Below are 71,269 nucleotides of genomic sequence, written 5' to 3' on the forward strand. Positions count from 1 at the left end.
CATGAGGCAAGAAAATGATGTGGATATATTGAAGCAACATCTCAAGACATCAGTCAGGAAGTTAAAGCTTGGCCGCAAATGGGTCAACCAAATGGACAATGACCCCAAGCATACTGTGGCAGACCAGGGGGCTGGGTCAAAACGTTTACACAGATCAGACACAGACAGAGTAGGATTAGCTCAGTTTCAAAGGTGTTTATGAAAATAAAAGTCCAAAAGAAAAGAATAGGTCTCCCCCAAGAGATCCTCTCCGGGATACCGTCTTCTGGGCTCCGGGTCTTGCTGTATCCTGTGGGGATCAAAAACTGAACTCCCTCCTGTTACTGCTGGTTCCGTCCCCAACTATACAGGAGTCCTTTCCTCCCTCAGTCTCTCCCCTGTGCACTGCCCTTCTGGCAGCTTTATGGGACTTGTACAGCTGGTGAGCAATCAGCCCTTGATTAGTCACCAATCCCCAATCAGCCACAATTAGTCCTGGCCGGAGAGCCCGTCGAGACCTGGCACGTCCAGCAGATGGAGCCATCGCCTCGTGATGTATACTCCGTCTGTCACCAGGCCTCGACGAGTCTCCCCCTGGTGGCTGACCTGCTGTACGCCAAAATACTTCCAAAGTTGTGGCAAAATGGCTTAAGGGCAACAAAGTCAAGGTATTGGAGTGGCCATCACAAAGCCCTGACCTCAATCCTATAGAAAATGTGTGGGCAGAACTGAAAAAGCGTGTGCGAGCAAGAAGGCCTACAAACCTGACTCAGTTACAAGGTGTATGTAAACTTCTGACTTCAACTGTAGTTAACCTAGTAATATCATCAACCATGTGTAGTTAACTAGTGATTATGTGAAGATCATTGTTTTTTATAAGATAAGTATAATGCTAGCTAGCAACTTACCTTGGCTCCTTGCAGCCACAAGGTCCTTTTGACGCTGCACTTTCCTCGTGGATTGCAATTTAATCGGCCAAAATCGGCATCCAAATAGGTCGATTACCGATTTGTTATGAAAACTTGAAATCGGCACTAATTAATCGGCCATGCAGATTAATCGGTCGACCTCCACTTAAAACCCTAAATGTTTTGGGGATCAGCTCCCATCGATGTCTCCATCCCCATTCCTCTCCATCTCTGCCTACAGTGCATGTCTAAGTATTACCTTTCATTTAGAAAGTTCTCTATTCAGTCCCTGAAGCATGCTGCAACACAGTGGTCTGTAATAGTATTGCATCATTTTAATAGTGATGCACTTTGTATTTTAGCTTAAACTTTTACTGGTTTAGTCTACAGTACGATTTGTATGATTTAAGAGTGTGGATAAAAAAAAATCGCCAAGGGTTGGGGTCAAGTTATTGTCAAATCCATGTTTTCATGAAGTCACATTTTTAATATAAAGTGGGCATGATTGTATTCATATGATCATTATTTCCAGAATGAATAACATTGAATTGGCTTCAACTTTCAACCGTAGCCTGTAAAGGAGGCTAACAAATATAGCTCACTGATGTGGTTGTTAGGAGTCACATTGAGACACAACTCAACACCTGTGAGTCTGCCCTTGGCATTTGATAATAGCACCTAATTAGTATTCAGCCAGTGGATTGATGTGTAAAAATACACGAATTAAATTTTGAAAATGTAAGGTGCGGGTTAATGGATTAGGCGTATTCCCTGTGCAAATCTTGCAGTGTGACTGAATTTACTGTGCTGTGGCTGCCTAATATAATAAGTCACGTCCTCTTAATAGAAGGTAATGTATGGAGCCTGGATTCAAAGGTCCCTTCTTAAAGTCCCAATGCAGTCAAATACAACAACAAAAAGCAAGTAAATTGCAAAACCACAAAGAGGAGATACTAACTTTCCATGTGTAGGGCGTTGAATCAGTTCTACTTTGATATAAAGCCCATTTAGGCTTATTTAACACTGATCTAACATAGTCATAAACTATGTAGAATTATCACCTTCACAAACACTGCCTAATACATAAATACTGAACAAAATGCAGGTGTCGGCTTGTATCAAGAACACCAGGCACAGAAAGATTATGCGCAGTAACATATCCGCTTCTGTATGTATGCAACATTTATGAATGTCCATGCAATGCTTATGAGTGTGGTTCTTATGATAACCCACAGTGGTTTTTAATGTTTTACGCAGTGCTAACTGTACATAGGGCTTTTAGACTCATGTACTGCAATATACGAATTTGTGTCGAGAGACCTTACCAGTGACCTATGACCTGAATCATATACTCATATACACTCATATACTCTGTCCTCTGGGCTTCAGACCCACTGTGTTCACTCAACACGTTATCTTATGCAATACAGGCTGCAGAGAGAAAGAGAGAGAGAAAAAGAGAGAATGAGAGAGAGAGAGATAAAGCCCCTTGAATTGAAAATTGAGAGAGAGAGTGTGTGTGTGTTGGCACGGTAACATTCTCCCCTGTGGCACACAGCATGGTTTGCACTCCTCTGCCATGTCTCGTCAACGTCACTCTGAGTTTGGCCCCGGGGCCTGGCACCCACTGACACCTCTGTGTGACGCTCTGCACACTGGCATGTCATTCACACTCTCTCATGCTGACACATTGGAGAGAGTCTCTTTCTCTCCTTGTTTTTCTTTCTAATTTTCTGTCTCTTTTTCTCTCTTACCGCCTCCTCTCTCTGCCTGTGCCTCTTTTTCAGTCTCTCTCTCTCTCTCTCTCTCGCTCCTCATTGTCCTGTTCATCTTATCTAAATATGAAAGGCTTTGGAATCACCCCCCCTTGTCCCTCCTCCATGCTACATGGTTCTGCTCTATGTATAATTGAATCCTAGAATACACCGACTTCTTTGGCTCACACTAATTTAAGTTCCTTATTAGCCACGTCCCTCTCTGGATTGACTTGCTGTTGTCCCTTTGTAGTTCAGTTTTGGGGGGGTTGCAGAATTCTGTCTTGTTCATACACACACACACACAGACACACCACATACACAAATGCAAGCACACAGACCAACACACATCCTTTGGGATTTCACAGTCGCTAACACCCTCGGGCGAAGCTGCTTTTGAGCGCGACTGCAACCAGTCAACTCTGGCCGCTCTGCGCTGAGTGTGGTCTCAGTAGGAATGCAGCATGTTAGCGTAGCGTGTCACAGCCTCAATTAAGTCAAATCAAATTGTGTTTGTCCCAGGTTTCGTAAACAACAGGTGTAGACTAAAACTGAAGTGCTTAATTATGAGCCGTTCCCAACAATGCAGAGAGAAGAAACATTTAGAAATAATAGAAAAGTAAAATGCATAATAAGAAAAGTAATAGTAAATACACAATGGGTAACAATAACTTGGCTGTATACATGGGGTACCAGTACTGAGTTGATGTAGAGGGGTATGAGGTAATTAAGGTAGATACACTACATGACTAAAAGTATGTGGATACCTCCTTGTCGAACATCTCATTATTCACGGGCATTAATATGGATTTGGTTCCCCCTTTGCTGCTATAAACAGCCTCCACTCTTCTGGGAAGGCTTTCCACTAGATGTTGGAACATTGTTGCGGGGACTTGCTTCCATTACGCCACAAAAGTGTTAGTGAGGTCAGGCACTGATTTTGGGCGATTAGGCCTGGCTCGGCGTTCCAATTCATCCCAAAGGTGTTCGATGGGGTTGAGGTCAGAGTTCTGTGCAGGCCAGTCAAGCACCTCCAAACCGATCTCGACCAACCATTTCTATATGGACCTCGCTTTGTGTATAGGGGGAAATGTAAGCACAGAATCGTCTAGAATATAATTGTATGCTGTAACATTAAGATTTCGCTTCACTGGAGCTAAGGGGCCTAGCCCGAACCATGAAAAACAGCCCCACACCATTATTCCTCTGTCACGATCGTCTTTGGGTGAGATAGAGGACCAAGGCGCAGCGTGTGCAAAATACATCTTCTTTTATTTCAGAAGAGAGAAAAAACAAGAAACGAACAACTATACACAAACTAACAAAATAACAAACTGACGACCGTGAAGCTATACAGACAAATAGTGCTGACACAAACACTACACATAGACAATTACCCACAAACAGCTAAAGCCTATGGCTGCCTTAAATATGGCTCCCAATCAGAGACAACAATAACCAGCTGTCTCTGATTGAGAACCAATTCAGGCAACCATAGACTTTCCTAGACACCTACACTGAACACTAACCCATCTACTCTACTTAACCCCCTAAACCATACAACACCCTAGACAATACAAAAACACACAAAGACAACCCACCCCAACTCACGCCCTGACCAACTAAATAAATAAAAGAAAAAGGAACAATAGGTCAGGAACGTGACATAACCCCCCCCTTAATGTGCGAACTCCGGGCGCACCAGCATAAAGTCTAGGGGAGGGTCTGGGTGGGCGTCTGTCCACGGTGGCGGCTCTGGCACTGGTCGTGGTCCCCACCCCACCATAGTCACTACCCGCTTTCGTAGCCTCCTCCAAATGGCCACCCTCCACATTAACCCCACTGGATTAAGGGGCAGCACCGGACTAAGGGGCAGCACCGGACTGAGGGGCAGCACCGGACTGAGGGGCAGCACCGGACTGAGGGGCAGCACCGGACTGAGGGGCAGCACCGGACTGAGGGGCAGCACCGGACTGAGGGGCAGCACCGGACTGAGGGGCAGCACCGGACTGAATGGCGGATCCTGGCTGGCTGGCTCTGGCGGATCCTGGCTGGCTGGCGGATACTGGCTGGCTGGCTCTGGCGGATCCTGGCTGGACGGCTCTGGCGGATCCTGGCTGGACGGCTCTGGCGGATCCTGGCTGGACGGCTCTGGCGGATCCTGGCTGGACGGCTCTGGCGGATCCTGGCTGGACGGCTCATGGCTGGCTGACGGATCTGGCTGTTCATGGCTGGCTGACGGATCTGGCTGCTCATGGCTGGCTGACGGATCTGGCTGCTCATGGCTGGCTGACGGATCTGGCTGCTCATGGCTGGCTGACGGATCTGGCTGCTCATGGCTGGCTGACGGATCTGGCTGCTCATGGCTGGCTGACGGATCTGGCTGCTCATGGCTGGCGGAAGGCTCTGGCTGATCCTGTCTGGCGGAAGGCTCTGGCTGATCCTGTCTGGCGGAAGGCTCTGGCTGATCCTGTCTGGCGGAAGGCTCTGGCTGATCCTGTCTGGCGGAAGGCTCTGGCTGATCCTGTCTGGCGGAAGGCTTTGGCTGCTCCTGTCTGGCGGAAGGCTCTAGCGGCTCCTGTCTGGCGGAAGGCTCTAGCGGCTCCTGTCTGGCGGACGGCTCTGAAGGCTCATGGCAGACGGGCGGCTTTGCAGGCTCAGTACAGACGGGCGGCTTTGAATACTCAGTACAGACGGGCAGTTCATGCGGCGCTTGGCAGACGGACAGTTCAGACGGCGTTGGGCAGACGGGCAGTTCAGGCGCCGACAGGGCATGCTGGACCCTGGGGACGCACATTAGGCCTAGTGCGTGGTGCCGGAACTGGTGGTACCGGGCTGAGGACACGCATCTCAGGGCTAGTGCGGGGAGCAGCAACAGGACGCACAGGACTCTGGGGACACACAGGAGGCTTGGTGCGTGGTGTAGGCACTGGTGGTACTGGGCTGGAGCGGGGAGGTGGCGCCGGAAATACCGGACCGTGCAGGCGTACTGGCTCCCTTGAGCACTGAGCCTGTCCAACCTTACCTGGTTGTATGCTCCCCGTCGCCCGACCAGTGCGGGGAGGTGGAATAACCCGCACCGGGCTATGTAGGCGAACCGGGGACACCATGCGTAAGGCTGGTGCCATGTAAGCCGGCCCGAGGAGACGCACTGGTGGCCAGATGCATTGGGCCGGCTTCATGACATCCGGCTCAACGCTCAATCTAGCCCGGCCGATACGTGGAGCTGTAATGTACCGAACCGGGCTATGCACGCGTACAGGAGACACCATGCGCTCTACTGCGTAACACGGTGTCTGCCCGTACTCTCGCTCTCCACGGTAAGTACAGGGAGTAGGCGCAGGTCTCCTACCTGACTTCGCCACACTCCCTTTAAGGCCCCCCCCAAGAAAGTTTTGGGTTGTACTCACGGGCTTCCAGCCTTGCTTCCGTGCTGCCTCCTCATATCGCCTCCTCTCGGCTTTAGCTGCCTCCAGCTCTTCACGAGGGAGGCGATATTCTCCCGGTTGTGCCCAAGGTCCCTTACCATCCAGTATCTCCTCCCATGTCCATGAATCCTGTGTAGGTGGGTCCTGTTGCCGCTTGACACGCCGCTTGGTCCTAGATTGGTGGGTAATTCTGTCACGATCGTCTTTGGGTGAGATAGAGGACCAAGGCACAGCGTGTGCAAAATACATCTTCTTTTATTTCAGAAGAGAGAAAAAACAAGAAACGAACAACTATACACAAACTAACAAAATAACAAACTGACGACCGTGAAGCTATACAGACAAATAGTGCTGACACAAACACTACACATAGACAATTACCCACAAACAGCTAAAGCCTATGGCTGCCTTAAATATGGCTCCCAATCAGAGACAACAATAACCAGCTGTCTCTGATTGAGAACCAATTCAGGCAACCATAGACTTTCCTAGACACCTACACTGAACACTAACCCATCTACTCTACTTAACCCCCTAAACCATACAACACCCTAGACAATACAAAAACACACAAAGACAACCCACCCCAACTCACGCCCTGACCAACTAAATAAATAAAAGAAAAAGGAACAATAGGTCAGGAACGTGACATCCTCGTCCACAAACTTTACAGTTGGGACTATGCATTGGGGCAGGTAGCGTTCTCCTGCCATCTGACAAATCTAGATTTGTCCATCGGACTGCCAGATGGGGAAGCGGGATTCATCACGCCAGAGAACGCGTTTCCACTTCTCCAGAGTCCAATGGCGGCGAGCTTTACACCACTCCAGCCGATGCATGGCATTGCACATGGTGACTGTGTTGGTGTGACTGTGTTGGTTTGTGTGGACCATGATAGATCCTTAGTCATGTGGACACAGAGGAACTTGAAGCTCTCGACCTGCTCCACTACAGCCCTGTCAATGTGAATGGGGTGCGTACTTAGCTCTTCATTTCGTGTAGTCCATGATCAGCTCCTTTGTCTTACTGACGTTGAGGGAGAGGTTGTTGTCCTGTCACCACACTGCCAGGTCTCTGACCTCCTTCCTAAGGGCTGTCTCATCATTGTCGGTGATCAGGCCTACCACCGGCGTGTCATCGTCGGCCACGCAGTCGTGGGTGAACAGGGAGTACAGGAGGGGACTAAGCACGCACCCCTTAGGGGCCCCTGTGTTGAGGGTCGGGGTGGTGGATGTGTTGTTGTCTAACCTCACCACCTGGGGAACGTCCGTCAGGAAGTCCAGGATCCAGTTAGTTGCAGAGAGAGGTGTTCAGTCCCAGGATCCCCAGCTGAGGGGACTATGGTGTTGAACGCTGAGCTGTAGTCTATGAACAGTATTCTCACATAGTTATTTCCCCTCTTGTCCAGGTGGGAAAGGGCATTGTGATGTGCAATAGAGATTGCGTCATCTGTGGATCTGTTGGGGCGGTATGCGAATTGGTGTGGGTCCAGGGTGTCTGGGCTGATGGTGTTGATGTGAGCCCTGACCAGCCTTTCAAGGCATTTCATGGCTACAGATGTGAGTGCTGTGGGGCAATAGTCATTTAGACAGGTTATCTTGGCGTTCTTGGGCACAGGGACAATGATGGTCTGCTGGAAACATGTAGGTATTACAGACTGAGTCAGGGAGAGGTTGAAAATGTCAGTGAAAACTTGCCAGCTGGTCAGTGCATGCTCTGAGTACGTGTCCTGGTAATCTGTCTGGCCCTGCGGCTTTGTGAATGTTAACCTGTTTAAAGGTTTTAGTCACATCGGTTACGGACAGCATGATCACGCAGTCGTCTGCAACCCTTGTAGCATTTATAGTAGCATTAGCCTCAATTCACAATAATCTCACCCAATGTTTGACTTCAGGTCCAGGCAGCAATATATTAGCTTCAACCCTGTAAGCCTGTTGCTCTGCTGCTGCACTCCTACACCTTAGTGGCAATGGGCAACAGAGTCATTACTACACAGTACTGGTGTACACTTAGTGTACAAAACATTAAGAACACCTGCTCTTTCCATGACATAGACTGACAAGGTGAATCCGGGTGAAAGCTATGATCCCTTATTGATGTCACTTGTTAAATCCACTTTAATCAGTGTAGATGAAGGGGAGGAAACAGGTTAAAGGATTGTTAAGCCTTGAGACATGGATTGTGTATGTGTGCCATTCAGACGTTGAATGGACAAGACAAAAGTTTTAAGTGCCTTTGAACAGGGTATGGTAGTAGGTGCCAGGCACACTGGTTTGTGTCAAGAACTGCAACGCTGCTGGGTTTTTCACGCTCAACAGTTTCCCGTGTGTATCAAGAATGGTACACCACCCAAAGGACATCCAGCCAACTTGACACAACTGTGGGAAGCGTTAGAGTCAACATGGGCCAGCATCCCTGTGGAGTCCATGCCCCCTGAGGGGGGAAGGTTTTCTTATGTTTTGCTCACTCAATGTATAGAGTTAGCCTTAACTAGAGTTAAAAACATGCCAACCTTCCCCAACCAGTGTCTTGCTGGTTTTCCAGGGGCACATTTTCCCCAAGCCCCAGTGTATTTCCTTCACTGATATCGTAACTCTAGCAGCTCCCAGAGTCATTTAGTCTGTGTTGGCCTTTGCCAAGTCTCTCTCCGTCATCCCTCTTAAAGCTTCTACAAAGAGAACACTTCATATGGATAGACTTGATTCATAGTGAGTGTTAAGAGGAGGGTCTGTATTTATAGAAAAGTTTTTGAAAGGCTTAGACAGCAAAGGCCCAGGTGTGGATTGGAGCTGTGATTTATTCATCCATGCATGCTTACTGATGTGATACTGGAATTTGTTCAATGTCAGGACTTAATGTCCCTGCTTTGCATAAGTACACAGGAAGTTATGTTGTCTCAACTGAAATTCTTACAGATTTCTGCACATGGTGTATCAAAATTACCATTGACCTTCTGTCTCTCAAGACATTGTTTCCTCAAATACAGATTGTTTTCTAAGCCACCTGATATTCACTTTTAGATTATATAGGTTTCTATGAGGTTTCATCTCTCACTTCTTCAGTTTATCTCCCTGACAGTCAAATGATTATTGCATGTTGTCTAGCAGGGATAGTTGATATTCTTTGAGGTGTACTAATATTTTCTCATATGCTTACTGTATGTGTCTCATGAATGAATCCAGTTGTTGTAAAGAAGATGCCTATATCTTTTTCCCAGTGCAAATGCCTCACACCGACCTTCATGTTCAATATGGGAAATGGATGCTGTCTCCTCTTTGGTTCCTCTCATGAAATCACTTTTATATGGAAGAACCGTGCTATTAAAACAGGAGAACAAACCCCTGGAGTAAAAGTCTGACTCTGTTTTGACATTTGTTCTTACCTGAAGGCATGCTTTATTATTGATGCTATAAAATGCATGGGGGTCAGGGAAGACAAGAAGGAGTAATGAAATGACAGCGTTGACACGGTGGTTTAAACTGCCTTGGGTTGCCAATATGGTTTACAGCTGGGAGACGCTCCTTTATCTTTCACTTCCTCTACTGCGGAAGGTTCTGTAACCCTGACACTGAATGGAGTTTAGTGTACATAATAGAATACGACTCCCACACCTTATGATTTGATCGTTACTTTTCCCCACAAAGCTTTCACAGGGAAGGCTTTTTATCTCTTGACATGATTGACTGTAGGCTGAAGTGAAACTAGTCTTGAAGCAACACGAGACACACATAAACACTCACTGAAAGTATTACAAAAGCACACACAGTAAGATGGCATTATCAACTTAAATCATCTCATGCCGACACTCTGCCAAGCTAGCGTTCAGCGCTATTTATTGCAACCGCTACTTCTATGGAGACCTGTGACAAGCTTATCTGTCGTAGATGTGGATGAGAATGCATTCTTTATGTGTGATAGTCAGCCATGGCTGTTAGCTGTTATTAGCCATTGTCTATCCTATCATGGAAATAACAGCTCATGCTATCTCATGCTATTCACGGCACAATAGAGGAAGTGTTAAATATCAAGGACATTGTTGTGATCTTTTTTTATCTTGACAACCTGAAGACACCGACGTAATGTTCACTTGAAGTTGTCAAGCTAAGATAAAGTGTTAAATGCTATTGTAGAAACATTGAATGTTTGAATATAGTCTCCTTTAGTGCAATTTTCAAATATGCCATATTCAACAATGTGTTTGCTAAATGTGGTGGTAAGGTGCAGAGTGTCAGAGAATTGGATTTTGTCACAATGGATTTTTTTCAGGAAGTTGTCAGTGGTAATGTGTCCAGGGATATTTAGTCATATTGGATGTCATCTCTGTCTCCAGGTTTGCTCTTGTCAGTGAGCTGGCCCCAGTAGGCAGACCAGTGGGCAGCATCCTGGCAGCCGCCATGAACCAGACAATCTTCTACTCCATCGTAGGAGGAAACGAAGGCGGTAAGTGTAGAAACAAAACAAACAAAACGAACCAAAATAGGAAAAGGTCACATTTCTGTCTTAAATTCTTGCAATAATATACAATCCATGGAAAATGCTGAGAAATTACCTGAAACAAAAAATTGGCTGCACTTTACTTGTGGTAAAAGTGACTATTGTTAAGGTAACTATTTTTAACAACAGTAGAAGTTTCCTTTTATCACAGTCTATTTCCATGTCTATGAAGTCAACGTGCAATAGTCTTCATCAATGTGTGATGTCTACTGCTGATTAATGCATGAATGAATGTCCTAAATGAGTGCTTTAACTTATTCTGGCTGCAAGCCCGACGTCGGTACACTTATGACAACAGCCAGCTCAAGTGCAGGGCGCGAAATTCAAAATATATATTTTTTAAATATTTAACTTTCACACATTAACAAGTCCAATACAGCATATGAAAGGTACACATCTTGTGAATCCAGCCAACATGTCCGATTTTTAAAATGTTTTACAGCGAAAACACCACGTATATTTATGTTAGCTCACCACCAAATACAAAAAAGGACAGATATTTTTCACAGCACAGGTAGCATGCACAAAGCCAACCTAACTAACCAAGAACCAACCAAACTAACCAACAAACAACTTCATCAGATGACAGTCTTATAACATGTTATTCAATAAATCTATGTTTTGTTCGAAAAATGTGCATATTTCAGGTATAAATCATAGTTTACATTGCAGCTACAATAAGAAATTGCACCGAAAGCAGCCATAATAATTACAGACACCAACGTCAAATACCTAATTACTCATCATAAAACATTTCTGAAAAATACATAGTGTACAGCAAATGAAAGACAGGCATCTTGTGATTCCAGCCAATATTTCCGATTTATTAAGTGTTTTACAGCGAAAACACAATATAGCGTTATATTAGCTTACCACAATAGCCAGAAACACATGCCATTTCCCAGTAGCAAAAGGTTAGCGATCGTAACAAACCAGTAAAAGATATATAATTTTTGACTAACCTTGATTTTCTTCATCAGATGACAGTCCTATAACATCAGGTTATACATACACTTATGTTTTGTTCGAAAATGTGCATATTTAGAGCTGAAATCAATGGTTATACATTGTGCTAACTTAGCTACTTTTTCCCACAACGCCCGGATATTTTTCGGACACTTTTTCTGACACACATATTCTGACCAAATAGCTATTCATAAACATAACTAAAAAATACATGTTGTATAGGAAATGATAGATCCATTAGTTCTTAATGAAATCGCAGTGTTAGAATTCTAAAAAATAACTTCATTACGACATCCAGCTTCGGTATAGCTAGAGTACCCAAAAGTTGGGCGCCCACGACTAGTTCACATGTACGACAGATATATGAAATAGCATCATAAAATGTTTTTTTACTTTTGCTGATCTTTCATCAGAATGTTGGACAAGGGGTCCTTTGTCCAGAACAATCGTTGTTTTGATTTAGAACGGACTCTTTCCCTCTTGAATTAGCAAGCGCACTAGCCAAGTGGCGCGAATCTCTCCATCGTCAACAAAGTCAGAGAACGGAACACGACAAAACTCCCGAAAAAAATTCAATAATCTGATTAAACTATATTGAAAAAACATACTTTACGATGATATGGTCACATGTATCAAATAAAATCAAAGCCGGAGATAGTAGTCGCCTATAACGGCAGCTAAACAGAAGGCAAATCCAGGTCCCTTGACGCGCTCTCCAGGAAACAGGAAATGGGGTACACGTCATACAAAGAGCTTGTATTCCACTTCAGACCAAGATAAACACTAAATTTCTTCTCTCACCGCCTCTTGACATCCAGGGGAAGGTCTCTGAAGTGCATGTATACTAATACATATCATGCCCATTTATAGGCAGGAAGTAGAACGGAGCCTCGATTTCAGACTTTCCACTTCCTGGTCAGGAAGTTTGTGCCAAATGAGTTCTGTTTGACTCACAGATATAATTCAAACGGTTTTAGAAACTAGAGAGTGTTTTCTATCCAATAGTAATAATAATATGCATATTGTACGAGCAAGAATTGAGTACGAGGCCGTTTGAAATGGGCACCTTTTATCTGGCTACTCAATACTCCCCCTGCAGCCAGAAGAAGTTAAACCTGAGCATCTGGAAGTAGTGAAATTAAATGTAAAATGGGGCTAATGAACTGCATCACAATTAAACAGTGTGTGCAGGTACAGTATCAGCAGCTGGCTGCAAAAAGCCCAAATAAAAAAACTATAGGTTATAATCTTTGTGGTTGGCAGTTGGCACACACACAGACACAAAATTAACCTCTTTTTTTTATCCAATGTTGATCCTGTCAGTGAGTGCTACCAATGTCTTCCTCGTGTTGTACTGATTGTTTTTTGGTTGGTTGTAGGTGAGTTCCAAGTGAGTAACCGGACAGGTGTGATCTCCACGGCTAAGCCTCTGGATTATGAGACTGTCACCAGCTACGTGCTCAGGGTTCAGGCTGACTCCATGGTCGTGGTCATGGCCCAACTGCGGGTTCCCTCTAAATGTAAGAGGGGGATATTGAACTGGAGTAGGGGGCTGGGACGCTACATCAAGTGTTCACCTTTCCAGCTAGATACCATGGTTGTCCTTGGTTTGTGGTACTAAGAGGAGTTGACAGCATATTTATTTCTACAATTATTAGTCATTTAGCAGACACTCTTATCCAGAAGAACTAACAGGAGCAATTACCTTCTTCAAGGGCACATCGGAAGATTTTTCAGTTACTGTAGTCGGCTCAGGGATTCGAACCAGCAACTTTTTAGTTACTGGCCCAACGCTCTTAACTGCTAGGTTAACTCCTCCCCCCCTCAATTTTTTGGGGGCCCACTTCAGATAAACCCTCTTCACCTCCTAGATCTGTATTCATTGGAATGCAGAGCAGGCCACCGTACCGTGTAAACTTTCGTAATTTTTAAATTTTTTATTGAGTTCAAATAATCAGAGCAGAACAGGGCGTAATTGTCAGATTGTCACAGCCCAATTAACATCATTACACACACACACACACACACACACACACACACACACACACACACACACACACACACACACACACACACACACACACACACACACACACACACACACACACACACACACACACACACACACACACACACACACACATTTAAAAAGCAGAGTAATTGATAAGAATTAATTTAACACAGCTCCCCTCCACTCCCACCACCCCTTTCCCTAAATTAAAATGTACTCTACGCAGACTCAATAGCCCATTCTGCCATGTGAGCCATCCTTTCTCTTAATGCTTTTCTTTTTATGTGTGTGTGCTGAATTTCTCTCTATGCTGTTGTGTTTCTCTACACTTGCAAGCATCTGTTTGCGAGTGTGCGTCTTAACTGAAAAGTTAACAATTTCCCACAAGACCACAACGGATAAACCGTGGAGGGAATAAAACCGTTTTTAGAGACAGAAAAAGGCAATAGAGGGAGAGCGACTGTCGTATTCCTCTGTGCCTTCCCTCTGGCTCTCACGGTGGTGTTTGTGCCTGTGATTTAATGAACTGTGTTTTTGTTCATCCTATTTCCTTGGATCCTCCTTAGCCCTAGCAACATGACTTTACATTTCTGTGCTCTGCTGGAAGAAAAATAGTCATTGACAGTGCATATTTTTCACCTTAACTGCAGTGTGGGTAAGGTTGTGCTAGTTTTGTACATATTTGTACTGTATAAGTTAAACAGTGACAAATAGGTGTGGAGTGTGTATATCCTTACTACAAGCTATTTTCCTTGAGGCCAATCTGGCATATGAATGGAAATGGCACAGTAGCTGCAACAGGAGAACATATTTGATTATTTGATTATGAACTGGAACCTGTGTTTTTGTATGGGACTTTATTTTGTTTGTAATAAAACTCCCCTTTCCTACCTACACTGATCCCCTCTAAACTATAGGGTGTACTGTAGAGGAACGTCAATGCAAGTGGATAAGACAATATGCCTCATGTCTAAAATGTGACTGTGTCCCTCCTCTTTAACTCTGCAGCCAACACAGCCAAGGTGTTTATCGAGGTGCGGGATGAGAACGACCACCCGCCTGTCTTCACCAGAAAGCTCTACATCGGTGGCGTGGCTGAAGACGCCAAGACCTTCTCCTCTGTTCTGAAGATAGTGGTGAGAAAGGCCTTCGCATACTCCTCCTTATATGCTACTGTCTTAACACACACACGCATAAACATACACATCTACTGAAGATCATGTTGAGAAAGCTGTCTGACACTCAATTCTCTGACGCACTCTGATTGTACTCTGACGTAAACCACTCTAAACGCATCCTTAATGCTACTCAGGTCCCTGCAGTCCTTTGGTCGGTCCAAAATCATTTCATGATTAGAGAGATTGTGTCATCACGCACGCACACATACAAACACAGTACTGTACATATGCGGTCTGATTCCATCCCTATCCTCCCTGTTCTGTTCAGTCATGGTGGCAAAATCCATTCGAGCCACTCTCTGTAGTTCAGTTTCATCTTCCTCTCCATCCTTCTCTCCATTCCTCCCTCCATTCCTCTATTCACTGGTGGGATCTAATATAATGGTGGGATGTAATATAATCACAGTTCACCAATTGGACCGTGGTCAAAGATCAGTCCAGATTATCAGTCTGTTTTACATTGAAGGTGGTATGGCTCTGTAATGTGAAAATTCCTTTACATGTGACTCTGGTAGTGAGACTCTGTGAGCTGGTAGCACCTTACATACCAAACAGGCACACATAGTCATTTGAAAACAATCGGCAGCACGTACATGCTCTGGGATACAGTATACTGTAGCTCCTGCTGCATAAATCTCTTGCGCTCCACTATCAATATTGTATGATTGTACGGTTTAAGTCATATTGTTTGAGTAGTCACCCTTGAGCTCAGATTTGTGTAATTAGTTTAACCGTAACCGTTCCTAACCTGAACAGAGTTGCACAAGTCCTTATTTATCCAAACTGAACAGAGCTGCACAAATTCCCCAGTCCGTCCACTACTGAGGCATAAAAAGAAACTCGGTCCAGTCTTTCATGAGCCAAACACTATATTGGATATGAAGCTTTTTCCGTATGCTGTCTGATATAATGAAACTAATACATTATAAATGCTAGAGAGGGACTTCACATATGACTGATATTACATCTTAATTTACAATCTGTTCCGTGAGCTTAGTTTCATCTGGACATGATGAAGGCAGGAGGAGTTGATGGGAACCTGAGGCTCCGTGACACTCACAGTCACATTGGGCCCAACAACTGTCAGTGGCCTAATATCTATCAATATCTAAAGATCTGTCTGCCCGCCTGTCTGCCTGTCCGTCTATCCAATCAAAAGTTTGGACACACCTACTCATTCAAGGGATTTTCATTATTTTACTATTTTCTACATTGTAGAATAATGGTGAAGACATCAAAACTATGAAATAACACATATGGAATCATGTAGTAACCAAAAACGTGTTAAACAAATCTAAATATATTTTATATTTGAGATTCTTGCCTTGATGACAGCTTTGCACACACTTGACATTCTCTCAACCAGCTTCATGAGGTAGTCACCTGGAATACATTTTGTGTAATTTCTTTCTTTCTTAATGTGTTTGAGCCAATCAGTTGTGTTGTGACAAGGTAGGGGTGGTATACAGAAGATAGCCCTATTTGGTAAAAGACCAAGTCCATATTATGGCAAGAACAGCTCAAATATGAAAAGACAAACAACAGTCTATCATTACTTAAAATGTTTTAATTTAACCCGGCAAGTCAGTTAAGAACAAATTCTTATTTACAATGATGGCCTACCAGGGCCATCAGAACTACCAGAACTTTAAAAGTTTCTTCAAGTGCAGTCACAAAAACCATCAAGCGCTATGATGAAACTGGCTGTCATGAGGACCGCCATAGGAAAGGAAGACCCAGAGTTACCTCTGCTGCAGAGGATAAGTTCATTAGAGTTACCAACCTCAGAAGTTGCAGCCCAAATAAATGCTTCACAGAGTTCAGGTAACAGACACTTCTCAACATCAACTGTACAGAGGAAACTGCGTGAAGCAGGCCTTAATGGTTGAATTTCTGCAAAGAAACCACTAATAAAGGACACCAATAATAAGAAGAGACTTGCTTGGGCCAAGAAACACGAGCAATGGACATTTGACCAGTGGAAATCTGTCCTTTGATCTGATGAGTCCACATTTGAGATTTTTGGTTCCAACCATTGTGTCTTTGTGAAACACAGAGTAGGTGAACGGATTATCTCCACATGTGTACTTCCCACCGTGAAGCATGGAGGAGGTGTGATGGTATGAGGGTGCTTTGCTGGTGACACTGTCAGTGATTTATTTAGAATTCAAGGCACACTTAACCAGCATGGCTACCAAAGCATTCCGCAGCAATACGTCATCCCATCTTGTTTACGCTTAGTGGGACTATCGTTTTTTTTACAACAGGACTGCATCAGATGACCTGGTCTCCACAATCACCCGACCTCAACTCAATTGAGATGGTTTGGGATGAGTTGAACTGCAGAGTGAAGGAAAAGCAGCCAACAAGTGCTCTGCATATGTGGAAACTCCTTGAAGACTGTTGGAAAAGCATTTTTTATGAAGCTGGTTGAGAGAATGCCAATAATGTGCAATGCTGTCATCAAGGCAAAGGTTGGCTACTTTGAAAAATCTAAAATATATTTTGATTTGTTTTACACCTTTTTGGTTACTACATGACTCCATATGTGTTATTTCATAGATGATCTTGATGGTTCGTTAACGAGCTTTGGTGAGAACAGACCAGGGATCTTGCCATTCTGAGAATGGAAACTGTAATTATAGAATGCACTTTTTGACATTTCTGGAAAGAAATTACTCACTGAGTTGAATCAGATGAAAAGTGAGGATGAGGATAGATGACATGAGGAGGACTGTGCGTTTAAATGAGAATTGCACTATACCTCCGCATAGCCTTGTTGCATTCCTGTTTATAACACTGTGACCTTCAATTGATTTCAGTGGACAATTCTGATGTTGGCAGCCATAGATGTTGCTTCGATAGATATTTTGCCTGCTGTACAAGGAATCCATGAAGCTTTTATAATAATCGACAATTAACCTGCAAATGGGGTAAAAATTTATCCAATAATACTGCATCGACTAGTAGACCATCTCAGACTCCATCTGTCAAATTAATTATACGATTCCATCTTTCCATTGTTCCTGTTCCTTAGAATGTTGTGTTAACTCTGTCAGGTCTAGATAGAATACTGAATCATCCTAAGTAGCATGAAAGCTAAACACAGTTTGGCTGTGGCACCAAGCTTTGGTCTCAGCCATCTTTGTCTTGCACTGCATGCCATTCTCTCTGATGGGCCTTCAGATGGTATCTGATGTGTCGGAGATCTTTGTATGGTTTTAACCTCTGGGCTGCAGGGGCAGTATTGAGTAGCCTGGATAAAAGGTGCCCATTTCAAACGGCCTCGTACTCAATTCTTGCTCGTACAATATGCATATTATTATTACTATTGGATAGAAAACACTCTCTAGTTTCTAAAACCGTTTGAATTATATCTGTGAGTAAAACAGAACTCATTTTGCAGCAAACTTCCTGTGAGGAAGTGGAAAATCTGAAATCGATGCTCTGTTCTAGGGCCTGCCTATAAATGTGCTTGATATTTATTAGTATATTAGTATATTAGTTTCGGGACGTTAGGCGTGTTGCTTTGTCTGCGTATGTTCAGGAAGGAGAGCTTCGCGCCACTTTGCTAGCTTTGCGTGCTAATTGACTGGAGAAGAGGACATTCTAAATCCAAACAACGATTGTTCTGGACAAAGGACCCCTTGTACAACATTCTGATGGAAGATCATCAAAAGTAGGACCCATTTTATGATGCTATTTCATATATCTGTCGAACATGTGAACTAGTAGTTTGCGCCCAGATTTTGGGCACGCTCTCGCCATAACGTAAACTGCATGTCGTAATGAAGTTATTTTTAGAATTCTAACACGGCGATTGCATTAAGAACTAGTGTATCTATCATTTCCTATACAACATGTATTTTTTAGTAATGTTTATGAATAGTTATTTGGTCAGAATATGTGAGTGTCAGAAAAATATCCGGACGTTGTGGGAAAAAGATGCTACGTTAGCACAATGTATAACCACTGATTTCAGCTCTAAATATGCACATTTTCGAACAAAACATAAGTGTATGTATAACCTGATGTTATAGGACTGTCATCTGATGAAGCTTATCAAGGTTAGTCAAAAATTATATATATTTTTCTGGTTTGTTACGATCGCTAACTTTTGCTGCTGGTAAATGGCTTGTGTTTCTGGCTATTGTGGTAAGCTAATATAATGCTATATTGTGTTTTCACTGTAAAACACTTAAGAAATCGGAAATATTGGCTGGAATCACAAGATGCCTGTCTTTCATTTGCTGTACACCATGTATTTTTCAGAAATGTTTTATGATGAGTATTTAGGTATTTGACGTTGGTGTCTGTAATTACTCTGGCTGCTTCGGTGCTATTTCTGACGGTAGCTGTGATGGTAGCTGCAATGTAAAACTGATTTATAGCTCAAATATGCACATTTTTCGAACAAAACATAGATTTATTGAATAACATGTTATAAGACTGTCATCTGATGAAGTTGTTTCTTGGTTAGTTTGGTTGGTTCTTGGTTAGTTAGGTTGGTTTTGTGCATGCTACCTGTGCTGTGAAAAATGTCTGTCCTTTTTTGTATTTGGTGGTGAGCTAACATAAATATACGTGCTGTTTTCGCTGTAAAACATTTTAAAAATCGGACATGTTGGCTGGATTCACAAGATGTTTATCTTTCATTTGCTGTATTGGACTTGTTAATGTGTGAAAGTTAAATATTTCTAAAAAATATATTTTGAATTTCGTGCCCTGCACTTGAAGTGGCTGTTGTCATATTGTGCCCGGCTTCGGGCTTGCAGCCCAAAGAAGTTAACCTTTCTAGCGCAGGCGTTCCGCTAGCGGAACCCCTCGACAACATTCTGCTGAAAAGGCAGCGCGGGAAATTCAAATTTTTTTGGGGGGGAAATATGTAACTTTCACACATTAACATGTCCAATACAGCAAATGAAAGATAAACATCTTGTTAATCTACCCATCGTGTCCGATTTCAAAAAGGTTTTACAGCGAAAGCACAACATATGATTATGTTAGTTCAGAGCCAAGTCAAAAAAACACACAGCCATTTTCCAGCCAAAGATAGGAGTCACAAAAAGCAGAAATGTAGATAAAATTAATCACTAACCTTTGATGATCTTCATCAGATGACACTCATAGGACATCATGTTACACAATACATGTATGTTTTGTTCGATAATGTGCATATTTATATCCAAAAATCTCAGTTTACATTGGCGCGTTACGTGCAGTAATGTTTTGATTCCAAAACATCCGGTGATCTTGCAGATAGCCACAGAAATCCCAGAAATACTCATAATAAACATCGATAAAAGATACAAGTGTTATTCACAGAATTAAAGATAGACTTCTCCTTAATGCAACCGCTGTGTCAGATTTCAAAAAGACTTTACGGAAAAAGCATAATCTGAGTACGGTGCTCAGAGCCCAATCCAGGCAAATCCAGCCAAAGAAACAGAAGTTAAAACAGAAGCCAAAGAAACAGAACAAGATAATTTAAGTTAACCTGTCTAGCCCCGGGGTTCCGCTAGTGGAACTCCTCCCACATTCCACTGAAAAGGCAGAGCGCGAAATTCAAAAAATATTTTTGAGAAATATTTAACTTTCATACATTAACAAGTCCAATACAGCAAATGAAAGATAAACATCTTGTGAATCCAGTCAACATGTCCGATTTTTAAAATGTTTTACAGCGAAAACACCACGTATATTTATGTTAGCTCACCACCAAATACAAAAAAGCATAGACATTTCTTTCACAGCACAGGTAGCTTGCACAAAACCAACCAAACTAACCAAGAACCAACCAAACTAACCAAGAAACAACTTCATCAGATGACAGTCTTATAACATGTTATACAATAAATCTATGTTTTGTTCAAAAAATTTGCATATTTGAGGTATAAATCAGTTTTACATTGCAGCTACCATCACAGCTACCATCACAAATAGCACCGAAGCAGCCAGAGTAATTATAGAGACCAACGTGAAATACCTAAATACTCATCATAAAACATTTCTGAAAAATACATGGTGTACAGCAAATGAAAGACAAACATCTTGTGAATCCAGCCAATATTTCCGATTTTTTAAGTGTTTTACAGCGAAAACACAATATAGCATTATATTAGCTTACTACAATAGCCTACCACACAACAGCATTGATTCAAGGCAACAGTATTGATAGCGACAAAATCAGCAAAAGATATTAATTATTTCACTAACCTTCATAAACTTCATCAGATGACAGTCCTATAACATCATATTACACAATACATATATGGTTTGTTCGAAAATGTGCATATTTAGAGCTGAAATCCGTGGTTATACATTGTGAAAATGTAGCAACTATTTTCCAGAATCTCCGGATATATTTCTGACACTCACCTATTCTGACCAAATAACTATTCATAAACTTAACTAAAAAATAAATGTTGTATAGGAAATGATAGATACACTAGTTCTTAATGCAATCGCCGTGTTAGAATTCTAAAAATAACTTCAGTACGACATACAGCTTACGTTATAGCGAGACAGCGCCAAAAATCAAGGCGGAAAACACAACAACACATTTTCGACAGAAATAGGAAATAACATCATAAATGGGTCCTACTTTTGTTGAGCTTCCATCAGAATCTTGCACAAGGGGTCCTTTGTCCAGAACAATCGTTGTTTGGTTTTAGAATGTCCTTTTTCCCTCTCGAATTAGCAAGCAAAACTAGCCAAGTGGCGCGAAGCTGTCCATCGTGAACAAACGCAGAGAACGGAACACGCCAAAACTCCCGAAAAAAATTGAATAATCTGATAAAACTATATTGAAAAAACATACTTTACGATGATATTATCACATTTATCAAATAAAATCAAAGCCGGAGATATTAGACGTCTATAACGAATGCTTTTCAGAAGCCAATACTGATGACCTTTCTGCGCCTTCCTGAACAAAGGAATTTGGGGTCATCAATCAAGTTTCAATCAAGTTTATTTTATATAGCCCTTCGTACATCAGCTAATATCTCGAAGTGCTGTACAGAAACCCAGCCTAAAACCCCAAACAGCAAGCAATGCAGGTGTAGAAGCACGGTGGCTAGGAAAAACTCCCTAGAAAGGCCAAAAACTAGGAAGAAACCTAGAGAGGAACCAGGCTATGAGGGGTGGCCAGTCCTCTTCTGAATGTGCCGGGTGGAGATTATAACAGAACATGGCCAAGATGTTCAAAATGTTCATAAATGACAAGCATGGTCAAATAATAATCAGGAATAAATGTCAGTTGGCTTTTCATAGCCGATCATTAAGAGTTGAAAACAGCAGGTCTGGGACAGGTAGGGGTTCCATAACCGCAGGCAGAACAGTTGAAACTGGGACAGCAGCAAGGCCAGGTGGACTGGGGACAGCAAGGAGTCATCATGCCCGGTAGTCCTGACGTATGGTCCTAGGGCTCAGTTCCTCCGAGAGAGAGAAAGAAAGAGAGAAGGGGAGAATTAGAGAGAGCATACTTAAATTCACACAGGACACTGGATAAGACAGGAGAAGTACTCCAGATATAACCAACTGGCCCTAGCCCCCCGACACAAACTACTGCAGCATAAATACTGGAGGCTGAGACAGGAGGGGTCAGGAGACACTGTGGCCCCATCCGATGATACCCCCGGACAGGGCCAAACAGGAAGGATATAACCCCACCCACTTTGCCAAAGCACAGCCCCCGCACCACTAGAGGGATATCTTCAGCCACCAACTTACAATCCTGAGACAAGGCCGAGTATAGCCCACAAAGATCTCCACCACAGCACAAACCAAGGGGGGGCGCCAACCCAGACAGGAAGATCACGTCAGTAACTCAACCCACTCAAGTGAGGCACCCCTCCTAGGGACGGCATGAAAGAGCACCAGTAAGCCAGTGACTCAGCCCCTGTAATAGGGTTAGAGGTAGAGAATCCCAGTGGAGGGGAACCGGCCAGGCAAATACAGCAAGGGCGGTTCGTTGCTCCAGAGCCTTTCCGTTCACCTTCACACTCCTGGGCCAGACTACACTCAATCATATGACCTACTGAAGAGATAAGTCTTCAGTAAAGACTTAAAGGTTGAGACCGAGTCTGCGTCTCTCACATGGGTAGGCAGACCATTCCATAAAAATGGAGATCTATAGGAGAAAGCCCTGCCTCCAGCTGTTTGCTTAGAAATTCTAGGGACAATTAGGAGGCCTGCGTCTTGTGACCGTAGCGTACGTGTAGGTATGTACGGCAGGACCAACTCGGAAAGATAGGTAGGAGCAAGCCGATGTAACGCTTTATAGGTTAACAGTAAAACCTTGAAATCAGCCCTTGCCTTAACAGGAAGCCAGTGTAGGGAAGCTAGCACTGGAGTAATATGATCAAATTTCTTGGTTCTAGTCAGGATTCTAGCAGCCGTATTTAGCACTAACTGAAGTTTATTTAGTGCTTTATCCGGGTAGCCGGAAAGTAGAGCATTGCAGTAGTCTAACCTAGAAGTAACAAATGCATGGATTAATTTTTCTGCATCATTTTTGGACTGAAAATTTCTGATTTTTGCAATGTTACGTAGATGGAAAAAAGCTGTCCTTGAAACAGTCTTGATATGTTCGTCAAAAGAGAGATCAGGGTCAAGAGTAACGCCGAGGTCCTTCACAGTTTTATTTGAGACGACTTTACAACCATCAAGATTGATTGTCAGATTTAAAAGAAGATCTCTTTGTTTCTTGGGACCTAGAACAAGCATCTCTGTTTTGTCCGAGTTTAAAAGTAGAAAGTTTTCAGCCATTCACTTCCTTATGTCTGAAACACAGGCTTCTAGCGAGGGCAATTTTGGGGCTTCACCATGTTTCATTGAAATGTACAGCTGTGTGTCATCCGCATAGCAGTGAAAGTTAACATTATGTTTTCGAATAACATCCCCAAGAGGTAAAATATATAGTGAAAACAATAGTGGTCCTAAAACGGAACCTTGAGGAACACCGAAATGTACAGTTGATTTGTCAGAGGACAAACCATTCACAGAGACAAACTGATATCTTTCCGACAGATAAGATCTAAACCAGGCCAGAACTTGTCCGTGTAGACCAATTTGGGTTTCCAGTCTCTCCAAAAGAATGTGGTGATCGATGGTGTCAAAGGCAGCACTAAGGTCTAGTAGCATGAGGACAGATGCAGAGCCTCGGTCTGACGCCATTAAAAGGTCATTTACCACCTTCACAAGTGCAGTCTCAGTGCTATGATGGGGTCTAAAACCAGACTGAAGCATTTCGTATACATTGTTTGTCTTCAGGAAGGCAGTGAGTTGCTGCGCAACAGCTTTTTCTAAAATTTTTGAGAGGAATGGAAGATTCGATATAGGCCGATAGTTTTTTATATTTTCCGGGTCAAGGTTTGGCTTTTTCAAGAGAGGCTTTATTACTGCCACTTTTAGTGAGTTTGGTACACATCCGGTGGATAGAGAGCCGTTTATTATGTTCAACATAGGAGGGCCAAGCACAGGAAGCAGCTCTTTCAGTAGTTTAGTAGAAATAGGATCCAGTATGCAGCTTGAAGGTTTAGAGGCCATGATTATTTTCATCATTGTGTCAAGAGATATAGTACTAAAACACTTTAGTGTCTCTCCCGATCCCAGGCCCTGGCAGAGCTGTGCAGATCCAGGACAGCTAAGCCCTGGAGGAATACGCAGATTTAAAGAGGAGTCCGTAATTTGCTTTCTAATGATCATGATCTTTTCCTCAAAGAAGTTCATGAATTTATTACTGCTGAAGTGAAAGCCATCCTCTCTTGGGGAATGCTGCTTTTTAGTTAGCTTTGCAACAGTATCAAAAATAAATTTTGGATTGTTCTTATTTTCCTCAATTAAGTTGGAAAAGTAGGATGATCGAGCAGCAGTGAGGGCTCTTCGATACTGCACGGTACTGTCTTTCCAAGCTAGTCGGAAGACTTCCAGTTTGGTGTGGCGCCATTTCCGTTCCAATTTTCTGGAAGCTTGCTTCAGAGCTCGGGTATTTTCTGTATACCAGGGAGCTAGTTTCTTATGACAAATGTTTTTCGTTTTTAGGGGTGCAACTGCATCTAGGGTATTGCGCAAGGTTAAATTGAGTTCCTCAGTTAGGTGGTTAACTGATTTTTGTCCTCTGACGTCCTTGGGTAGGCAGAAGGAGTCTGGAAGGGCATCAAGGAATTTTTGTGTTGTCTGAGAATTTATAGCACGACTTCTGATGCTCCTTGGTTGGAGTCTGTGCAGATTATTTGTTGCGATTTCAAACGTAATAAAATGGTGGTCCGATAGTCCAGGATTATGAGGAAAAACATTAAGATCTACAACATTTATTCCATGGGACAAAACTAGGTCCAGAGTATGACTGTGGCAGTGAGTAGGTCCAGAGACATGTTGGACAAAACCCACTGAGTCGATGATGGCTCCGAAAGCCTTTTGGAGTGGGTCTGTGGACTTTTCCATATGAATATTAAAATCCCCAAAAATTTGAATATTATCTGCTATGACTACAAGGTCCGATAGGAATTCAGGGAACTCAGAGAGGAACGCTGTATATGGCCCAGGAGGCCTGTAAACAGTAGCTATAAAAAGTGATTGAGTAGGCTGCATAGATTTCATGACTAGAAGCTCAAAAGACGAAAACGTCATTTTCCTTTTTGTAAATTGAAATTTGCTATCGTAAATGTTAGCAACACCTCCGCCTTTGCGGGATGCACGGGGGATATGGTCACTAGTGTAACCAGGAGGTGAGGCCTCATTTAACACAGTAAATTCATCAGGCTTAAGCCATGTTTCAGTCAGGCCAATCACATCAAGATTGCTATCAGTGATTAGTTCATTGACTATAACTGCCTTTGAAGTGAGGGATCTAACATTAAGTAACCCTATTTTGAGATGTGAGGTATCACGATCTCTTTCAATAATGGCAGGAATGGAGGAGGTCTTTATCCTAATGAGATTGCTAAGGCGAACACCGCCATGTTTAGTTTTGCCCAACCTAGGTCGAGGCACAGACACAGTCTCAATGGGGATGGCTGAGCTGACTACACTGACTATGCTAGTGGCAGACTCCACTAAGCTGGCAGGTTGGCTAACAGCCTGCTGCCTGGCCTGCACCCTATTTCATTGTGGAGTTAGAGCCCTGTCTATGTTGGTAGATAAGATGAGAGCACCCCTCCAGCTAGGATGGAGTCCGTCACTCCTCAGCAGGTCAGGCTTGGTCCTGTTTGTGGGTGAGTCCCAGAAAGAGGGCCAATTATCTACAAATTCTATCTTTTGGGAGGGGCAGAAAACAGTTTTCAACCAGCGATTGAGTTGTGAGACTCTGCTGTAGAGCTCGTCACTCCCCCTAACTGGGAGGGGGCCAGAGACAATTACTCGATGCCGACACATCTTTCTAGCTGATTTACACGCTGAAGCTATGTTGCGCTTGGTGACCTCTGACTGTTTCATCCTAACATCGTTGGTGCCGACGTGGATAACAATATCTCTATACTCTCTACACTCGCCAGTTTTAGCTTTAGCCAGCACCATCTTCAGATTAGCCTTAACGTTGGAAGCCCTGCCCCCTGGTAAACAGTGTATGATCGCTGGGTGATTCGTTTTAAGTCGAATACTGCGGGTAATGGAGTCGCCAATGACTAGGGTTTTCAATTTGTCAGAGCTAATGGTGGGAGCCTTCGGCGTCTCAGACCCCGTAACGGGAGGAGTAGAGACAAGAGAAGACTCGGCCTCAGACTCCGACTCGCTACTTAATGGGGAAAACCGGTTGAAAGTTTCTGTCGGCTGAATGAGCGACACCAGTTGAGCATTCCTACAGCATTTCCCTCCAGAAGCCATGAGAAAGTTGTCCGGCTGCGGGGACTGTGCGGGGGGATTTAAACTAACGTTAGTATCTGTACTTACTGGTGGCACAGACGCTGTTTCTTCCTTTCCTACACTGAAATTACCCTTGCCTAACGATTGCGTCTGAAGCTGGGCTTGTAGCACAGCTATCCTCGCCGTAAGGCGATCGTTCTCCTGTATATTATGAGTACAGCGACTGCAATTAGAAGACATCGTGTTAATGTTACTACTTAGCTTCGGCTGTTGAAAGTACTGACGAACCATGTCCAGATAAAGCGTCCGGAGTGAAAAAGTTGAATGAGGGAAAAAAGTTGTGATGGAAAAACTAAAAATATAAACGGTAATTAAAAAGTAAAAAGAAAAAAACGTAAAGTTGTTCAGCTAGCAAAGTAAGGTTGGCAACAAAACGCACAGCAACAAAACGCACAGCAACACGTCTACAAATTCAAGAGGAAGTCATGTCATTCCAAGCTCTCTCTTTTGACCATAGATATACCTAGAAACCCCATTTCACCTCTCACAGCCTATTGACATCTAGTGGAAGGCGTATGAAGTGCATGTATACTAATAGATTTCAAGCAAATTTATAGGGAGGCCCTGGAACAGAGCCTCGATTTCAGATTTTTCCGTTTCTGACAGGAAGTTTGCTGCAAAATGAGTTCTGTTTTACTCACAGATATAATTCAAACGGTTTTAGAAACTTGAGAGTGTTTTCTATCCAATAGTAATAATAATATGCATATTGTACGAGCAAGAATAGAGTACGAGGCCGTTTAAATTGGGCACGATTTTTTCCCAAGGTGAAAATAGCGCCCTCTATCCTCAACAGGTTTTAATGGTGAGCTAATTACAGAAAATAGGTTACGGTTGTGAGTTTGCTGAAATAAAAGCAGGGCATTATACCAGAGAATTGTAGAATTTGGACACTATCTAGTTGGCCTAACGTTATATCCTAATTTGACTTTGGTACAGGTCATGTTGTTCTTCACACTACCGTCTCTGGTAACACACTATATCACATAATGCACAGGATACAGAAGGTGTAAACGGTACAGTGAAATGGTTACTTGCATAGCGGAGTCTTTTGTTTCGAAATGTAGCTAGCTAGCTAAACAATGAACCATAATCCCAACTCATAACTTTACTACCCTGCCTGAATCTACAGGTAGCTAACTAACTTGGTTCAATTTTAGCTAGCTAGCTAACATTAGGCTGTAACTAGCAATGAAAATGGCACTGAGATACGAATAATATTACTACACAGATAATACACTTAATGTTAGTTAGTGAGCCAGCCAGCTAATGTTAGCTAGCTAGCTAACAGTATGCTTTAACTTGCAATGAAAATGACTGACTAAATTAGAAATGTATAATATTAGATTATGTAGTTAGCTAGACTCTCTTACCCGTATATATGGATGAATGCTTCTTCCTCTCTGTCATGGATGCCATGATTGCCCTTAGTTTGAAGATGTAATCCGGAGACAAGTGTTTTATACAACAGCCTTCTGTGTTCTGTTTTCGACTCCCACCGGATATTTGCAATCAAACGCCACAATGTTCTTCATCTCCTTAGCCATCATACCACCAGGCAGTGCACTGATTTCAAAACTCGGTCCTCCGGAAAGTGGAGAGCGTTAGCAACACTTTTGCAGCTATTCTTGATATCTTTCAAAAAAGCCGCGTTAGAAAGGATTACCTACACATACTGAGCAGCTCAGGTTATAGACAGAAGTGTGCTACATGGTAGACCAATTTGAACTCATCTCTCAGCATGTCTGGTCCATACATTATCTCAGCCAATCATTGCTAGCAGGAAGGTTCCTGACTTTTTCCGTGGCTGAACAAACTAGGCTCATAATTTAGAAATTGTATTTGTATTTACAGAAGGCCTACACATTTGTTGTTTAGGCACATGAAAGTTCACATGTTCCAGAAGTAATTTCTGCCCCCCAAAAATAATTTTGATAAAAAATAAATGTTTATGTTCAAATGCCTCTCCTGTGAAGTAGTGTCACATATGCCTAGTTTCCTGAAACGAGTTACATATTATGTGTGAGATATCTCACAAGTGGGATTCACCGAATCTCTAGAACCTCAAAGAACCAATCACACACATATGTCAGAGACAGACAGGTCGAGGGGTGAAGGAGGTGAGCCCCACCCCTCATTATTAGGAGCCATTTGCACACCTTCTGGTCATTCTCGAGCATGCCTATTCCTTTCGCTCTTGAGAGCATGGGAATATGGTGAGATATCTCACTCATAATATCAAAGAACCTGGGTTAGGAGAGTAGCGTTGAATTCTCATTCAATTACTCGTTTTGATATCTCACAATTAGGATATGACCAATTCTGTATTGCAGACCTGGTTTCCAAAGCCAGGTAGTCTCAAATGATCAACCCTCGAACGTCCCGACACTGAGGACAGAATGTGTCCCAAAGAAGGTGCAGTGACGTCTAGCTGGTAAAGCCTCATAAAAGTATGAGGGGATGCCCAACAAGCCTCATCACAAATCTCCTGTAAGGACATGCCCTTGAACAGTGCACAAGAGGTCGCTCTTGCGTAAAACTCCCGCTCTATCCAAGTAGATGCGCAACACGCGTACTGGACACAAACGGTGGAGACGTTCTTCTTCCATAAAAGTGAAGGACGGGGGGTGGAATGCCACAAGCAAGACATTTGTAATTGCTGCTGACCTTAGGTATAAAGGCGGGGTTAGACAACAAAGAATCCTTGGGGGAAAAACTGTAGACATGAAGGGTGAACTCACAGTGTGCAGCTCAATAACTCGCTTTGCGGACTTAAAACTTCTTTGGGCTGCAAGCCCGATGTCGGTACACTTATAACAACAGCCAGCTCAAGTGCAGGGCGCGAAATTCAAAATATATTTTTTAGAAATATTTAACTTTCACACATTAACAAGTCCGATACAGCAACTGAAAGATAAACATCTTGTGAATCCAGCCAACATGTCCGATTTTTTAAATGTTTTACAGCGAAAACACCACGTATATTTATGTTAGCTCACCACCAAATACAAAAAAGGACAGACATTTTTCACAGCACAGGTAGCATGCACAAAACCAACCTAACTAACCAAGAACCAACCAAACTAACCAAGAAACAACTTCATCAGATGACAGTCTTATAACATGTTATACAATAAATCTATGTTTTGTTCGAAAAATGTGCATATTTGAGGTATAAATCAGTTTTACATTGCAGCTACCATCACAGCTACCGTCAGAAATAGCACCGAAGCAGCCAGAGTAATTACAGACACCAACGTCAAATACCTAAATACTCATCATAAAACATTTCCGAAAAATACATGATGTACAGCAAATGAAAGACAAGCATCTTGTGAATCCAGCCAATATTTCCGATTTCTTAAGTGTTTTACAGCGAAAACACAATATAGCTTTATATTAGCTTACCACAATAGCCAGAAACACAAGCCATTTACCAGCAGCAAAAGTTAGCGATCGTAACAAACCAGCAAAAGATATATAATTTTTGACTAACCTTGATAAGCTTCATCAGATGACAGTCCTATAACATCAGGTTATACATACACTTATGTTTTGTTCGAAAATGTGCATATTTAGAGCTGAAATCAGTGGTTATACATTGTGCTAACGTAGCATATTTTTCCCACAACGTCCGGATATTTTTCTGACACTCACATATTCTGACCAAATAACTATTCATAAACATTACTAAAAAATACATGTTGTATAGGAAATGATAGATACACTAGTTCTTAATGCAATCGCCGTGTTAGAATTCTAAAAATAACTTCATTACGACATGCAGTTTACGTTATAGCGAGAGAGTGCCCAAAATCTGGGCGCAAACTAATAGTACACATGTTCGACAGATATATGAAATAGCATCATAAAATGGGTCCTACTTTGGATGATCTTCCATCAGAATGTTGTACAAGGGGTCCTTTGTCGGGAACAATCGTTGTTTGGTTTTAGAATGTCCTCTTCTCCAGTCAATTAGCACGGAAAGCTAGCAAAGTGGCGCGAAGCTCTCCTTCGTGAACAAACGCAGATAACGCAACACGCCTAACGTCCCGAAAAATTTTCAATAATCTAATAAAACTATATTGAAAAAACATACTTTACGATGATATTGTCACATTTATCAAATAAAATCAAAGCCGGAGATATCAGTCGTCTATAACGACAGCTTTTCAGAAGGCAATACCCGGTCCCTTCTCGCGCGTTCCAGAAAACAGGAAATTGGTGTCACGTCATGCCAAGAGCTTTTATTCGACCTCAGATCAAGTTATACACTCCATTTCTTCTCTCACTGCCTGTTGACATCTAGTGGAAGGCGTATGAAGTGCATGTATACTAATACATATCACATTTATAGGCAGGCCCTAGAACAGAGCATCGATTTCAGATCTTCCTGTCAGGAAGTTTGCTGCAAAATGAGTTCTGTTTTACTCACAGATATAATTCAAACGGTTTTAGAAACTAGAGAGTGTTTTCTATCCAATAGTAATAATAATATGCATATTGTATGAGCAAGAATTGAGTACGAGGCCGTTTGAAATGGGCACCTTTTATCCAGGCTACTCAATACTGCCCCTGCAGCCCAAAGAGGTTAACTCCCCCAAAGGGGAATCAGCTGGACGGGACTTCGTTGCGGCTGCTGCAGAGTATCACTTCCCCAAACTGTCTGCCTCTGTCCTGAGACTTGGACTGTGGGTTTAAGACTCAAGAGACCTAAGCTAGTGGTGAGTCCTCTCATGGACCGGATCACTGCATGGTTGGACAGGTTTGGTTAGTAGACAAAAAGCCATTTTATGCTAGGCGAACTAAAAAACAAGACAGTGGTTAGCTAGTTAGCTTTCACCGTGACGGCTAGTAGGGTTGCTTAAGGTGACATGAGCCGGTATTTGGTAAAAACCTTACAAAACTTGCAGGACTCGATCGAGAGCTGCCTGAGCATGTTTGCTTCCCATGGGTACGGGGGCCCATTATAACTCTGTTATAAAAGTATGGCTAACCAGGTTATGCATGTGCGAGTGTATGCTTAGCCATGAGGCTTTTGTGCTAGCCAGCTCGGGTTCACCCAGTGAAAAAGGAAATTCTTACCCGACCCGAAAACGTTCGTTTCGGTAAAGTCACACAACACAAAAGACTTATCTCCTGTCTGTACTACTGCAACTTGCTGTTGGCTTGTGCCATCAAACTTATCCAGAACGCTGCAGCTCGCCTGGTGTTCAACCTTCCCAAGTTCTCCCATGTTCTCCCATGTTCTCCCGCTCCTCCACACACTCCACACACTCGCATCCACTACAAGACCATGATACTTGCAGCAAGAGGAACTGCCCCTTCCTACAGGCTATGCTCAAACCCTACGCCCCAACCCGAGAACTCTGGTATGCCACCTTTGGTCTCTTGGCCCTCCCACCCCTATGGCAGGGCAGCTCCCGCTCAGCCCAGTCCAAGCTCTTCTCTGTCCTGGCACCCTAATGGTGGAACCAGCTTCCCTCTGAAGCTAGGACAGCAGTCCCTGTCCATCTTCTGAAATAATCCGAAACCCTACCTCTCCGAAGAGTATCTTAAATAATCCCACAGCACCCTCCCTTGCCTTGACTGTGATATGTGGTTGTCCCACCTAGCTATCTTAAGATGTGTGCACTAACTGTAAGGCGCTCTGGATAAGATCTAAAATGTAAATGTAGATGAAGAGAGCTGAAAAACCTGCGCGACACACCTGTCAACAGTTAAGCAGGAAACAGGGATCAAGTCGTGTTGAGCAGAGCTTAGAGTAGTGCTCTTCGCAAAGAAGAGAGGGGAGCATGACCAGAGGGTAGTCGAGTGGCTCCTTATCACTTGAAACTACTTTATTTGATATGAGTGTGTTTTTAGGGCGGCTTGAATGGAGTGGTACACAGTCTTATTTGAGAATATCTAGCTCCATCTAATGACCGAGATAGGGCAGCCCTGTCATTTATTGCTCTACTCTCTCCATTTCCTCCCTCCCTCCTTCAATCCCTCCATCCTCCCATCAATACCTGGAGAGAAAAAAAGTCTTTGCACCTATTAATCAATGTCACTGCAGACAGGCACTTTGAGAATTGATGAAAGACTGAGCATGCAGGCCAGCAGACAGACAGCGAGGCCAGAGACAAATTCTTTCTGTGCCATACTGTACCTGCTTCTGAGACTCAAGTTCCCCCTCTCCTGGCCAAATTATCTAAATGCACTGTCATCCTTTAATAAGGAGCAATGACAATAATACATTTGCCATGTTGGTCATTAAGCAGAAGCTCTTGTCCAGAGTGACTTACTTACATAATGTTAGTTTTGACTAAGGTGCCTCAATACTCCATTCTATGCCCTCCATATGTGTGTATCCTATGTGTATATGTGTGTCGACAAGTCAAGCAGCGCTGTCCCAAAATATGCCACCACAACTGAGGCACACTCATCGTAACTGCCATTGTTAATGTAGTAGATGTCAGAAGATCTCAGTCTTGTGTTCGTGTGTGTGTGTGTGTGTGTGTGTGTGTGTGTGTGTGTGTGTGTGTGTGTGTGTGTGTGTGTGTGTGTGTGTGTGTGTGTGTGTGTGTGTGTGTGTGTGTGTGTGTGTGTGTGTGTGTGTGTGTGTGTGTGGTTACTTTTCCCCAGGCCACTGATGCAGATACAGGGAACTACAGTGCCAATGCGTACCGGCTGATCATCCCGCCCACGGCAGATGGTCAGGACAGCTTTGTGATCGAGCAGTACACGGGCATCATCAAGACGGCTATCATGTACCGCAACATGCGCAGGTCCTACTTCAAGTTTGCGGTCATCGCCACCGACAACTACGGAGAGGGCCTGAGCAGCAGCGCTGATGTGGTGGTGAGTATCTAGTGTCCTCAAACAACACATATCCCTCCATTGTTTGAAACACTCTTTCTTGTTAGGCAAGTGATTATGAGACTACGACGCTTGGCAGTTAGAAGTTTGCCCTCAGTCAACTGTGATCTTAACAACCGATGCCAATACCCCAACCACCCACAACATCTGATGGGTTTATTAGTGTCAGACTGCAGTCTTCCTCTGAGATGAGTTATTCATTAGGAGACTACATGATGATGATGCACGTTTTCTCTTCTCTCTAGACTGTGTTTAGCTTCCAATATATTCAATTATTCAGAGCAGTTACAGCACACGAGATGTGTTATGTGTATGCCAGAGAACCCCTCTGCTTCGAGCTGATGATCCAATTAAACTATGCATGGAGTGTGTTTTCTGTTCATTCTAATTGGTGTGTGTGCATGTGTGTGTGTGTGTCGTTATACTTATACAATACATTTCAGTTTCCTTCCAGTTATTGGAGTCAGGGGTTCTCCTAATATGTCAGCCTAACAAGTCTCTAATGAGACTGAAGAAGTGTTGAAACGGTGCCTGAACGGGTGACAGCGGCGAGTGCTTAACCATGTTGCTGGTTCATTTTCAACAGGAACTGTAATTTCACAGAGACCTTGTGGGAGATTTGGCTGCAGAGCCCAGAGCCAGTGCACTTACTGTGCCGGCGAATATTAAGCACCATTAGATTGGCCACATGGCACCAATACAAGCAGGCAATACAAGCAGGCAATACAAGCAGGCAATACAAGCAACCAATACAAGCGTTCATGTTAAGCATGAATGGACAAAACCTCCATATCTACTACTACATCTCTCTCTCTCTCTCTCTCTCTCTCTCTCTCTCTCTCTCTCTCTCTCTCTCTCTCTCTCTCTCTCTCTCTCTCTCTCGCTCTCTCTCGCTCTCTCTCTCTCTCTCTCTCTCTCTCTCTCAGGTGTCTGTGGTCAACCAGCTGGATATGCAGGTGGTGGTGTCCAATGTCCCGCCCACTGTCGTGGAGGAGAATAAAGAGCAGCTTATTGCGTAAGGCACCAGTCAATCACTTCCTTTCAGTATTATTGTCACAGTGATCATGCTTGGTTGAATTGGAAACCTATAATGGTCCTAAAGGCCCCTCAACAGAAACAGGAGAGTGAATTAAAAACTATTACGTTTATTTTCATTAGAGAACATTTCCTCTACTAGGGCACCATACTTTAAAAATATATATTCTGAGAACCATCTACAGTGGAATAGATTTGTATAGTACAGTAGGGTCTGTCACCACCCTCGTCTTTTACTTTCAGCCCAAGCCAAAGTACATTTTAAATGCATTACAACTAAAAGTTTGAGGCCATCCCTTTCATTCTCAGTGATAACTCTATGGTTTAGCAGCAGACGTCCTGTGGAGAGTCACTGTTTGATTGCCACAGCATGCTACTTACAAAAGTGGAATGCATTTTTAAATGTTTTATTTATCCTGTTGAATAAGGGGACTTGGTTCAAAGTCATACGATGCAAATGGGCATTTCTGCTAGTGAAATTGTTTGCGTTGAAATCCAGTTCCCTATAGGGAATCTTAGCTAATGTTCTGGCAATGATCCCAGTTTTCTGGGTAGTCTCCAACTGTGTTTTGAGGAACAAAACATCCAATGGAAAAAAAAGTTATAGAACTTGTGAATTATCCCTGTTGCAGAACTTAGGTCCTCAGTGTCTTCACTGTCTGTTTACGTTCTGTCTGCCTTAACCAATGATTGGGCAAGTAAAACTGATTGTCCAGATAGACAGTCAAATCAATCGTTCTCAATCAGTTTATGAATGAGAAACAAGAACAGAAAAAAGTACAGTGTTTTTAGACAGATAGGATAATAAAATAAGAAGGTAATATACATTCATTGTTTTAAAGCCTCGCTTTCAATGGCACTACCCCTCTAAGATTGCTCTATGCTTTGACAACTAAATCATGTGTTGAGTTAGTCATTCTGATCAAATCTGAGAAGCCTCCCGTCTTCCTTGGTCCTACTGGGGTCCAGAACTGGATACTCTGTTCATCAGGTTTGGCATTCGGGTTGGAGAAAGTACCCATTTAGTGGTTGTCATTTAAAGTGCTAATTTCACTCAGCTTGAAATTGATAATGGAAGCCCTTTTTTGCCAAGAACCCAGTGAGAAAAGACATGCTGGTGTCCATTTTAACAACTATGGCTGGGAGTGAAATACTTAAAGTATGACCTCAAACACATATGTTCACACACAAGTAAAAGTATGGCTTTTCAGCATTATAAAGTCAATGACATAATTTGTAAATGGTGACACAACACATGCAGGTGAAGTGAACCAGGGCAACCACTGCTAAAGCTTGATCAGCACATTCGCTAGTACATCACCTGTTAATAACAGTATGAGAGTAGTTACTGAATGATTCATAGAGCCTTCACATCATGGAGAAGATGTCTGTAGAAATATGAAAGTAGACCTAATGCTTCAGCTATACCTGGTACTATACTTTATTTTAAATGTGAACAGACCACAATGGTTTTGTTTCCCAAACGTAAGTATTCTGGAGCGATACATCCAGGACCAGATCCCAGGGGCTAAGGTGGTGGTGGAATCCATTGGGCCGCGGCGGTTCGGAGATGGCTTTGACCAGGAGGATTACACCAAGTCAGACCTGATGGTATATGCCATCGACCCACTGACCAACAGGGCCATCTCACGCCAGGAGCTCTTTAAGTGAGTGAAACAAAACAATGAAATGAATAGCTATCTCTTTATCTCTCTCTCTCTTTATCTCTCTCTCTCTCTCTCCTCTATCTTTCTCTTCCTTTTTCTAATGAGAGAGAGAGAGAGAGAGAGAGAGAGGAAAAGGTGCTATTCCGTCAGTAGTGGCCACTAAGCCACCCTGAGGTTGTTCCAACATTCTGACAGCTTAGCATTTTAGTCCCCCTGTATTCGGAGAGAGAGATCTACTCCTCAGAGCCCAAGGTCTCCCTCTTACATAGCAGGAGAAACAATGTTTTCAACTTTTACCACTAAGAGGCAGTATCCAAAAATGCTTTAATGGTGCAGCTGAAAAGTGCTTTTGCAACACTTTTTCACCCTGTCAGGGGAAAGAGCAGTCCCCTTCCACTAAGCAGACAGGGTGTGTTAAAACACCCCAGGACCATGTTTCTGCCATTAGTCTTATGTTCTCTGGCCCTCAGACAGGGTTAGAGTCAACACTGTGGGAGCCAAGGCCCCCCTCAGAGCATGACAGGCACCATGCTAGAGGAACCGTTCCCCCCTACTGCGCACCCTTCCACTTTTCACAGAAGTTCCCTCCTTATCCCTCTATCTCCCTCCCTCTCTTTTGCCCCATACTCATTTTCACTCTGGCTTTAACAGCACGAGTTAGGCTACGTCCCCCCCCTCTTTAAACCAGATACCAGTCTATTGTTTAATCCTGCTCTTTAAAAAGTGACTTTGAGTAAAGTGGCTTTGTGTTGAGTTAATCTGAGCACATTACTTCTCTGTCTGTCCTTGGCTGCTAGTGGTGGCCCTGTTTTACTGTAATGACACACGTGTCTCATAAAGAAAGGGGGTATCTTAGCCTGAGCTAGTGAGCGTCACTCTTATCACAAGTACCAGCTTTGGAGAGCCGTTGTTCATTTTAAAAAGAGGTGCTGATATATCTACCGTTGCTTCAATAAGAATCCCCCTCTTAGATACAATGGGAGGCTGTTGAGGAAGAGTCTAGCCGAGGTTTAAGGAGCAGGGAGGGAAAAAATAAGCTCTTTGTTCATGCAGCTCACGCCTGGCAGCGTAGAGAGTTAATTGCATGTTATATTTATGTGCTTCTGCTGTCAGCTCACATAGAGAAAGGGAAAGAGATGGAGAGAGAGGTTATAGCATTATGATGTCACCTTGAGTGTGCCTCTCTCGCCTAAATGAAGGAAATAAGGACTCTTGAGGGTTGAAAGAAGCCTATAGATAACTCACATGAAAGACCAATCACTTGAGTACTATTCATTTGTATAAAGAGTCCATATAGTGTATGATAATGCAGCGTGTGGCAGAGCATTGCGTTGGGACTGCACAAATCTCCTATTGACATCAATGCCCATGTACGCATAAGGCCAAGTAACAGGCGCATATATTATGTTAGGATTCAACACCAATTTAAATCGCAGTTAAAATGGTGTTACATCCAAACTTAAAGTACACAACATGAACAAAAGTATGTGAACATCTGCTCGTCAAACATCTCATTCCAAAATCATGGGCATTAATATGGAGTTTGGTGATGAACAGTTCCTGTGCTGACTTTGCTTCCAGCGGCAGTTTGGAACTCGGTAGTGAGTGTTGCAACCGAGGACAGGCGATTTTTACCCATTCTGTGAGCTTGTGTGGCCTACCACTTCGCGGCTGAGCTGTTGTTGCTCCTAGACGTTTCCACTTCACAATAACAGCGCTTACAGTTGATCGGGGCAACTCTAGCAGGGCAGAAATGTCACGAACTGACTTGTTGGAAAGGTGGCATCCTATGACGGTGCCACATTGACAGTCACTGAGCTCTTCAGTATGGGCCATTCTACTGTCAATGTTTGTCTATGGAGATTGCATGGCTGTGCTCGATTTTATACACCTGTCAGCCATGGGTGTGGCTGAACTAGCTGAATCCACTAATTTGAAGGGGTGTCCACGTACTTGTGTGACTGACTGTGGTCTGTCTGGCAGGTTTCTGGACGGGAAGCTGCTGGATATCAACAAAGAGTTCCAGCCGTTCCTGGGTCAAGGAGGACGCATCCTGGAGATCCGTACGCCCGACATCGTGGCCAGCGTGAAGAAGGCTGCCCAGGCTGTGGGCTACACAGAGGGGGCGTTGCTCGCCCTCGCCATCATCATCATCCTCTGTTGCATCCCCGCCATCCTCATCATCATGGTCACCTACAAACAGTGAGTGCACAACCACTTGTCGTAGCTACAGGCAACATGTGTGTGTATGGCCATGGTGACCTTTCAAAGCTAGCACTGTAGTTTGTTGAGGCTGTGGAAATGTGCATGGTGCCAGGTACTTAGTCAAGCACCACTCTCCCAGTCTCTCTCTCTCGGACGAATTAGGGATGCTGACAGCGTACACCGCCGGTCTAATGTCCCTATTCACACACTGTGAATGCCGATTAATTAACAGTCATTTGCAACAAATATCCAAAGCCAATTGTGACCGTCACAGTGTGTCTTCACGGCTCCACTACCCCATTACTCACACTCACTCACTCACACACACACACACACACACACACACACACACACACACACACACACACACACACACACACACACACACACACACACACACACACACACACACACACACACACACAACAAATTGCATAATGATAAAGCATATGGCACAGATTTAGTATACCGTTTAGTATACCATTTAGTATACCATTTAGTATACCATTTGTTCCTGATTGTCATGGTTGTTTTATTTGATGTCGATTGGGCAAGGTCGTAAAGCCATGACAACTGTGAATGCGTCAGGCAGGTGCTCCTCAATGTCGTTCTTTGTGCCGTGTGAATCCACCACATAAACACTACATCAACACTGATGTCTGGGGAATGTTTACACCCAACAGACGGGTCAGAGTGGTTAACCTGAGCTGAAGAAACACACACACAGACACATTGTAGAGTTTGTAGTGTTACGATGCGCCAATTTGGAGAAGTTCATTCATTGGTTCAACTTCATGACTTATTGATCTCCGGGAGAATATTCTGATGCAACGCATTCTCTCATTTCTCTCTTCTGGGGTAATTGTGTTTTGTTGTGAATAAGTAATGCTGAGAACAAAATAAAGAAAAGAAAAAGGCTTCTTGAGTTTGATATACTTGTATGAACTGCATGCTGCAAACATAGCTGGAGAGCCTGATGTGTTTCATAACACTGTGTGATAAGAAATTAAGCAAAATGTTTTACTATATCCTCTTATTATATTCAGTGGTGAAATAGGCTGAGATCTGTGATAGGGCATGTTATCCAAAGCCTGGCTGTTATCTGAATAAGTCAAAAGGAATGCCATGAATAATGGACATTGTTTCACCTAGAGTGGTGTGTTTTTCAAAAGGAACCTTAACAACCGCCATTCATTAAAATTGAATGGAGTTGGAGGAACACAGAGGCGTCTCATAATTCCCAATTTAATTAATGTTTCTCATTGTGTAGTATTAACAAAATAGGAATGAGCTAATTGTCTAACCAAAGTTCTCTTGTGTTTTCTTTTCCCCTCTGCTCCGCTGTCTCCCGCACTGCCTGGAAAACCATCCACCAGATTCAAAGAGTAAGTAATTGCCCATGTGATATGAGTGATCTCTCTTGTATGCACTTGAGCATGAATATAACATGGTTCTGTCACATGTCCTCATTACTGAATAGTATTTTAAAGATGAACCAGGGAGTCAGAATGACTATTAAAATGAGGATAAAAGTACAAACATTGGAGACAAGTCATCTCCTTCATATAGACAATGGCTTGCCTTTTTTTTAATCTAGTTTTATATAAGAGATTGCCTCTGTTATTTTTATCTCAGTCAGTTGGGATGAGATACATACTGTGCTGATGTTCAATCACTTCATTCACCAAAGACATGTAGCCTTCATGGGGAACAAGTGATGAAATGTTATGGAAACAAACTGCAATGGATTGACTCAAACTGATAAAACTTTATTTTTGAAATCTAGGAGACAGGCGGAATGTGCCAAGACTGCGAGGATTCAGCAGGCTCTGCCAGCGAGCAAGGCTGCTGCTCCACGTGCCCCAACAGCCAATATATACGGGGAACTAGGGGACAGCAGCACGTAAGTCAAATCAAATGTAATTATAAAGCCCTTTCACAAAGTGCTTATATAGAAACCCAGCCCACCTTTGACCTCTTCCTCCTAACCTCCTTACTCCCTGTTTGATGAGTAATGCCTATTTGTGCAGATGATAAAGTTTGTGGGTGTTAGGACATTGCCTATTATTCAAACAGGAAACACATTTCTTTTTTTTCCCTTTTTTGGTACTTTTTACCCTTTTTTCTCCCCAATTTTGTGATATCCAATTGGTAGTTACAGTCTTGTTCCATTGCTGCAACTCCTGTACGGATTCAGGAGAGGTGAATCCATGCATCCTCCGAAACACGTCCCCGCCAAACCACACTGCTTCTTGACACACTGCTCGCGTAACCCGGAAGCCAGCCACACCAATGTATTGGAGGAAATACTGTACAGCCTGCCCAGCCTGCCAAATCCTCCCCTAAAATCAAATCAAATCAAATTGTTTTGGTCACACACATATTTAGCAGATGTTATTGCAGGTGTAGCGAAATGCTTATGTTCCTAGCTCTAAACAGTGCAGTAATATCTAACAATTCACAACAATACAAAATCTAAAAGAAAAATAATGGAATTAAGAAATGTATAAACATTAAGACGACGCTGGGCCAATTCATGGGTCTCCCGGTCGCAGCCGGCTGCGACACAGCCTGGGATCAAACCCGGATCTGTACAGCCTGGGATCGAACCCGGATATGCAGTGCGCCTTAGACCGCTGCACCACTCTGGAGGCAGCATACACATTTCTTGACAAAAAAAGGCCTTAGTCCACCAACGATAGACATTGGTCTTTAGAGTCTTTCATGTTGAGCTTTATACATTTGGATGACTACATCATTGTTCTAATTCAGTCATAATTCCGTGTGCTTTTGTCCTCCTACAAACACCTGCACAGACCTTTTGTTCGGTATCCCAGTTTGTTCGGTATCCCATCTCAGATTGTCAATGTGTGACTTTGCAATTAAATGCCAGATCCATTTCAACATGGCCTTCTGTTCTCTCAAGGTGAAGCTGTTTGATTTGACTCATAAAAGGGAGGCCAAGGTTTGCTAGAAATAGAATAATGCTGTGTCTCAGTTTGTCCCATCCTTTTGTTGGTAATTGATTTTGTGGTAAGTTACTTTTTGATTTTCCCTTCTTATTGTCGCTGTTGAATACCTCAGCAGTTTTGCGAATCAGTTTTGCCATTAACACAATCAGATTCCACCTTTCACACTAAATACTATCCTAAATGCGCAAAGAAATGTTAATAGTTTTAGAAGAAACCTTGAATGTATGCAGAACTTGTTATATGCCTATTCATTCACCACCTTCATCAACCAACCAGTTTGACCATGGCTACCTCAGCTTCTTGACCATTTCCCATAAGGTTACACTTTGTTAAACATCTATCTGTCTTTGTCTGTCTTTCATTTCATCTCCACTCTATTTGCTCTTCAATGGATTCAGACTGCAGTAAGTAGCCCCAATGCTTATGCCTAGGCTCAAATAGCAAAACAAGAGTGATATAGATTGCGTCTATTCTCCTACACCTGTTTTTGAATATTTTTCATTGACATGCACGTAATATTTTATTACAGAAATAACATAGACGTTACAGTACTGTACATGGTTAGTGCATTTGCATTTTAATATAATGGTATAATGTCAGGGATGCTAGGTAATACTCTTTATGAAGGTAAGGCTTAACTACAGCGTAACACAATTTTTGCTTCCACCTGTTTAGGAAAAGTGATCCTCCCTTTGTAAACTTTAGAGGTATGGTGAATCTTTAGACGCTTATAGCTTATGCCCTACCCATCCCTATCATGATCCCATGAGAAAAAAGTGATTGTTTATGTTTCACGTCCATTAACTTAAGATCATAACCTCTTAGTATTATTGCTATGATTGGACTGATGCACATGGGTAGGTGTTGGGTACTTCACATATCACATGTTCCATATATTTGTGGACTGTGATGCTAAAATGGAAGTAGCTCTGTGACTGCTTTGATTTATTCAAATCAAATATGATTAGATTTTTGATCTTGTATTAAATGTACTTGGGTGGATACTTTATCGCCTGTCCAAATATTGTAAGAAGTTGAACTGCTATTCTAAAACTTTATTAAAACTTTTGTATTTAGAGACATTTTTCAATTGACTCTGATACTGTAGCCACAATAAGAAAAGAAAAGCATGATCTACCCTGCTGCATTACCTTTGACTTCGAATCACATTTTTTAAATAATCATAATACTAAGAGTCAAAATGACTGAAGGATCTATAGCATCTCCCTCATCCCTTCTCCTCTGCTTCCTCATCCTTCATCCTTCCTTCACCTGTGTTTCAAATCTTTCTTTTCTCCACCCTCCATCTACATTCCTAATCGGACAGGGCTAAAAGGTTTGAGATCGATGAAGCCGACCGCCAGAGACGCCTTAGCAGCTTCGCCTGTCGCGCCAACTCCTCCTGTGGCAACGGGTCGCTGCACAGCATCCTGCCCAAGTCAGAGAGCAACGTCACCTTTCTGTCAGACCACCACCCCCTGACCACCACTAACCCCCTCTACGACGAAGAAGAAGACGGGAACTTCAGCAGCCCCTACGGGACGGCAAAAGGGGGCTCTTTCTCCCCCTCCCTCTCTGGAGGGTCCGGGAACGCCTGGACCATGCGGACTCGTCTCCGTGGAGGGTCAGAGGGGTACGAGTCGCTGAAGAGACAGGCTCTGATGGACCCGGCCCAGTGGGAGCTGCAGCTGCTCCAAGCTGGGATGAAGGGTCAAGGAAGCCTGGAGGGTTATGACATCCAGAGCAGCCGCAGCACAGAGGAGAGCAAGCTGTCTGTCAGGGAGCAGGCCAGGCAGTATGAACAGCAGGCCATGCAGGAGAGGACCCCCAGGGGAGGGCGTGACTCCAGGAGCTCCCTGACCTCCCCTCCACTACTGCGGAACCAAGACAACATTGACATGCTGGAGCTGAGCGCAGAGACCCTGTTCTCCATCATGGACAGCCCCTACAGCCCCATGTCCATAGGGAAGGATGTGCCTCCCCGCATCATCATCACCCAGGGCGAAGGCTCTCCGCCCCTGGCCCAGAGGCCCACCCTGCCTGTCCTCGGGAAATTCAGCTCCAGCGTCTCCAGCTACATCACTGCAGAGCCCTGCGAGATCACTGTGGAGATCATCCCTGACCCGCCTGAGAATCCGCCACCTCCCCCTCCTTCTCCTCATTCTCCTCCACCTCCTTCTCCTCATTCTCCTCCACCTCCTCCTCCTTCTCAAACGCCTCGTTCTGGTCCTCCTCCTCCTCCTGCCTCATCTCCTCCTCCTCCTCCTCCTCCCTCCTCATCTCCTCCCCCTGCACCCTTCAATCCTCACTTCATTGAGCCTGATCATTCTCCCCCACCCTCTTTCCCTCCATCTCCCCCTCCTGTTCGGAATCGTGCTCCTCCGCCACCACCCCCACCCCTCCCGCCCCCTTTCTCCCCCACTTTCGAGCGACCCCGCCACACTGTCCAGTTTGTCCCAACCTCCCTGCCGCCGTTGTCCTCGCTCCGCCCTATCTCCTCCCGGGCCCATCCCCCTCCACCTCCCCCCCAACCTGAGGATGGTGTGAAGAGGAAGGAGCTAAAGGGGATTCTGAAAAACCTCCAGAACCTCGCTGACATCGAGAAGTCTGTTGCCAACCTCTACAGTCAAGTAGACAAGAATCGCAAGGTGGCGCGATTCGGCAAGAAACCCCAAGCAACCGAGGAACCAGAAGGAATTCGGAGACCAAACAGATCTGGGTCCCGTGAGGAACCAAACCAGCCAAACCTGACCAGCACGGAACCTGTGGTCCAAACAAACTCAACCACAAACACTAACTCCTCTGTTCTGGAAACAAGCCAACCAAACACTAACAATGTGACCTCAGAGGTCCAGGAGCCAAGCCAATCAAACCAGTCAAATACAGACTCTGTGATTGAGGAACTAAGCAATCACTTTCCATCCCAATCCACCACATTCTGACTGGCTGACTTCTCGCCTCCTTAGCTCTATTTCCTAATTCATTTTCTTTCTTTCAACATCTTTATGTCTCATGTCATGAACATGCTGTGTTTTATTGGATATTTTCTGTCTGATGTTATTGTACGTGTTGTCATCAACAACATAGTTTCTTTTATAATGTCATCACAACTAACAGCAAGTGGGCCCTTAGATCCCATAGGTTTTCAGAACCTCTTAAACTGAGGATTTAAAAAAATATATATATTGTCATGTTCCTAAGTTCAGAACCCTTTGGCCTTTTCTATGTCACCAACCATCCTCTATCTTCACCCCCTGTTCTACCACACAGATTCCATTAAAGTGTTCAAGGCTTGAGAATTATGTTGAACTGAACCTGCATAAAACTTGCTCCTTGTATGTTGTACTCCCATCCAATTCCGGAAGATGGAGAGTCTATTATTTTCAATGTTTTTATTGACAGACAGATTAGAAATAGAGATAGGTGAAGAGGTTAATTAGGCAAAGAGATGGGATACGGAAGGGAGCACATAGGGATTGAATCTAGATCTATCTCACTGGGCACGAATGTCAATTCAACGTCTATTCTATTTCATAGAAATGACGTGGAAACAATGTTGATTCAACCCGTGTGTGCCCAGTGGGATGTGAGTATGTGCATAGAGCCTGGATGACTCATCCATACAAATAAACTTATTCTAAGCCCACTCTCACATTGTGAGCCTAATGGACTTGAATTCCCCACGAGTACCCTGGTGAATGGAGAGCCCTTATTCTTCACAGAGGACAGTGCATTCGATCAGAATATCCATACAATCTATACAAGACAACATCCTGGGTTAATGGTGCGGTCTAATTTACTAATTTCAAAACAATGCAAGAGCATTCTATTTGTTCATCATTTGCAGAAAAATGTTACATTTCCGGAACAACATTGCATTTGAATTTCCAAAGTGCTCTGAAGGAATAGAGTGTTACACTTCAGATGTTTCTCTAGATGTTTGACGTTGGGAAGTGGTAGTTGAAGCTGTGGGCTCATCAGTAGGCTGATGATGATGTTGTGGATGGTCTATACAGATCCTCACAGCATGATAAACTAGTAGCTGTTGCTGTCTGACGGCTCCCTGAAAGCGGCTAATTAGTCAAGCAATCAATCCATCAACCACTGGCGCTGCTGTTCTGACCTGTCACCCTCTCCTCTTAACTCCATCACACTCTCTTCTTTCTTCTGTCTAACACTCTTTCTTGCCCTCTTTTTTAATTCTCTCTTTCGTTCTTTCTCGCTTCATTTCTCGACCTAACCCCTTCTTGTTATTCCTTTCATTTATCCCTTATCATTTTCATGTGACTCTGACAGATTAGCATCGGCATCAATCTTCTCAAGGCTCCTGTAGCTCTTCCTTTCTCTGTCTTTTCTCCCTGTGCCACTCCATGTTTGTCTCTCGTCCCTCCTCTCTCGTCTCCTTTCAAGGGCAGTTCAATTTGTTTAATCAGACATTCCCCTGGTGTTCCAGAACAGATCAAATTTAGACTAATTGTGTATTCTGTGTTCACCACATGGGGTAATCTCCTCTATCGAAAAGGCCCACAACTCACATACTATACTGAACACAAAATAGAAACGCAACGTACAACAATTTCAAAGATTTTATTGAGTTACGGTTCATTTGAGGAATCAGTCAATTGAAATAAATGAATTAGGTCCTAATCTATAGATTTCGCATGACTGGGAATACAGATATGCATCTGTTGGTCACAGATACCTTAAAAGAAATGGGCCTCACAATGGGCTTTAGGATCTCGTCACGGTATTTCTGTGCATTCAAATTGCCATTGATAAAATGCAATTATGTGTGTTGTCCATAGCTAATGCCTGCCCATACCATAACCCCACCAGTATGTAACAGTTCTGGGATCTTTTATTTCAGCTCATGAAACATAGGACTAACACTTCACATGTTGCGTTTATATTTTTGTTCAGTGTATTTTCTGGTGCAGGTGCTCTTTTTCTTCGGCCCTAACATCTGTCATTTCTAACAGATGAGATTATTTGAATTTTTTTGTTCCTTTAATGGCAATTATTGTGTCTATTCCTCTTCGGTTTAACAATTTATTTTCTTAATTTTTCATCCTGTGCCTTGATAAACGTAATGAGGAGAGTCTGTTCACTACCACCACACACTTGGCTTTTTAACTGTATCACATCACCTTCCTCAAAATTATTATTAGTTTAGAAAACTCAATCATTTAAACATGTGATTGAGAAAACATAATCATTTAAACATGTGTGTGTGGTCTAACTCATCATTATGTCTGGGTATGGTCAAATATAGTATATCATAGGGGAAATGTCTGCATCCTAAAACGATCCTTTACCTCTCTGCATCATAAACCATTAGCTCCCAGTGAATTAATGGCCTCTAAGATAGGAAGAAACTCCCTCCTCTTGGATACATCTGGATACATGAGTATTTAACTGTCCATTAGTTATATGAAGTGGACATCTCTGGATGCGCACCCGCCCTAGTCCTCCCTGCCTACAGTATCTGTCCTATGGGCCATTTGTTTTGGTGTTTCCTAAAGACTTCACCAGCCCAACAGGCCATTCATCAGCCCTACTCCCACCTAGCCAGTCCCATACGGGGAGGTGTGGTCGTACGGCAGGGATCATCAACTTTTTATATGCACACCTCCCCGTATGCATATTTTGGATATGCTGTATGTCTGGGACAGTTATGTTTTTTCTGGGGGAAATCTCTGTGATGCTTTGTTAACTGTTGGCTAGTGTGAGGTGCATTTGAGTAAATCATCAAGAATGCTTTCAAAAAAGGGTGCAATACTGCTTTCCAATCCAGCCGCTCTAATTCTTGACAATTAGGCCAGGATTCAATCAGATCAGCATAACCCGCTTTAGCCGACAAACACGGATTTGTATTGCTTTTGTTTAGGCAGTGTAGGAGGTGTAACTGCGTTTGTCTAATTGGTAGGCGGCTGTGCTCATAGTCTTTACCACGACCACATCCTTATATCCACCCACGTTAGAAGTTCAGAACAAGCAAGTGTATCTAGAAATAGTGCCATTATAGAAATATAATGGCACTCAGATGTAAAATCATTCAAGGAAATAATAGGGATCTATATTAGCCTAATCGAGGTGTAGATAACATCACACATTCCAGTCTTCAAATTCGTAATGCAGCTGCATGGGATTTCTACTAATGTGACTCTGTGCATCCAATGGCAATGTCCGCGATAGGAAACACCAGGAGCCGCTTGTGGATTTGACAGCACTAACGCAGTTAGCCTACACCTCCGACACTGCCGAAAAACAAAATAAATAAAAAGCTATGAAAAAGCTTTGTCAGCTAATGCAGGTTACCGCGCTAATGATTGAATCCTGATCTAAATGAATCTGATATGAGTTATATGGTGTGACAACCACAAAGCTAACCACAGTCAAAGGATGTTTGAACTTTTTACAATAACAAATCCTTTCTTTTTTTACATACATTTATATGTTACTAACAAATGCGTTCGAGAGACAATAGTGTGCCATAAAATTATTTTCCCAGTTTCTATTGGAAAGGTAATTGCTTAGATATGTCAACTTAAGTGTAGGGTTTGTTGTTATTTCCTATTTCTTTCTCCCCCACCTTTTTATGGATCCAACTTTTCATTTTATCTGCCAATCATTGTTATAATGGAAGAAAGAACATAACAAATAGATAACAAAAATGTTTCTGTATGCATTATTTTTTAAATGAAAATGTAACCATTGGCTTGACACAGGAAATTGCACAGTAAGTAACATTGAAATCACTTAACTGGTCAGCAGAATATATGATTTTATATCAATGCACTTAGAATTTTGATGTCACGTTGTACTCATTATTTGCACTATTTCTTCCCTCCTTTTTTCCATGACCTACAGGCGAGGATACGGAAGAAAGGTAGGCATTTTTATTGTGATGTATTTTTATGTTATGCATTGTGTGCCAAGTCAATTTTTCCATGCTCAAGGGAGCTTTATTCACCATCATTCTTATCTACCGCTCACCTGATGGAAAACACTGAATGAGATTTAGACGGAGTCATAGAGATAGTTGTCTTATTACTTTAACATTAGCATCACAGTTTACATTTGGTTCAAAAACTGCTGGTGCTGTAATTTCAAATCTGTCTGCTGTCAAGTGACAGATGAGCATTAGGGCCATTTTCTTTCTCTACTGGTGCATGGAAGTACTACTAGGAGCTTAGCCAATGATTAACTGATACAATGTTTGACAACTTTTGACCTACCCTGAGTCCTACAAATCCTGCCCAGCATCAGAAGTGTCATGCATGCTCCCTTCATTTTCAATCTTGTTTGATAGCAGCTGTGAGTGTGCTTTATCTGTCATATCTCTCTTCTGGCTTCTTCTGTCTCTCAACTTTTCTATCATCTTTTTTTCAACTATACCTTTTGTCTATTTACTTGTGACTGGCTACTCTGTTCATCCTGTCTTTCATTTTCTCTCTATTCTCCGTCACCTCTTCATCTCCTCCTCAAACCTTTGTTCGCTACCCTCTTCCAACTTCACTCTCCTCTCTCTATGGCCTTAAAAAGCTTTCATTCTTTATCCTGCTGTATCTGTAGTTAAATATCAACTGTGAACTGGACACTCTGTCTCTGTTTCTCCTTATCCCTCCCTCTCCAACTAATCTATGGCAGCAACAGCAACTGCTGAGGCCATCTCTGCTGAGACCTGAGGTAGAAACCTTACTGCTTCTGTCAAAGCTCCAGGATAGTTCTGCTATGCGCACGCTGTTCTGTGCTGTTCTGTGCTGTGCTGTGTTTCTAGCTATGGTTTCTAATTTTTTCTCTCTATTGATGTATCTCAATGTGCTTCTCCTGAAATTCAGGAGCTCTCCATGGAGTCAGGCATCGACCCAGGCCAAGACTACTACAGGGACGAATACTATAATTACGACCAGGGGTGAGTCCAATCCCCGCTGTCCCTCCCATATCTCATCAGTTTCGCTCTGATCCAGGGAATTGAATTGATCTCCAGTGGTTAATTGCTGAAAGTAATGCCATTAAGACTAGTTTACAAATGTATCATGAACTTACATTTCACAAGCCCCTGACACACACACACACACACACACACACACACACACACACACACACACACACACACACACACACACACACACACACACACACACACACACACACACACACACACATACTGCGAGATCCTACCTCTAGCTTCCTTCATATTGGATGCAAAGACATACAAATGGTATCCATTAGTTAATTTGACTCTGGGGAAGTAGATAAAGGGCCTCATTGCCAAAATCCAGAACTATCCCTTTAAGTGTAACATAGTGCATAAGACCCCTTCCAGTTATGCAGATCATCCCACTCCCACCAAATATGATCAATTGCCCAGCCTTGAGCGGAGCGTGGCACCTGAGAGCTTTGTAATGGTCTCCTCCAGTAGAGAAGAGGGGAGCATACTTTGGCTTGCGTGGTACACTGCAAATCGCCCATATGGTCCAGAGGAAAACGATGGAACTTACAGCGATACGAACAGATGCTGACAAAATGTTGTGCATTGGACTCTCGTGTTCAGTGAGGGGTTCTTTAAAACACTCAGGGGAGTTAAGCTAGACGGAGGACAAGCTAAACCCCTACTTGAATCAAACCTTAGTCAACCGTGTGAAGTGGATCATCGACCACGTAACATATTTTAATTGCATGATCACGTAGGCCTTGTCGACTCTGTGACTTACCTTCTCATCATCCATGAAAATTCTAATTGATGCTTAGTGTATTTGTATGATGAAGCCCTTCCGTTGAGTCTTAAAGTAATTGTGTTGTGGAGACTCTGTGGGACAGCAGGTCCCTAAAGCTGCTGCTGCTGAGGTTGCTATCACGATAACCCAGACTGCCTTTGATCCATTTCTATTTAAAGAGCAACTTAATAGCTGGGTTAAGCTCTTAATCCAGCAATCACTAGCTCTGGCGGTCTTCAGCTGTGACCCAGCGACCCCACGTGTTCAAAAGGTTTTCCATTTACCTGCTTCCTTCAGGTTTCACACAGATTCACTGGTGTAATGCAGCTTGCTTCTGGCACCCATGCCAAGTGGGTTGCAGATAGTACCACCAATTGGCACGTAATTTCAGCTCTGACATTGATGCTGATTGATGTTGGCCCCACACCGCACCTCATTTAGAGATTCAGTGTGGGGCTAATGCGGTTTGTGATATGGGTCTTTTAGTTGTGCATCGCCCAGTTTAGTCTTGTACAGATTAAATGATGCAGAAGATTAGTGTTGACCCCTTCTCTTATGCATGCACTTGGGAACTGTTGATTTAAGAATGTGTTATAGACATGTAACTCATGTGCAAATGTAGTATTGTTAGAGTGAGTGCTTCAAATATCCCATGCACCAGCTATATAACACTGGAGGGTTGTGTGTGTTTGTGGCTCACGTCCCTAGGGGTGTAGGCAGAGGTTGTTAGTTACTGTCACCTCTCAAAAAAGATTTCACAATACTGGCAAATAAATGATGGTTGAAACAGCCCTTTAAGCTTTTTCCCGTTTGCCTCTAAATGTTTGTTTTCTCTCCCAGGAATGACCTTCCTCAGTATGGCAGTCGCAGGAAGCTGATCTCTCCCATGTATGATGAGTATGGAGAGCTGATTATGGAGGATGACTACTACAGCCCCCATGGGTCTGAGGTACTTATTTTATTATATGTAGCAATACTTTGATATGATCAACAATTTATAATAACTACCCACTATATAGCTACAATAATGCAATAACAGAGTTCCAATTTCAACTATATCATGTTGTCTGAACTATGTTGATGCTGAAAATCTTGTTGAATCACAAGTGATGTAACTATGGCAGGGGCGAGGCAGAGGGCGTGGAAGGGGTACTGGTCGAGGAGGCAAGAGGGTGGGATTTAGAGACCTTCCACCAGAGGATGAGATTGAGCAGGCAGAGCCAGTGGAGGGCGAGGAAACCCGTGAACCCTCCTCGGCTGCCAAGAGGCTGAAGTCCGTCATGAAGCTTAGCAAGCTCCTAGCGGCCAGTAAGAGTGGAGACCAGACTGTTCCAGCCGGAGAACCAGGCCCATCCCCCTGGAAGAAAGCCAAGATGTTCAAGATGTTTGGCGCCAAGAAGGACAAGGACTACGCCAAACTGATGTCGGCCCGCCGCATAGACAGCCAGGAGAGTCTGACGGGGGGACCTGCCGGTGATGGTCCGATAGACACCAAGTCCACCGCGAGGAGCCGGCTGGGCAAGGTAATGAAGCGCATCAAACTGAGCAACAGGCTGCAGGCAAGGAGGAAGTCTCAGGGAAGCATTAGTAGAAGCTCTGCCACAGGTAGCGAGAAGGATGAAGACGCCTCGCAAGCTGCCACCAGTGACGAAGAGAAGAAGTCCAAGGTGTCTATCAGCGTGACGGTGGAGAGCGAGCCGGAGGCGAGTGGGAGTGGCAGTGGGAGTGGGAAGGGTTCTGATGAGGATTCAGAGAGAAGCAGTGTGGCGCTTTCCACCGAAGACAAAGATTACCTGAAGGTGGATCTGGACCGAGACGATACCAATGAAAGCACTGTGGACTCAGAAGAGGAGCCAGAAGAGCACCCAGAGGATTCTGATGACGAGAGCAAATCAAAGTCAGAGGGGGACGAGACAGAGAAGGAATCTGTCACTGAAATGGAATCGGGGACAGAAAAAGAGTCTGATTCAGAGAAAGAGTCAGGCTCAGAGAAAACATCTGGGACAGAAAAGGAATCAGGGTCAGAGAAAGGTTCTGATTCAGAGAAAGGTTCTGATTCAGAGAAAGGTTCTGATTCAGAGAAAGGTTCTGATTCTGAGAAAGAATCTGATTCTGAGAAAGAATCTGATAGTGGGAAAGAGTCAGGGACAGAGAAAGAGTCAGGAACTGAAAAGTCAGGAACTGAATCCAGTACAGAGAAAGGATCTGGGACTGAGAAAGATTCAGAGGAAGTGTCTGAAGAGGATGAGGGGACTGGGGAGTCCAAAGAAAGTGGCTCCTCTGCCCGTTCTTCCAAGAAATCATCTGGCACTGCTACTGAAAGGTCCAGTGGAGGGACACAAGGCAGCATGAGGAGTAGTGCCTCTGGCATCAGTGGAAGTGATAGTAGCGTTGGTAGCAGTGGTAGCGTTGGTGGCAGTAGTAGCATTGGTGGCAGTAGTAGCGTTGGTGGCAGTAGTAGCGTTGGTGGCAGTGGTAGCGTTGGTGGCAGTGGTAGCGTTGGTGGTAGTGGTAGCATTGGTGGCAGTGGTAGCGTCGGTGGCAGTGGTAGCGTTGGTGGCAGTGGTAGCATTGGTGGCAGTGGTAGCGTTGGTGGCAGTGGTAGTGTCGGTGGCAGTGGTAGTGTTGGTGGCAGTAGTAGCGGCTCAAGCAGTGCTGCCTCCCAGCCTGGTTCTTCCATAAGATCGTCACAAAGTGCTGGAGGCTCAGAGATGTCCAGGCCAGGAAGTGAGGGGGTCAGTGAAGGGGAGTCAGGGTCGGGAAGCTCGGTGTACCACGGAGGCAGCCAGATCCAGCTCTCTGGATCAGAGGTCAGCGAGTCAGAGGACAACCAGCTGACGGACCAGAGCTCCCTGGCGGGCAGCGAGAGGAGCTCCACCAGCTCCAGGTCCACTGGAGGCAGCCGCAAGTCCATCCTGACCTGCAGTTCACAGGACACCATCAATGAGGAGAGTGAAGAGGAGGACGAAGGAGAATCTGAGGAGGAAGGCGGTACCTCCGATGAGAGAAAAGAGTCTGTGGAAGAGCTGAGTGACGGAGCAGCGTCCAGGAGGTCCAGCTTATTGTCTGCTGGAGAAGGGCCCAGCCATAGTCTCTATGCTGGAACTCCCTACTGTTCAGACTCCAGCAACAGCCTGACAGAGGCCTCAGAGGAGACCTTCGGAGGACTCTCTCCTATCACAGAGGTGGACGAGGACGCCATTACACCATCTGAGAAATCTGACGCCAGTAGCCAGGGGTCAGCTGGTAGATCCCAGTTGGGAGCCACAGAGGAGACATCCGATGCTGATTCAGAGTCTGATGGGAACGCCACAGCCTTCTGAGGGACGAGTTGGTCAGCTGTGAAGTAAGATTGGCTGGAGTGGCCTCTCGCATGGGAGTGAAGAGAATACTGTGTGCTTCCCCTTGAGTGTTTAATTCTCTCTACCTCTCTCTATCTCTTGGAAAATACTTCTTGCATGGAAGTGGAATGGGTTGTTCTATCTTCGGTTTGAATTCTATTTTCAATGGTTTTGAACCACTCTTTGTGGCATCTTTGTATTTTCTCTCCATCACACCTTTTGGTTGTGTTAGAAATGTTTCTTCAACCAATTGCACATTGTGTCTCTTTACTTATAGCCGTATGATGACCATAACGTAGCAGTGCTATGATCATGTTTACAGAGTTGTGTGTTTCCTATCCTGTTACTGTCATAGTTTTAAAATGACTTGTACATTGATTGGCATACTTTTATCTATGTTCTGTTTGGATGCATGATGTTTGCATATTTGGAAATACTATTTTATCTGTGCATTAACCTCATCTTTCTCTCTCCATCTTTCTTTGAATCTTTTATTCTCAGCCTGGAGTGAGAAGGAAGCGGATCAAGCTGGTGGTGGACAGGGAGTATGAGACCAGCTCCACAGGAGAGGACAGCGCTCCTGAACCCCAGAGGAACCGCTTGTCTAACATCAACAGCCACGCCAACATCAACGGGAACGTCTACTTCGCCCAGAACGGGACCATTGTTCGGACCAGGAGGCCTGGCCACCCCAACAATCTCAAGGTGGGCTCTCCGGGCCGCTTGGGAAAACAGTTTAAAAAGTTGGACATGTTGACTGAGACTCAGGAAGAGAAGCTTCCTCTAAACAGCGTAGGGGAACCAGTAACAGGAAATGGAACAGGTACACTTACAGGCATTTCCTCAACCGTTGACATTAACCTCAACACCCGGCCGTCCAGCGGGTCCCTGGGGTCCAGCATCACGGGCCTTGACAGTATTGGGTCCAAATCCAATATTGCCAAGGCCCTACATGACAGGAACAGCAGGAGTAACTGTTGTGTAGACGAGCAGGAGTCGTGTGTGGACAACATGGCGTCGAAAGAAACGTTGACGTCCCACAGTGACCACACACTGTCGGATGAGGAGGAGCTGTGGATGGGGCCTTGGAACAGCCTGCACATACCAATGACTAAATTATGACATATGGACTGCTGAGAGTTTATATTTTTCTGTTGACAATGTTGACCATGCTTTTAATGTGTTGAGATATGGGAGCAACAAATGATTGTATGCCTCTGCTGTATAAGCGCCAATCACTGTCCAAGACTAGCAGTGTGATCGCGCTAACAGTATTATTTCATTATTCTTATGAATGATGACTTTTGATATGGTGATGTTTAATGTGTCAAATACATATCACTGATAGAGCTATTATACAAATCGGTCAACTTGCTATGAAGCAATGCTTGTCTCAAAAAAAATTATGAAAAGTAATGAATGATGATTGACATTATCCATCAAATGTACCTTGAGGACCTTTGTCTCGATGGATGTTGCGCAATATGTTTTATAAGTATTTTCTGGATTTAGAGGTGAAGGATGTTTGGAGCCCACATACTTTATAATACAGATATATATAATTATGTTCATTAAGAAATTATATGTATTTTGCTAAAATTGTGTTTTGTGTTTGAATAATTTCCAATATTTTGAAATCTTATCAGAAGGTTTATGGAATTATTGTTGTCTTTTATTATCAATCAGAGTATGGGGGAACATTTGGACTTGTAACCAATGACATAGAAGTTATGCAAACATGTCTGTCAATATTTCAACAAAGAAATATGTTAATATTGTCATTATTTAAACTATATTGTTTTTAACAGACATGTGTATCTACATGATGTGGTATTTTCAGTCCCTTAAAATTTGATGGAAAACCATTCTATTTGAGAAATATTCTAAATACATCAGGTCCCTGCAGATGGGCAAACACTACCAAATAATGTTTCAATCTCAAAAATAAAGTTTTAACATGCAATTATTTAGAGAACTGGCATGAATGAAGTAGCACAACATCTGCAGGTATCTCATGTCCAGACACAGGTATTGTGTAGAATGCTGTTTACAAAGGCCCAATATTGAACTCTGAAAAAGTACAATTTGAGTGACTTTGGCAAGGAAATTTGAAATTCATCCCTGTGGTTTTCATTCAGTACACTCAACATAAATAGTTTTTGTTGTTCCCATTAGCTTGTGATCTGAAAATAAATTGGCGGTATTTGACAAACTTCCTAACCTAGAGTATTTTTCTAAAGCATCCTCCGTATTATCTTGAATGACTTGGGATAGGCAATTGTATATGATATTAAAGGCTAATCATCTTTCATAAGCTTGACTTTCTACCTATAAGTCATCTGCCAATTTATCTTCGGACAATTGGAATTCCAGACTATAAAGAGATGAGGTAATGTGGAGAGAGAACAGAAGTGTAAACATTGAGAAGATTGAGAGATTAACCTCTTCTGAAAACCTGAAAGCTTTGATCCCTTATTGATGTCAACTGTTAAATCCACTTCAACCAGTGTAGATGAAGGGGAGGAGACAGGTTAAGAAGGATTTTTAAGCCTTGAGACAAATGAGACATGGATTGTGTATGTGTGCCATGCAGATGGTGAATGGGCAAGATAAAATATTGAAGTGCCTTTGAATGGGGTATGGTAGTAGGAGCCAGGCATACTGGTTTGTGTCAAGAACTGCAATGCTTCTGGGGTTTTAATGCTCAACAGTTTCCTGTGTGTATCAAGAATGGTCCACCACCCAAAGGACATCCAGCCAACTTGACACAACTGTGGGAAGCATTGGAGTCGACGTTGGCCAGCATCCCTGTGAAATGCTTTCGACACCTTGTAAAGTCCATGCCCTGACAAATTGAGGCTGTTCTGAGGGCAACTCAATATTAGGAAGGTGTTCTTATTAATGTTATGTTTGTCGCCTTACGTGTTCGGGCATATCTGAGAATTCTCTAGAGTGTGCTCTATCCTTTCAGCCACAAGATGGCGCCTAAAGCTTTATAATGAAACAGATTATTGGCCTACATTATTGACAAACCATGAAATTACACTACACTACCAATAGAAATCATTTGGACTATCTATCTATACAAAACAGAAAAATATAAGTTATAATATGTTTCTATTTACCTATTTATGGACACACTAAATATATAAAATATTTGTTGTAAGTGCTGCCAATTTAGCCTGTATTTGTGGAATGAATTTTAACATAGTTTATTCTTATTATTAGATAGTCTAGGATTGCTGCTGCCGTATAGCTGGATTCAATGCTGATCAATTCAATACACTGCGTAGTTGGATGCAATGCTGATCAATACCAATACACTGTGTAGTTGGATGCAATATTGATCAATACCAATACACTGCGTAGTTGGATGCAATATTGATCAATACCAATACACTGCGTAGTTGGATGCAATGCTGATCAATACCAATACACTGCATAGTTGCTGTACTGTTGATTTGGAGGGCTACTTTTCACCACTAAGTGGAGACATACTATATCTGAGCCACAGGGATGATCAAGCAAATGAATTCAAGCATTTTAGTATCAAAATACTTTGCTATCAACAATTCAAATGAACTGAAAGGGATGAGGAATGTATTTGACAAAATGGCAGCAGTGGTGGAAAAATTACCCAATTGTCATACTTGAGTAAAAGTATAGATACCTTAATAGAAAGTTACTCAAGTAAAAGTGAAAGTCAGCCAGTAAAATATTATTTGAGTAAAAGTCCAAAAGTATTTGGTTTTAAATATAAGCATCAAAAGCAATTGTAATTGCCAAAATATACTTAAGCATCAAAAGTACAATTAAAAGTATAAATCATTTAAAATTCCTTCTATTAAGCAAAGCAGACGGCACCATGTTCTTGTTTTTTAAATGTACGTATAGCCAGGGTCACACTCCAACACTCAGACATTATTACAGATAGCCAGGGTCACACTCCAACACTCAGACATTATTACAGATAGCCAGGAGCCACACTCCAACACTCAGACATTACTACAGATAGCCAGGGTCACTCCAACACTCAGACATTATTACAGATAGCCAGGGTCACTCTCCAACACTCAGACATTATTACAGATAGCCAGGGTCACTCTCCAACACTCAGACATTATTACAGATAGCCAGGGTCACTCTCCAACACTCAGACATTATTACAGATAGCCAGGGTCACACTCCAACACTCAGACATTATTACAGATAGCCAGGGTCACACTCCAACACTCAGACATTATTACAGATAGCCAGGGTCACACTCCAACATTCAGACATTATTACAGACAGCCAGGGTCACACTCCAACACTCAGACATTATTACAGATAGCCAGGGTCACACTCCAACACTCAGACATTATTACAGATAGCCAGGAGCCACACTCCAACACTCAGACATTACTACAGATAGCCAGGGTCACTCCAACACTCAGACATTATTACAGATAGCCAGGGTCACTCTCCAACACTCAGACATTATTACAGATAGCCAGGGTCACTCTCCAACACTCAGACATTATTACAGATAGCCAGGGTCACTCTCCAACACTCAGACATTATTACAGATAGCCAGGGTCACACTCCAACACTCAGACATTATTACAGATAGCCAGGGTCACACTCCAACACTCAGACATTATTACAGATAGCCAGGGTCACACTCCAACACTCAGACATTATTACAGATAGCCAGGGTCACACTCCAACACTCAGACATTATTACAGATAGCCAGGGGCACACCAACATTCAGACATTATTACAGATAACCAGGGTCACACTCCAACACTCAGACATTATTACAGATAGCCAGGGGCACACCAACATTCAGACATTATTACAGATAGCCAGGGTCACACTCCAACATTCAGACATTATTACAGACAGCCAGGGTCACACTCCAACATTCAGACATTATTACAGACAGCCAGGGTCACACTCCAACATTCAGACATTATTACAGACAGCCAGGGTCACACTCCAACATTCAGACATTATTACAGACAGCCAGGGTCACACCAACATTCAGACATTATTTACAAAATATGCATTTGTGTTTACTGAGTCCGCCAGGCCAGAGGCAGTAAGGATGACCAAGTGTTCTCTTGATAAGTGCTTGAATTTGACCATTTTCCTAGTTTGCTAAGCCTTCAAAATGTAACGAGTACTGTTGGTTGTCAGGGAAAACGTATGGAGTAAAAAGTACATTATTTTCTTTAGGAATGTAGTGAAGTAAAAGTAAAAGTTGTCAAAAAAATGAATAGTAAAGTGAAGCTGCTAGCTGCTTTAAAGTATTTTTACTTAAGTACTTTACACCACTGCAAAATGGTAGATGTATCTTTTGTCTAGGTGTGTTGGTGGGTGCGTAGGTCACAGTATTTAACTGTACTGTTTATGTGTTCATGCACATACATGTAGGTTAGTGTTGCGATATTCCTCATGCAGTTCTGGTCTGTCTGAACATGTGATGTTTTCTGTATGTGCTTCAATGTTAAGAAACATCACGTTCCAGGGAATGTTCGAGATGTGAGCTGGTTTCGTTCCATGTTTTGTAAAGTATACTTCTACATGAACATAAATATAACTGAACTTAATTATGTTGGTCTGGTAGGAAGATATGATCAAAAAATACACTCACACCATCTCAGCTTGCCCTGCCCCAGAAAATAACTTGGGAATACAGAGATACAGAAAATGGAAGCTACTCTGGGCAGACTAATTATAGCAGAAATTATTTGGATATTGCTGTAATGTGTTTAAGAGGTACCTATTTCATATCTAGCTCCTTTCATCAGTAGCGTATGAGACCCTTGTTAGACAGTTATGACTGCAGACCCCTGGTTAAACATCAGCTACTGACACTACAGGTGGATCATCTGAGCAGTATAATTAGCTGAAATACTGTAATTAGTAAGGTGTTCAATATATCAAAGCACCAGGGTTCTTCTTCTGCTTAGAGAACACTGTCATAGGCCCCTGAGTCAGATGTTTTTGCATAGTAGACATATCCAGCTAGCTGCTTGTGGCAACAGACAGACAGCTTAAAAGTAGATTGTAGAAGAATGTGGTCGATAATTGATTTATTTTCTCACTAGAGGGGAACAGAAGTGTCTAAGAGGAAAATGGCTGCTGTTTAGTACAAATGCGCTGTTACCTTGAGGAAGACAGTCAGTTCAACTTGAATGAAACCTACTGTAATGTTTCCTTGCCAGGGTTGTTGAGTTTGTCCATAGGTTGTTCATTTTTCCATTAGCATCGGAATTGTTGTAGTTCTTATCTGGTTTTCCTCCTACTGTGAGATGGGATATGTCAGAAGAAGAGCAAAAAGGGACAGGAAGAATATTTGTTATGTGGCAACTGGTTTCTTCCATCTCCCTGCTTATGATTCATACAATGCTGATTGGTCAGTGTCCACATACTGGCCTAAAGACATCTAAAGGCTGAATCAGTCTCCTATTAGAAGACAAAGATAAAAACCAGTAGAAACTTCCGTCCTCTAGAATCAGTGGTTTTATAATGCCAGTGCCTTGTCCAGTTTAATCAGTACAAGTTAAAAGTGAGTTTGGGCTGTGAAATTAGCCTTAATTGAGTAATGGCAACAGATTGTCTCTCTTGCGTCATTTCAGTGTTTATAGCTGCTCTATTGTGGTTGTCATTGTTTTAACTGCCCAGAATGGGCAATTTATTCAAAGTTTGTTTACTTAAGGCTCTGGTCACCGCCGTTTATCTTCCTTTTAATGGTTCGGATGAAAATGTTCACAATGTTGTTTTTCATTTGTGATGTGCTATTTATTGGATTCCTTTGGCCTGTTTGAAGTAGGAATCTGATGCTCCTCCTCTGAGCTATTTAGAGAGAATGAGGTGCTTAGGGTGAGTAGATGCAAGTCCATCATCATCTCCTCGTTTCCACTTGCTATTTAGGACCATGTCCTTCCAAAATAAGTATCTCCTGACCGCAGTGTGAGCTATCTGGGGACCTGTTTGTGAGTAATTTCAGGATATTAGGATGTCCCAATTCGTTTTGTTTTGACGTCTCACCAGCCCCATCGTCTCCTGTGTGTATTTCTGTATGCCATTTCATATAATGCCATTTTCAAGGCAATTTAAAAAAGCTTTTTGGGGTTTTGGTAACTATATATTGTACATGTTGAGTACTTTATAATTTCTATGCTGCACATTGTTATTTTAGAAATGTACACAAACCCAAATAAAGGTTTTACTGACAGACAGGGGACACACTCGTGAACTCACACACACACACCCACACGTACACACACACAAGCACACACACACACGTGCAGTCAGACATGCTGTGCACTCCATGAGCTTGTCCCTGGGACATACCCCCAAAGGTTATATTATATCTGAAATGTTGGGTGTGTAGTGAAGTACACGCTCCACTGTCTGGCACGTCTCTAATGAAGGGGTGTACAGTATGGCCCATGATCTTGTTTTACATGCAGTATATATGCACCATTAGATACTGTACCATTCTCACGGGACTCTTACAAGATGAGAAAAGTATGCCATCTTTTGCATTCAATATTCACTATAACAAACAGATCATCAGGTGCCAAACACACTCATGGCCTCCGGACTACTAAATCAGTATTTCCAACAGAGATGGACATGATTCGTTTTAGTACACATTGTGATGATCAAGCCTGGAAAAAAATAAGGTCTAAAGTAATCAGGAGTCTGAGAGGGCCACACGTCGCCAGACCTGTCAAGACTGTGAAATTTCAGCACCCACGGTGTTAATGCATAATGTCAACCCAGTAGGTAGCCTTGTTAAAAAGCAATTAAGCCAAAATGATTTAAACATCATGTGGTTTGGCTATTGGGTAGCACAGTGTTGTTTTCTTAAAATGAGAATTTGACTGTCTGCTCACATTTAAACCGCCATTTGTGTGAGCGTAGTTCTAACCACACTTTCTCACAACCGCCAAACCCTACCAAACCACAGACTTCACACACACACGCACGCACACACACACACAAATATACACACATACAAATGTGCAGACACACAAACACACACAAACACGTTCCCTCATGAAGAGTAATTGAGGGGTTTGACTAGTTTTTGGTGCATTAAAACAGTAGATGCTGTTTTAAATGGCTGGGACTGAGACACACTTGGTTGTCTGTGACTGGCAAAGCCATGGGTTATTGCTGACAGAGGACGTGGCACCCAATACTGTGTCTGTGTGGTTCCTTTTTAATCCTGTTCCACAGAAAGGTACAATGATGGCTATATTGTCATGTTTCTATTGGATTTGCATGACATCAAGAAAAAAAATTGTGTTTGGATTAAAATGACTAAGGTTAAACACTGATGCATTCTGTATAAACAACCAGAAGCCTTTGCATGCCAATTACTGCATTTGGACAAATACTGTATCACCGCAGCCAGTGGAGAATCCTCAGAAAACAACCCATGTTTCCATAGCAACTGGTCCAATCCCATAGTATGTGATGATTTGCTATTATGAGTGCATCAGAATAAGTCTGCTGGAGTCTAACGATATAACTACCCCTCCTGTCTGACACAGCAAACTGCTTTTAGCTCTTGCCTTTCCAAAACTGAAAAGTAAAGTGGTGAGAGTCGTTTTTGCCTTTGGCAGATTATTACCCCACACTGCTCTGTGTGAATGTGCTCATCACAGCCAGACGGCTTGGATGTGGTTTGGAGTGTCTGTGTGGTCCGCTGCACAGAAGACAGACAGAGAGACGGGGGGAGGGAGGGAGAGACGGATAGACCCCAGCGCTACTTTAAGCCCTCAGTTTTTCCATCACCGCTGTCGCCACTACGGGGCTTGTAGTACTTTTGAGCATAGCCAGGGGACACAGCGAGAGAGAGTGAGACAGAGAACGAGCTAGAGAGAGAGGGAGAGAGAGAGAACGAGAATGAGCTAGAGAGAGAGAGAGAGCAAGAGAAAGACTGAGAACGAGCTAGAGAGAGAGGGAGAGAGAGAGAACAAGCTAGAGAGGGAGAGAGAGAGAACGAGAACGAGAACGAGCTAGAGAGAGAGAGAGAGAGCAAGAGAAAGACTGAGAACGAGCTAGAGAGAGACTGCGAGAGGGAGAGACAGAGAACAAGCTAGAGAGAGGGAGAGACAGAGATCGAGCTAGAGAAAGACTGAGAGTAAGCGAGAAAGAGAGAGAGAGAGAGAAAGACAGAGAACAAGCTAGAGAGAGACTGAGGGACTGAGTGGGGAGCCACCAGTCTGGAGTCTAGTGGATGACTTATGAGGTTGATGGTTTGGTCTGGCGGGGCTGGGGTTTAATGGGGCTGGTGAAGGGGGAGTGTAGGGGCGTTGAAAATAGCCTGGCCCAAACCTGTGGTTGACTCCGAGCCTCCCCCCCACCACCACCCCCTGCCCATACACGTGTGGTATTTATTTACGAGGCAGTTAACCACGTCGCGGTCCCCGCGGTGGACTGACACTAGACGACAGCAGCCTAATGTCCTGCCCTTTAAACTCAGCCCTAATGGTTGCTTTAGTGCGAGGAGCAGGCACTGGAAGAGGCGCCTAAGTGTCTTTTCATGGGGGCCCTCTGAGTAACACATCAGCTCACACATCTATGGGCCACCATCCAGGCTTTATGAGTACCTGCTTCTGTGGCTGTGGCGCCACAATTTTTAGGCACGGCTCTATGACGGGGATAGTAGGAACACGTAGGAGAATGTTATTAATCTGTTAGACTAATAGAAAAAATGATTTTTGGAGGTGAATGTCTTTTTCATATCAGTGACTGTGACACCTGTGACATTTGAATGGCAACTAGAGCAACCTGCAATTGGTTTTGTAACAGTTGTGATCGTACTTCGTAACTCTCTTGCATTGTGTTTTTAAAGAAAAGATTATCCAACCGGTGATCCCAGGTGATTGGTGTTAATTCTGACGATAGACACTCGGAAGCAAATTAGAAGTGTAGGACAACAGAATGTTGATGGCTGTAGATTCCTGATTCGTCTGTTAGCAAGGAAATAGCTAAATTAGCAGGGAGCAAATGCGACCATTACAATTAGAGCATGCTAGTTAACACACTGTTACAACAATAACATTCAAAACCACATCCCAAGAAGCCCCCAATATCTAGCAAGTACCGTAAACAAACACACACACACGCATATATATATATATATATATATATATATATATATATATATATATATACAGTGGGGCAAAAAAGTATTTAGTCAGCCACCAATTGTGCAAGTTCTCCCACTTAAAAAGATGAGAGAGGCCTGTAATTTTCATCATAGGTACACTTCAACTATGACAGACAAAATGAGAAAAGAAATCCAGAAAATCACATTGTAGGATTTTTAATGAATTTATTTGCAAATTATGATGGAAAATAAGTATTTGGTCACCTACAAACAAGCAAGATTTCTGGCTCTCACAGACCTGTAACTTCTTCTTTAAGAGGCTCCTCTGTCCTCCACTCATTACCTGTATTAATGGCACCTGTTTGAACTTGTTATCAGTATAAAAGACACCTGTCCACAACCTCAAACAGTCACACTCCAAACTCCACTATGGCCAAGACCAAAGAGCTGTCAAAGGACACCAGAAACAAAATTGTAGACCTGTACCAGGCTGGGAAGACTGAATCTGCAATAGGTAAGCAGCTTGGTTTGAAGAAATCAACTGTGGGAGCAATTATTAGAAAATGGAAGACATACAAGACCACTGATAAACTCCCTCGATCTGGGGCTCCACGCAAGATCTCACCCCGTGGGGTCAAAATGATCACAAGAACGGTGAGCAAAAATCCCAGAACCACACGGGGGGACCTAGTGAATGACCTGCAGAGAGCTGGAACCAAAGTAACAAAGCCTACCATCAGTAACCCACAACGCCGCCAGGGACTCAAATCCTGCAGTGCCAGACGTGTCCCCCTGCTTAAGCCAGTACATGTCCAGGCCCGTCTGAAGTGTGCTAGAGAGCATTTGGATGATCCAGAAGAAGATTGGGAGAATGTCATATGGTCAGATGAAACCAAAATATAACTTTTTGGTAAAAACTCAACTCGTTGTGTTTGGAGGACAAAGAATGCTGAGTTGCATCCAAAGAACACCATACCTACTGTGAAGCATGGGGGTGGAAACATCATGCTTTGGGGCTGTTTTTCTGCAAAGGAACCAGGACGACTGATCCGTGTAAAGGAAAGAATGAATGGGGCCATGTATCGTGAGATTGAGAGAAAACTTCCTTCCATTACCAAGGGCATTGAAGATGAAACGTGGCTGGGTCTTTCAGCATGACAATGATCCCAAACACACCGCCCGGGCAACGAAGGAGTGGCTTCGTAAGAAGCATTTCAAGGTCCTGGAGTGGCCTAGCCAGTCTCCAGATCTCAACCCCATAGAAAATCTTTGGAGGGAGTTGAAAGTCCGTGTTGCACAACAACAGCCCCAAAACATCACTGCTCTAGAGGAGATCTGCATGGAGGAATGGGCCAAAATACCAGAAACAGTGTGTGAAAACCTTGTGAAGACTTACAGAAAACGTTTGATCTCTGTCATTGCCAACAAAGGGTATATAACAAAGTATTGAGATAAACTTTTGTTATTGACCAAATACTTATTTTCCACCATAATTTGCAAATAAATTCATAAAAAATCCTACAATGTGATTTTCTGGATTTTTTTTCTCATTTTGTCTGTCATAGTTGAAGTGTACCTATGATAAAAATTACAGGCCTCTCTCATCTTTTTAAGTGGGAGAACTTGCACAATTGGTGCCTGACTAAATACTTTTTTGCCCCACTGTACACACTACCGGTCAAAAGTTTTAGAACACCTACTCATTCAAGGGTTTTTCTTTATTTTTTACCATTTTCTACATTGTAAAATCGAAGACATCGAAACAATGAAATAACACCTATGGAATCATGTAGTAACCCAAAAACTATTAAACAAATCTAAATATCTGTTTTATTTTAGATTCTTCAAAGTAGCCACCCTTTGCCTTGATGACAGCTTTGAATGAGTAGGTGTGTCCAAACTTTTGACAGGTACTGTATGTACATAACCAGTCAAAAGTTTGGACACACCTACTCATTCCAAGGTTTTTCTTTATTTTTACTATTTTTTTTACATTGTAGAATAATAGTGGAGACATACAAACTATGAAATAACACATATGGAATCATCTAGTAACCAAAAAAGTTTAAACACTTTGCCTTCATGACAGCTTTACACACTCTTGGCATTCTCTCAACCAGCTTCACATGGAATGCTTTTCCAACAGTCTTGAAGGAGTTTCCACATATGCTGAGCACTTGTTGGCTGCTTTTCCTTCACTCTGCAGTCCAAACCATCCCAAACCATCTCAATTGGGTTGAGATCGGGTGATTGTGGAGGCCAGGTCATCTGATGCAGCACTCCATCACTCTCCTTCTTTGTCAAATAGCCCTTACACAGCCTGGAGGTGTGTTGAGTCATTGTCCTGTTGAAAAAAAAATGATAGTCCCACTAAGCACAAACCAGATGGAATGGCGTATCGCTGCAGAATGCTGTGATAGCCATGCTGGTTAAGTGTGCCTCGAATTCTAAATAAATCACAGACAGTGTCACCAGCAAAGCACCCCCACACAATCACACCTCCTCCTCCATTCTTCATTGTGGGAACCACACATGTGGAGATCATCCTTTCACCTGCTCTGCATCTCACAAAGACACCGGTTGGAACCAAAAATCTCAAATTTGGACTCATCAGACCAAAGGACAGACTTCCACCGGTCTAATGTCCATTGCTCGTGTTTCTTGGCCCAAGAAAGTCTCTTCTTATTATTGGTGTCCTTTAGTAGTGGTTTCATTCCAGCAATTTGACCACGAAGGCCTGATTCACACAGTCTCCTCTGAACAGTTGATGTTGAGATGTGTCTTTTACTTGAACCCTTTTTGCAGCATTTTTTGGGCTGCAATTTCTGAGGCAAGTAACTCTAATGAACTAATGATCCTCTGCAGCAGAGGTAACTCTGGGTCTTCCTTTCCTGTAGCCGTCCTCATGAGAGCCAGTTTCCTCATAGCGCTTGATGGTTTTTGCGACTGCACTTGAAGAAATGTTCAAAGTTCTTGAGATTTTCCTGATTGACTGACCTTCATGTCTTAAAGTAATGATGGACTGTCGTTTCTCTTTGCTTACTGGAGCTGTTCTTGCCATAATATGGACTTGATATTTTACCAAATAGGGTTGTCTTCTGTATACCACCCCTACCTTGTCACAACACAACTGATTGGCTCAAACGCATTAAGAAGGAAAGAAATTCCACAAATTAACTTTTAACAAGGCACACCTTTTAATTGAAATCCATTCCAGGTGACTACCTCATGAAGCTGGTTGAGAGAATACCAAGAGTGTGCAAAGCTGTCATCAAGGCAAAGAGTGGCTACTTTGAAGAATCTCAAATAGACAATGTTTGTTGGTCTTGATGTCTTCACTATTATTCTACAATGAAAATAGTGAAAATAAAGAAAAACCATAGAATGAGTAGGTCGTCACATGTCTGTGGAACTTGTTCAATTTATGTCTCAGTTGTTGAATCTTGTTATGTTCATACAAATATTTACACATGTTAAGTTTGCTGAAAATAAACGCAGTTGACAGTGAGAGGACGTTCTTTTTTTGCGCAGGGGCGCAACTTTCACTGGGGACGGGGGGACATGTCTCCCCCTCACCCCCCACATTTGTAAATAGCATTTTTGTCCCCCCTAGTTTGGTCATTGGAATGTGATACAAAACGGGGCAACGGTGTGCTTTTGGACCATGCGGATTCCTCCAAACGGTCGGGTAAGGCTGTTTTTTAATGTTTATATGACTGGATAATATTTCTTTTATAATAAATATGATATCCCCCCACTTCTAAAACCAAAGTTGCGCCCCTGTATATGTATGAGTTTGCAAAACATTAACATTGAGTTGCTCCCCCCCTTTTGCCCTCAGAACAGCCTCAATTAGTCGGGGCATGGACTCTACAAGGTGTTGAAAGCGTTCCACAGGGATGCTGGCCCATGTTGACTACATTACTTTCCACAGTTGTGTCAAGTTGGCTGGATGTCCTTTTGGTGGTGGACCATTCTTGATACAAACTGGAAACTGTTGAACATGAAAAACCCAGCAGCGTTGCAGTTCTTGATACACTCAAACCAGTGTACCTGGTACCTACTACCATACTCCGTTCAAAGGCACTTACATTTTTTCTTGCCCATTCATCCTCTGAATGGCACAGATACCCAATCCATGTCTCAATTGTTTCAAGGCTTAAAAATCCCTATACATTTTTTTTTTAAACACTATGTACAGTAGATATACACACTACATGACCAAAAGTATGTTTACACCTGCTCGTCGAACATCTCATTCCAAAATCATGGGCATTAATTTGGAGTTGGTCCCCGCTTTGTTGCTATAACAGCCTCCACTCTTCTGGGAAGGCTTTCCATTAGATGTTGGAACATTGTTGTGTGGACTTGCTTCCATTCAGCCACAAGAGCATTAGTGAGGTCGGGCACAGATGTTGGGCGATTAGCCTGGCTCGCAGTCGGCGTTCCAATTCATCCCATAGGTGTTCGATGTGGTTGAGGTCAGGTCTCTGTGAAGTCCAGTCAAGTTCTTCCACACCAATCTCAACAAACCATTTCTGTATGGACTTTGCTTTGTGCACGGGGGCATTGTCACGCTTAAACAGGAAAGGGCCTTCCCCAAACTGTTGGCACAAAGTTAGAATGTCATTGAATGCTGTAGCGTTAAGATCTCCCTTCACTGAAACTAAAAGGCCTAGCCCGAACCATGAAAAGCAGCCCCAGACCATTATTCCTCCTACACCAAACTTTACAGTTGGCACTATGCATTGGGGCAGGTAGTGTTCTCCTGGCATCGCCAAACCAAGTTTCGTCCGTCGGACTGCCAGATGGTGAAGTGTGATTCATCACTTCAGAGAACGTGTTTCCACTGTTCCAGAGTCCAATGGTGGCGAACTTTACACTGCTCCAGCCGACGCTTGGCATTGCGCATGATGGTCGTAGGCTTGTGTGCGGCTGCTCTGCCATGGAAACCCATTTAATGAAGCTCCCGTCGAAAGGTTCTTGTTCTTACGTTGCTTCCAGAGAAAGTCTGGAACTTGGTAGTGAGTGTTTTAACCGAGGACAGACAACGTTTACGTGCTGATTGTTTCATCACTCGAATGTCCAGTTTTGTGATCTTGTGTGGTCTATCACTTTGAGCCTGAGACGTTTTTGCTCCTAGACATTTCCGCTTCACAATAACAGCACTCACAGTTGACCAGGACAGCTCTAGGAGGGCATAAATTTGACGAATTGACCTGTTGGAAAAGTGGCATCCTATGACAGTCCAACGTTGAAAGTCACTGAGATCTTCAGTAAGGCCATTCTACTGCCAATATTTGTCTATGGAGATTAGCTGTGTGCTCAAATGTATATACCTGTCAGCAATGGGTGTGGCTGAAATAGCCGAATCCACTCATTTGAAAGTGTGTCCACATACTTTGGATATATACAGTGCATTCGGAAAGTATTCAGACCCCTTGACATTTTCCACATTTTGTTAAGTTACAGCCTTATTCTAAAATGCAAAAAAAAATGTAATCAGTCTCTGTGTACACACAATACCCCATGATGACAAAGCAAAAAGAGTTTTTTTTAGAAATGTATGTATTAAAAATGTAATATCTGAAATTTACATAAGTATTTAGACCCTTTACTCAGTACTTCGTTAAAGTACCTTTGGCAGCAATTACTGCCTCGACTGCCATGAGTATGACGATACGAACTTGGCACACCTGTATTTGGGGAGTTTCTTCCATTCTTCTACATTGTTCTCTGCAGATGTGATGGCGTCGGAGGGGATGGCTGACATTTTATTGGCTCTTAACCAACCGTGATCTTTTCTTAGTTTTTTCCTATTGTTTGTAACTTATTTTGTACATAATGTTCCTGCTACCATCTCTAATGACCGAAAAGAGCTTCTGGACATCAGAACAGCGATTACTCACCTCGAATTGGACTAATAATTTTTCTTTAATGAGTCGGATGGGAAGCATATACTCCAAACACCCGAACAGGCCCTCATCCCCATCATTCGCTGGTGAAAGCAACAGAGATTTTGCGGAAAGAGATCCGGGTGCCTTGTGAGGATCAGGCGACGAGTGGCTAATCTGTCTTTGCCATCAATATTGTTAGTTCAATCGCTGGAAAATAAATGGGACGAACTGAAAGCACGTATATCCTACCAACGAGACATTAAACACTGTAATATCTTAGGTTTCACCGAGTCGTGGCAGAATGACAACATTAAGAACATACAGTTGGCGGGTTATACACTCTATCGGCAGGACAGAACAGCAGCCTCTGTTAAGACATGGGGCGGGGGCCTATGCATTTATGTAAACAACAGCTGGTGCTCAAGGTTTTTCTCGCCTGAGGTAGAGTATATTGTGATAAGCTGTAGATCACACTATCTACCTAGAGAGTTTTCATCTGTATTTTTCGTAGCTGTCTACATACATACAGGCTGATGCTGGCATTAAAACCGCACTCAATGAGCTATATACCACCATAAGCAAACAAGAAAACGATCATTCAGAGGCAGCGCTCCTAGTGGCCGGGGACTTTAATGCAGGGAAACTTAAATCAGTTTTACCTAATTTCTATCAGCATGTTAAATGTGCAACCAGAGGGAAAACAATTCTAGACCACCTTTACTCCACACACAGAGACACGTACAAAGCTCTCCCTCGCCCTCCATTTGGCAAATCTGACCATAATTCTATTCTCCTGATTCCTGCTTACAAGCTAAGATTTAAGCAGGAAGCACCAGTGACTCGGTCTATAAAAAAGTGATCAGATGAAGCAGATGCTAAACTACAGGACTGTTTTGCTAGCACAGACTGGAATATGTTCCGGAATTCTTCCGATGGCATTGAGGGGTACACCACATCAGTCACTGGCTTTATCAATAAGTACATCGAGGACGTCGTCCCCACAGTGACTGTACGTACATACCCCAACCAGAAGCCATGGATTACAGACAACGTTCGCACTGAGCTAAAGGGTAGAGCTGCCGCTTTCACAGAGCGGGACTCTAACCTGAAGGCTTCTAAGAAATCCCGCTATGCCCTCCGACGAACCATCAAACAGGCAAAGCATCAACACAGGACTAAGATCGAATCGTACTACACCGGCTCCGATGCTCGTCGGATGTGGCAGGGCCTGCAAGCTATTATGGACCACAAAGAGAAGCACAGCCGAGAGCTGCCCAGTGACATGAGCCTACCAGACGAGCTAAATAAAATGCTCTCTTCGAGGCAAGTAACACTGAAACATGCATGAGAGCATCAGCTGTTCCGGATGACTGTGTGATAACGCTCTCTGCAGCCAATGTGGTCAACATTCACAAGGCTGTAGGGCCAGACGGATTACCGAGATGTGTACTCCGAGCATGCACTGACAACAGACGCCTCACAAGTCCTGAACTGGTAGCTTCATTAAATAGTACCTGCAAAACACCAGTCTCAACGTCAACAGTGAAGAGGCGACTCCGTTATGTTGGCCTTCTAGGCAGAGTTGCAAAGAAAAAGCCATATCTCAGACTGGCCAATAAAAAGAAAAGATTAAGATGGGCAAAAGAACACAGACACTGGACAGAGGAACTGTGTCTAGAAAGCCAGCATCCCGGAATCGCCTCTTCACATTTGACGTTGAGACTGGTGTTTTGCAGGTACTATTTAATGAAACTGCCAGTTGAGGACTTGTGAGGCTTCTGTTTCTCAAACTAGACACTTTAATGTACTTGTCCTCTTGCTCAGTTGTGCACCGGGGCCTCCCACTCTTCCTTCTATTCTGGTTAGA

The 71,269-nt window shown here is 43.2% G+C and overlaps 1 protein-coding gene across 1 annotated transcript; it reads left to right on the forward strand.

Moving 5' to 3' along the window:
* Positions 1 to 10,274: 10,274 nt before the first annotated feature.
* LOC120017434 lies at positions 10,275 to 53,366 on the forward strand. Its single transcript, XM_038960181.1, has 15 exons — positions 10,275 to 10,282; positions 10,400 to 10,509; positions 12,909 to 13,049; positions 14,549 to 14,676; positions 33,211 to 33,426; positions 34,371 to 34,459; positions 35,970 to 36,146; positions 38,130 to 38,348; positions 39,728 to 39,736; positions 40,138 to 40,254; positions 41,311 to 41,316; positions 42,651 to 44,091; positions 49,165 to 49,238; positions 50,884 to 50,992; positions 51,168 to 53,366. Exons 1-15 carry the CDS (start codon positions 10,275 to 10,277, stop codon positions 53,364 to 53,366), a joined length of 5,043 nt encoding a protein of 1,680 aa, XP_038816109.1.
* The last annotated feature ends 17,903 nt before the right edge of the window (positions 53,367 to 71,269 follow it).

This window comes from Salvelinus namaycush, chromosome 22, assembly GCF_016432855.1.
Source record: "Salvelinus namaycush isolate Seneca chromosome 22, SaNama_1.0, whole genome shotgun sequence".
NCBI classification, from domain to species: Eukaryota; Metazoa; Chordata; class Actinopteri; order Salmoniformes; family Salmonidae; genus Salvelinus; species Salvelinus namaycush.

Coding starts and splice junctions, on each gene's coding strand:
- LOC120017434 (XM_038960181.1), top strand. Junction 34,460..35,969: donor AATAAAGAGCAGCTTATTGC/GTAAGGCACCAG, acceptor CCCAAACGTAAG/TATTCTGGAGCGATACATCC. Junction 50,993..51,167: donor ACAGCCCCCATGGGTCTGAG/GTACTTATTTTA, acceptor TAACTATGGCAG/GGGCGAGGCAGAGGGCGTGG.